This window comes from Myxocyprinus asiaticus, chromosome 8 (assembly GCF_019703515.2).
Source record: "Myxocyprinus asiaticus isolate MX2 ecotype Aquarium Trade chromosome 8, UBuf_Myxa_2, whole genome shotgun sequence".
Lineage (NCBI taxonomy): Eukaryota > Metazoa > Chordata > Actinopteri > Cypriniformes > Catostomidae > Myxocyprinus > Myxocyprinus asiaticus.
The window spans coordinates 25,539,550-25,611,638 of record NC_059351.1 but is presented as its reverse complement, the minus strand read 5'-3'; positions in this window follow the sequence as shown (position 1 = coordinate 25,611,638).

Below are 72,089 nucleotides of genomic sequence, written 5' to 3'. Positions count from 1 at the left end.
TGTAATGTATAAATCATCAGATATGGGTCAGGAGCTTCAGTTAATGTTCACATCAACCATCAAAATGGGTAAAAAAAAAATTGATCTTAGTGATTTAGACCGTGACATGATTGTTGGTACAAGATGGGCTGGTTTGAGTATTTCTTTAACTGATGATCTCCTGGGATTTTCACATGCAACAGTCTCTAAAGAATGGTGAGAATAGAGAATGGTGCAAAAAACAAAAAACAACCAGTGAGTGGCAGTTCTGTGGACAAAAATGCCTTGTTATTGAGAGAGGTCAACGGAGAATGGCCAAACTGGTTCGAGCTGACAGAAAGGCTACGGTAACTCAGATAACCCCTCTGTACAATTGTAGTGAGCAGAATAGCATCTCAGAATGCACAACACGTCGAACCTTGTGGTGGATGGGCTACAACAGCAGAAGGCCACGTTGGGTTCCACTTCTGTTAGCCAAGAACAGAAAATTGAGGCTGTAGTGGGCCTGCCATTTTTGTATCTCAGCAGAAATCCAGATTTGTCAGACCAGGCGATGTTTTTCCAATCATCTACTGTCCAGTTTTGGTGAGCCTGTGCCCACTGCAGCCTCAGTTTCCTGTTCAAACTGAGAGTAGTGATACCCGGAGGGGTCTCCTGCTGCTGTAGCCCATCCGCCTCAATGTTCGACCTGTTGTATGTTTAGAAATGCTTTTCTGCATAAAACTGTTGTAACGTGTGGTTATTTGGGTTACTGTCACCTTCCTGTCAGCTTGGTCCAGTCTGGCCATTGTCCTCTGACCTCTGTCATTAACAGAACTGCTGCTCATTGGATGTTTTTTGTTTCGCACCATTCTCTGTACACTCTAGAGACTGTTGTGCATGAAAGTCCCTTAAGTTACACGATTGGCTGATTAGATAATTACATGAATAAGTAGATGTACAGGGTGTACCTACAGTATATACAGTGTATATATATATATATATATATATATAATTACAATAACACTTTGTGCTTTCTTTAGCAATGTTTTTAGGTGGCAAATAATAATACAAAATATGTATGTGTTGATTCCATTTACCGTATTTTCCGTAAATAAAATCACAACTAAATATAACTCGCACCTGGTCGATTGTGTTGCTTTTATGAGTATACTCTTCTGACTGCGAGTGAATACGAATGCATTTGACGCATGCCCACTACAACTTCTTTGCGATGCTCTTTTAGCTGAGTCAGTGGCCGAGACATGTGCCAACGATGCGGACAGACGATGACCGCATCTGCGAGTCGAGAAAATCTGGCCGGATGGCCTGACCGCGTGGACCGGATTATGAAGAAATTTACATCACGCATACTGTGCACGGAGTGATCCGCAACGCGGACATGCAAAGTATATTTTCACCTTAAATCGCAGGACCTTACAGATTATGAAAAAAAAAACATTCCGGAATTATTCCGGAAAATACGGTACATATAAACCCTGCTAAAGAAAAAAAACAGCAAAAAACAGTCTCCCAATCTAGTTACAATCTAGGCTGGTTTGAGAGAGGTTTTGGGCAATTATTTTATTTTTTTTTCTAAACTTAACCAGCTGAGCACCAGCTAGACCTGGCTGGAAGAGTAGCTTAATCCAGCAAATAACAGATGCATTTAATTTAATTTAATTTAATTTTCTAGCAGAGAAACCGTTCCACTGATTTCAAGCATTACATTTATTCTATGTCCAAGAAATCATAATTTGACTTGTGATGATTTCTCCAGTGAATGTCAATGGATTGTTTTTCAAAGACTGCTTTTATATTTTTGGATGTAGTGACCTGATTTCAATCTGTTTTGAGATACAGTGCAGGCTTCTCTGTTTTCTCACACTTTGCTGCTCATGCAACCAGGTCCTGTCATAATTGATGTGTGCATCCAGCCAGGTTTTGCTTCCTGGAAGAAGAGTGTCAATTTGGTTACCTCTCCAAGGAATTTGCTTAAAAGTTAAAAAATAATAAAATGCTATTGTTTTGCTGAGTTTATGAAATATATATTATAATACATTACATTATATTATATTTTATATTATAATGTTATCAAATCAAAATCAAATCAAATCACTTTATTGTCACACAGCCATATACACAAGTGCAATGGTGTGTGAAATTCTTGGGTGCAGTTCCGATCAACATAGCAGTCGTGACAGTGATGAGACATATACCAATTTACAATAAAATCAAATTAACACAACACAACACAATTTAAACATCTGTTATACACATAATTACACTCAACAATATACAAATAATAACATACACTGTACAGTATACAATACGCTGTTTTTTTTTTTTTACTATATAGATACACATTATTCAATAAACATTAAAAATAAAAATATATAAAAAAAGTATATATATATATATATATATATAATGTACAGTATTGTACTGTATTGACATTCAGGCTGTCGGTTGATAGTCAGTTGTTAAGAGAGAACATAATATAATAATAATAATATAATTTATGACAGTCCGGTGTGAGATATAAGAGTAAGAGTAATAAAGTGCAGTGCTGATGTATTTTGATCATGGGAGATCAAGAGTTCAGAAGTCTGATTGCTTGGGGGAAGAAGCTATCATGGAGTCGGCTGGTGCGGGTCCTGATGCTGCGATACCACCTACCTGATGGTAGCAGTGAGAACAGCCCATGGCTCGGGTGGCTGGAGTCTCTGATGATCCTCCGAGCTTTTTTCACACACCGCCTTGTATATATTTCCTGGAGGGAGGGAAGCTCACCTCCGATGATGTGTCTGGCAGTTCGCACCACCCTTTGCAGTGCTTTGCGGTTGTGGGCGGTGCTATTGCCGTATCAGGTGGAGATACAGCCAGTCAGGATGCTCTCCACAGTGCAGGTGTAGAACCGTGTGAGGATGTGGTGGTTCATTCCAAACTTCCTCAGCTGTCTCAGGAAGAAGAAGCGCTGATGAGCCTTCTTCACAATGACTTCAGTGTGGACGGACCATGTGAGTTCCTCAGTGATGTGGACACCCAGGAACTTGAAGCTGCTGACTCTGTCCACTGGTGCTCCATTGATGGTGATGGGACTGTGTTCTCTGTCTTTTCTTCTGAAGTCCACCACAAGCTCCTTTGTTATGTTATATGTTATGTATTATATTATATTATATTATATTATATTATATTGTATTAAATAAGGACTGCCACTGGTGGCCTCTCCAAATAAACGGCTGCATGATGCCCCTGATTGCATAAATGCACATTATTTTTTTCAGACATTCATTGTTTCTGTTTGTCTGTGAGTTTGATGAGTGGATGTATGTCTGTATGTGTGCATTCGTGTCATCACTGATATACACTACCGGTCACAAGTTTTGAAACACTTACTCATTATTTATTATATATATATATATATATATATATATATATATATATATATATATATATATATATATATTTCACATTTAGAATAATAGTCATCAAAACTATGGAATAACATAAATGGAACTATGGGTATTTTGCTGTGACTAAACAAAATCCAAAATAAATCAAAACTGTTATATTTTAGCATCTTCAAAGTAGTCACCCTTTGCCTAGAATTTGCAATGTATTTGCATGTACTCTTGACATTTCCTCAACCAAATTCTTGAGGTATCACCCTGGGATGCTTTTTAAACAGAATTGAAGGAGTTCCCATCTATGTTGGGCACTTATTGGCTGCTTTTCTTTATTATTTGGTCCAAGTCATCAATTTCAAAAATGTAAAAAAAAAATAATAATAATTTAATTAAATTTTAGTTTTATAATGAAATAAATTAATATAGTGGCACAATTATATTTTTGTCTACAAAACTAATTTCAAACATTTAAGCATACGCCTTCAGATCAAAAGAGTTTTAAGATCATGAGAAACATTTCTGTCAAGTGTTTAAAACTTTTGACCGGTAGTGTACTTCGTCAGGTTGGCCTCTAAAAATTAAAATCAGTGATGAGCACACTCAGTGAACCGAACATGACCAGACGTGACCGCACAACAGTAGGTGTCATCCGCTGATTTCCAGCCACAGTTATATTGAGCACATAAGATGTGCTTCTCATTCTTTTTATCAAGATCATCAACTCAGTATATCCAACCATTGAAACAAGTGCAAAATATGTTTTCAGTCCAGTATTGATGTAGGATTGGTGCTAAATGCAGAAACGTACGGAACTCTGTTACAACAAATGGTACTTGCATCCACAATAGAGCACAAATGTACGGCTATGAAAATAAAATATCCATAGTGAAATTTATTTTTACTAAAAACATATAAACGTTTTGAGACAAATCTATCAAGAGCTCCAACATTGCTGTGATGATAAATGCTTCCCTAGAAAGCAAAAGTCAATGTGATTCCAAAAAAACTAAATATTTAAGCTGAATGATTATGAAGTAAAGCGTGTTTGTCTAAAATACAATTCTGTGTTACAGTGAGGCACTTACAGTGGAAGTGAATGGGGCCAGTCTATAAACGTCAACATTACGGATGCACACGAGTAATCGAGTACTCGTTTTGCACCATCTACTGGAGTATTAAAAGCATTACTCAAATATGGCAAATTCATTTTCCTTTCCGCATTTCCCTCCTGTGAGCATTGCTGAATTACACTGCAAGATTTGCTGAGAGATTCAGTGGGAAAACAGTTACAGTTGAGTCCACTGGGGGCGCATTTGTTGTTGAGGTGTTGAATGAGAGAAGACAACTAATGTGCTTCTAAAGCAAAGCCAATTTACATTACAAGGCAATACTTCTTATTGAATTCTAATCTATTTGTATTTTGTTCTTGGAGTCATGCAAACCAACAGACAAGGATCTGCTTTTATTGTTGGAAAGTAAATATGAATGTAAATTAGTAGCAAAACTCGAGAGCTTGCATATTAGGTTTTGAGAACTTGTACAATAAATACTTGTACTCATAAGTTGAATCTTGCACTTACAGCACCGATGTGAAAACTTGTCAAATAAAAATTTGAAGTTGAATGTTGCAATCTGCACTCACAGACACTAATTCAAAGCTTGTGTTCTAAATTCACAACTGCAGACAGGTAGTCACAAATGTGTAAAATGACATTCACAAATACAACTACAGACACAAACTTGTATTACACATTAACTTTTGTACTTTTGTACCTGTACTTTTGTGAAAAACCTGCAGCAAAACTCACTTGTGCAACTGTAAAATCCTGATGCGAGAGAGGAAGACCAGTGTTCGGCGGAGGAGGGCAAGGGTCAATGAAGTTGTTTTATTGGTTGGTGCCTAGCCAATGAATGCCAATGTTGTGGATCGTGTTAACTGGGGATGTGTGCTTGCATGTGAATGATTTCACTTGCCTTTTCAGCAGATTCGTTCAATGTGAATTGCCAAGGAGCAAAGAAAAGATGCTTTGCACATTATAAAAACAATGCTGATATCATTATTAACCCGCTTTGTTTCAAAGATGTCCGTTCTAATGAATTTGACACAGTTTAAGAGTGATTTTAACGGTTTCACAGGGTAACATGGTTACCTATGTTAACGTGGGACATTGGTTTGAATTGGAACTGGCGATAACACTTGACAGAGCAATAAATCGCAAGTGGAATTATTTTATTTGCAACATTAAAACATCATAGGCTGAAATATCTCAATAACTTACCTATACACTTCAATTACAGTTATTTATGAAAAATAATATCTTGATAAAATGATTAATCTCTAATCATTGGTTTTGTTGGTCTAGTGGTAGCATGTCCGCTAACCACGCGTATCGACCTGGGTTCAAATCCCCTGAGAACATCTGTATTTTTATTTACATTGTTATAGCAGCATACTCTACTTTTAAAAGGTTATGTGCATGACAGTGTTGTATGTTTATAACTACCCATGACACTGCCAAAAGATGATCTTTCAGAACAGCGCTACAAATGTCAAATTGACCAGTGGGTGAGAATAAATTAGAATAAACTGAGAAAGCATGAGAAATTTCATCAGAAACATAATAATTCTGTTTGTTGGGCAAAATCTTAAGATTTTCAATCTTAAATTGTTTTGACAATTTTAAAAAGCCTCTTAACTATGTATGGAAAACCTAGTTCATATATATATATTTTTTTATCTCATTAATTCAAGCATTCTCAGAAAATGTTCTAGATTATACTGAAATTGCTGGCTGTCAGATTCAGTTACAATTTTGATTTATTTATTTAAAACAATTTTCTAAATTGTTTGTCTGTGTATGTGTGTTTTACAAAATTGTTTTCATTATATCTGATAAAAATACAACAGAATCTTCAGCAAAGCTACAAATGCATCCTGTCCTGGATTTGGACCCAAGTCGCTGAATGTACTGTCAGTAGGATTAACCACTGGACCAGCATTCCAACTCTATTAGAACTGTCACTTTGTTGATTTTCAGGTTAATCAAGTCATTAATCATTATAAAGAAATAAAGGCAATTGAAGGTATATTACTGACACATATCAGCCTATGATGCTTTAATGTTGCAAATAAAATAATTCCACTTGCGATTTATTGCTCTGACAAGTGTAATCGCCAGTTCCCATTCAATCCAATGTCCCACATTAACATGGGAAACTAGATGTTACCCTGTGAAACCGTTCAAATCGCTCTTAAACTGTGTCAAATTCATTAAAACAGACTTACACCACGGGTCTGTTGAATGCTTGATTCTGATTGGTTGACGGACGTTCTAAGGTGTGCAATTACTTTTCAAGTAAATGCACAGCTATGGAGTAGTTCCAGGTCTTGACCACATAACAGTTCCATATCACTTTGCCAAATTATTTCAGTTATTTCAAAGAGCCGTACAGGCTATCACCAAAAAATAACCAAATAAAACAAAGACATTGGTTGAGTACATCAGATAAGAATGACAAACTATATCTATAATATCCTAAATTTATTTCAATTTCGAATGAAAAGCATCCTTGGGCTCCCTCTCTTTCTCTCTCTCTCTCTTTTGCTCACGTCTCACCCACACACACACACACACACACACACACACCATACATGCTACCACAGCAAAATAACTATATAAACAAAGACATTGGTTGAAGCAAATCAGTTATGAACGTCAAACAATGTCTATAATATCCTACATTTATTTCAATTTCGATTGAAAAGTGACCTTGTCTCCCCCGCACTCACACGCATACATACGTGCACATACACACGCACTTTGAGACTCGTTTTGCGACCAACAATCAGAGCAGCACACCCTGCGACTTGATCAATACAATAGTTTCTATTATCCGAAATAACTTCTAATATGTGAAACTTTTTGTTTCAATGTATTTTGCCCTAATCAGCCTCACATAGCTATAGTGGAAAGCATGGCGCTACCCCTCCCTCTCTCTCTTTCGCTTGTGCACACACACACACACACACACACACACACACACACAAACACACACACAAACACACACACACACACACACACACACACACACGTGTTGGTGCAGCTACCCTTATGAGGACTCTCCATAAACATAATGATTTTTATACAGTACGAACTATAGATTCTATCCCCTAACCCTACCCCTAAACCTAAACCTCACAAAAAACTTTCTGCATTTTACATTTAAAAAAAACATAGTTTAGTATGTTTTTTAAGTGATTTGAATTATGGGGACACTAGAAATGTCATCATAAACCACATTTATAGCAAAATACCCTGGTAATTACCAGTTTGTAACCTACAAAAATGTACTCGTAAACCATCCAAACCCGCCCAAATGCACACAAACACACACTACCTTGATACTCCAATGCCGAAAAGCAGCACATCCTCTGTTGCTAGTTCTAACGTGATGTTTTCAAACTAGCAAACAAAGGCTTGAGCTGTATCAAAGCTGGATACATTTGATCAATACAACAGTTTCTATATTATCTGACATATCTGTTGGAAACACCCTCGTGCTCCACCTCCCCCTCTCTTAAGCTTTCTCACACACATGTGGACACACACATATACGCATTATGCACACACTTACTCAAGAGCGAGAAACAGAGCCATCATGTCAGTCACCTGTCATTTCAGTAGGGTTGAAAACGGAAATATGGTGACACTCGCTGCTGCTGAGAAGTGCTTAAACTTAACCAGAATATGTCTTGAGATAAACCCTGAACGATGTCTTAAATTGTGGTAACCATGGTATAACCAGAATAATTGACTCTGGCCCGTTGAATTATTGAAAAATAATGCACACCTGAGGTGCAACTGCATTACCACCTCGGTTGTGCATTATTTTTCAATAATTCAACGGTCCATCATCAACTATTCCTTACATCAGTGAAACAAAGTGTGTTAATAATGATACCAGCATTGTTTTTATAATGTGCAAAACATATTTTCTTTGCTCCTTGGCAATTCTCATTGAACGAATCTCCTGAAAAAGAAAGTGAAATTATTCACATAAACGCACATACCCAGTTAACACAATACACACCAGTGGCATTCATTGGCTAGGCATCAACCAATAAAACAACTTCATTGCCCCCTCCCCTCCTTTGCCGAACACAGGTCTTGCTCTCTCGCATCAGGATTTTACAAGTGCACAAGTGAGTTTTGCTACAGGTTTTTTGCAAAAGTAGTTGCATAAGTCAAGGCTAAAGATTAAAAGTTGCAGTGCCAGATTTGAGAGGTTGTAAGTGCCGATTTGTGGTTGTACTGCAAAAATGAATTAAAGTACAAAAGTTAATGTGTATTACAAGTTTGTGTCTGTAGTTGTAATTATGTGAACGTCATTTTACACATTTGTGACTACTTGTCTGCAGTTGTGAATTCAGAACAAAAGCTTTGAATTATTGTCTGTGGGTGAAGATTGCAACATTCAACTTCAAATTTTTATTTTACAAGTTTTCACATCGGTGCTGTGAGTGTAAATTTCAACTTACGAGTACACATATTTATTGTACAAGTCCTCAAATCCAAAAATGCAAGCTCTCGAGTTTTGCTACTGATTTACCTTAATAAGAAATGCGAAGCAAACTTGGAAGCTGATGAGACCAGTATGTGTGTATGTGCGCGTGAAATCTCTTAACACTGTAACGGGTAAAATGGGCAAGGAGGAGGTGGGACCGGGTTGATAAAACACAGACATTTATTATCGAAGACTTTTCAGCGTTCCACATTAAGACTTTTCAGCCGTACATTCAACATATGCGCTGCTTTTCAGCACCCGCGCTTCTGACACGCAGACCCACACAAACAGCTTCCTGCGTCTCTCTCTCTCCCGTCTGCAGCTGTCTCTTCTCCTTAAGTACTCCCGCCGCCCCTCACTGGAACGCGAGAGTGGCACGCAGGTTAAAGTCATTCTCCGCTTATCTTCCCGGCCTCGCTCTGCCCAGACGCCCCTCAGCCCCGTTCTGCTCACCACACACTGGCAGAACATATTTTATAAAAAGCAAACTGTCAGCACTTGTTTTGTTTTTTTTTCTAAATAAAAACATGTAAAATTATAAAAATGTGATAGCATTTATAAGGACTCAGAGTTTGTTTTAGTGCATTACACTCATGCCGTCAATATTGGTTACTATGTAAGCTCCGGGTGAGAGCAAATGTTTTTTTTTTTTTTTTTTTTTTTTTTTTACTGTTATTTTAAAATCTATTTTGTTTTCCATTTTTATTAATGCATATTGTTCATTTATTTATTTTTTTCCCCAAAAGAAAGCATTGTTTGTTAAAGTTATCTTATTTTGAATCCGTCCTTGGTTACATTTGTGAATAAAACAAAATATAAGATTCATGTACATGTCATACGTGTCTTTTTATTTATCATACATGCATTTTAATTTATGAGTAATTGTGTACTCGTTTTTTGTGGGTTAGAGTACTCGGCTACAAAATTACTTGAAAATGCCTTACCTAGGCCCATCCCTTTGTAAAATATTTACTGTTTCAAAAGTATAGCCACAAGACATAAAATGTGTTTTAACATGATTTTAGTGTGATTAAATAGCTTACTAACTATTTCTGTGTAAAGTTACTTGCAATTTTAGAAATCCATTGCCATGAAGACGTACCACCATAAACCCTAAACCACTAAAACTGTAAAAATGATTTAAACAAATGTTACAGCTCAAATAATACACAAGTTTTAAGAATTTATATAAGTGCTTTTATAAAATTATAAGCTTCACATTTCTGCCTTTAAACCCTGCAAAAATTGCACCTGTAGGGCTTTACTGGTTGTTTAGATCAGTGTTACAATCAGAAATAATTGGTAATTATTTCTTTAGTTATTAATTAATATTTCAATTAATTAATTGAATCTAACTCATCAACTTGCAGGTCTCCTACCCTCTTGATGGAAGTGAGCGCAGTCAGGAGGGCAGTCTTCAAGGAGAGTGCCTTAAGATCAACTGACTGCAAAGGCTCAAAGGGGCTCTCTGTAGACCCTGAAGAACTACAGAGAGGTCCCATGAGGGAACGAAGCACGGTCTGGAGGGATTCAGCCTCCTGGTGCCTCTCAGGAACCTGATGATCAGGTCGTGCTTCCCTAAGGACTTACCGTCGACTGCGTCGTGGTGTGCTGCTATGGCGGCAACATACACCTTCAAGGTGGAAGGGGACAGCTGCCCCTCCAACCTCTCCTGCAGGAAGGACAGCACTGATCCGACTGTGCATCTCTGGGGTCTTCCCGTCGGGAAGAACACCACTTAGCGAACAGATGCCACTTAAAGGCATACAGGTGCCTCGTAGAGGGGGCCCTAACCTGAGTGATCATGTCTACCACCACGGGTGGTAGACAGCTTAGGTATTCTGCGTCCCATCCAGGGGCCAGACATGGAGATTCCAGAGGTCTGGTTGTGGGTGTCAGATAGTGCCCCTTCCCTGAGAAAGAAGGTCCTTCCCCAGGGGAATTTGCCAGGGGGGGGGGCTGTCGCAAGGAGCGTGAGGTCCGAGAACCATGTCTGGGTGGGCCAGTAGGGTGCTACCAGGACAACCTGCTCCTCATCCTCCCTGACCTTGCACAGGGTCTGTGCAAGTAGGCTCACTGGGGGAAACGCATATTTGCGCAGGCCTGGGGGCCAGCTGTGTGCCAGCACATCCATGCCGAGGGGGGCCTCAGTCAGGGCGTACCAGAGCGGGCAGTGGGAGGATTCTTAGGAGGTGAACAGGTCCACCTGTGCCTGTCCAAATTGACTCCAAATCAGCTGGACCACCTGAGGGTGGAGTCTCCACTCTCCCCTGAGGGTAACCTGCCGTGACAGCGCGTCTGCTGTAGTGTTGAGGTTGCCCGGGATGTGAGTGGCTCACAGTGACTTCAAGTGCTGCTGACTCCAGAGGAGGAGACGGCAGGCAAGTTGTGACATACAAAGAGAGCGCAGACCGCCTCGGCGGTTGACATATGCTACCGTTGCTGTGTTGTCTGTCCAAACTACCACGTGCTTGCCCTGGATCAACGGCCGAAACCTCCGCAGGGCGAGCAGAATTGCCAACAACTCAAGGCAGTTGATGTGCCAATGCAGTCGCGGGCCCGTCCACAAGCCGGCGGCTGCGTGCCCATTGCAAACAGCGCCCCAGCCTGTTTTGGAGGCGTCCGTCTTGACCACGACGCACCTGGAGACCAGTTCTGGGGAACACCTGCCCGTAGAAACAAGAGGTCAGTCCAAGGGCTGAAAAGACGGTGACAGACCAGCGTGATGACCACGCGATGTCCTGCAGCTTCATGCACATCTCGGGACTCGAGTCTGGAGCCAGTGCTGAAGCGGTCTCATATGTATCAACCCGAGCGGGGTGGCTACCTCTGAGGATGCCATATGTCCCAGGAGCCTCTGAAAAAGTTTCAGTGGAACCGCTGTTTTCTGTTTGAACACCTTCAAACAGGCCAGCACCGACTGGGTGTGCTCGTTCGTGAGGCGCGCTGTCAAAGAGTCCATCTCCAAACCGAGGAAAGAGATGCTCTGAACCGGGAGCAGCTTGCTCTTTTCCCAGTTGACCTGAAGCCCTAGTCGGCTGAGGTGTGAGAGCACCAAGTCCCTGTGTGCACACAACATGTCCCGAGAGTGAGCTAGGATTAGCTAGTTGTCGAGATAGTTGAGAATGCGAATGCCCACTTCCCTTAACGGGGCAAGGGCTGCCTCTGCGACCTTCGTGAAGACGCGAGGAGACAGGGACAGGCCGAAAGGGAGGACCTTGTACTGATATGCCTGATCCTCGAATGCAAACCAAAGGAAGGGTCTGTGTCTAGGTAGGATCGAGACATGGAAGTACGCATCCTTCAGGTCTACCGCCGCGAACCAATCTTGATGCCGGACGCTCGCCAGAATGGGTTTTTGCGTCAGCATCTTGAACGGGAGTCTGTGTAAAGCCCGGTTCAGTACTCGCAGGTCCAAGATTGGATGCAACCCACCACCTTTTTTCGGTACGATGAAGTAGGGGCTGTAAAACCCCTTCTTCATCTTGGCCGGAGGGACAGGTTCTATCGCACCTTTCCGTAGGAGGGTAGCGATCTCCGCGCGCAAGGTAGCAGCGTTTTCATCCTTCACCAAGGTGAAGTAGATACCGCTGAACCTGGGCGGGCGCCTGGTGAACTGAATCGCGTAGCTGAGTCAGATGGTCCGGACCAGCCATTGCGACAGATTGGAAAGCGCAAGCCAAGTTCTGTGCAAGGGGTACCAAGGGGACAATGTCGTCGTATGTACCGGCAGATGGGGCCCCACGGCGGGGTGGAGCTCGAGATGCCACACCACGTTGTGGCCGTGCTGAGTCTAGGGACATCGAAGCACTTACTTGGCTCCTTGTGACCGCCCCCGGAACAACCTGGGATGGGGAGGAAGAGGCCTGTCCTCATAACCCGTGGAGACTGTCACATCAGGGGCGGCTGTGTGCCACAGCTGGGCACTCAGGGGCGGGAAGACCACCGCTGGAGCGCCAATCCTGCAAGGACAAACCCGTGGACGGTAGTCGTGATGACGACCGTGCACACTGGGTATGTGACCCAGGGAAGAAGGAAACCGCTCTTTTGCTGAACTGTTGGGTACCGCAGCCACTTGGGCGTTTGGTGAAATCAAACAAAAAGGCAACAAAAGATTCTCCACCTGGCCCTCCACCTGGGGATTGAGTGGTCTTCTTACCAGCTCCAGGTGAGTGGGTTTCTTTGAACCTGGGTCGCCCATCTCAGGGGTGCTTTGACGACCTCTGTGGGTTCTTAGCGGCCAACTGTGAGATGGGTGGTGTCTGCTTCCTGCGGTGGGCTCCACGCCAGGGCCGGGCCGAAGGGGCGGGCTGCGGCGGAGCCAGTGCAGTCACTGCAGGGGGACGCCCTTGACGACAAGCAGACAGGGTGCGGGATCTTGAGCCTTGCCAGGGCAGGATATGCCGGATAGCCTCCGTCTGCTGCTTCACCACTGAGAACTGCTGGGCAAAGTCCTCGACGGTGTCGCCAAATAGGCCAGCCTGGGAAATGGGGGCAGCAAGGAACCCTGTCTTGTCGGCCTCACCCATCTCGACCAGGTTGAGCCAAAGGTGGTGCTCCTGGACCACTAATGTGGCCATTGTCCACCCGAGAGACCACGCCGTGATCTTCATCACTCGGAGAGCGAGGTCGGTCGTTGAGCGCAGTTCCTGCATTAGATCTGGGAATCGGGGCCGGGCAGTAAAAGGTGCCCCCCACAATTTCATCAGCTCCTCATGCACTTCGGGGAAGAAAGGCACTGGAGCGGGGCGTGGCTGATTTTAGCAGCACCGCGAGCCCAGGATCCAATCATCGAGCTGCGAGGGTTCAGGGGAGAGTGGAGGGTTCCACTCTAGCCCGATGCTCGCGGCCGGGAAAGCATGTCCGTCATCTCTGCATCTGCCTGTGACTGGCCAATCGTCCCCGAGGGGGGAGCCAAGCTGAGGCTTCTGCGTCCGACTGGACAAGCCTGCTCTCCGATGCTGCGCTCGAGAGCTCATCATCTTCGCAGGCTCCTAACAAGAGGCCAGACTCGCCGTGAGCGAGCCGGCGGACTCATCCGGAAGCCCGACTGGGGCAGACGAGCGTGCTGGGGAATGGGAGGTCCGCGGGGGGATACCCGGTGGAGGTGATCCCATTGGGGTCCCCAAATCGCCCCCAGTGCTGGCCGCGCTGGCCTCATACCCGTAGGTAGAAGGATTTCTTATGAAAGCAAGCCACGACCGCAACGTTGCCATGGTCATGTTCTCGCAGTGAGAACATGAACCATCCACGAATGCTGCCTCCATGTGGGTCACACCCAGACACGAAAGACAGCGATCATGACCATCCGATGTTGAGAGATAACAACCGCAACCAGGAATAACACACAATCGGAAAGGCATCTTTAAAAAGACGCGTCTTTAAAAACACGTTCTGTGTGTGCCGCTGTTTTAGAGAAATATCCTCTTTCAGAAAAATATACTCTCTTTTTTCTGCCGAAGAGCCCAGGGGCGTTCTCTGCAGTGCACCAGTGCAGAGGGGGGAGAAGCCGCTGAAATACGCCGTCAGATCCAGCAGAGGTGAATGAACAGTCATGAGAATTCAGCTCAATGAGCATGACCATTCAGCTCCGAAGAGAAAATCTGAATGAGTGGTTGCATACCAGCTCCTTTTATACCCGTATGTCCGGGGGAGCGGCATGCAAATACCACTCGCCAATTTTCATTGGCCTTTTATCAAAGACCAGAGGTGTTTCGGGTTCAAGAGTGACCCCTAGTGTCACTACATCGACACAACGTCGAGTGAGTGACAGATAGGGAATGAAGGTTATGAGGTGGTGGCTTGAGGAATAGGATAAATTGGTTCCTCCAATGCAGATAGTCACTTTTCCCTCCATTCCAATGAGTTGAAAATAGTTATTTGGCATGCATAAATAATAAACTAGGGCGTTTCTTCATCTTCAGGCACTTTTATGTCCCAGGGGTTGATTTCTCCTTTCTTTTTTGTAATATGAAGGTGTAATCAAAACTTAATTGGAAACTTTGCCTTTGGAAGGCCTTTATCATATATTTTTTGTACATTTGAAAAGCCTTTTATTTATTGATTGTTTTACATTTCTCTCAGACCCAGACTTCCAATATTAAACTATACATATAAAAAAAATAAAAATGATTACATGTTTAAAACTATGATAATCTAAACAAAGAGTGAAACAAACATAAACCATTTAAATATTTATTGAAAATATGATTTCAATTTGTCAAATATTATGACTGTCCCACAATTTCCCCCACATCTCCCAATACATATATTTGGGATGTGCCTGGGTGATCGACTAATCGACTAGTCATCCAAGAACTGGTTGATTACTAACATTAGTATTTGTATTGGTGGTGGTTTCAATGGGAGACACAATTCTCAATTAATTAAGAGACCAATAGCGTGATTTGGGGGCGGGATTATCTCTTTGTTTGACCCACCGCAGGTGGGGGGGGGCGTATTAAGAAAGCTGTTTTGAAAACAAAGTTTAATTTTCCGTTTGGTGGCACTAGTGGTGCAGAACTCTTTAACCCTATTTAAATGCCACATTCCATATGTTTTGAAAGTTCTATGCCATTGTGTGTGTGTGTGCGTGTGTTTTCCATGTTCTATTCTGTAGTCTCTTGCGAACTTACATGCTTGGTTCATCTGCCAAGCGACTAATTAAGTCAGAGTGATCTTATTTAGATGCGTCAATCTAGAACGACATGGCTGACCTTGCAACGTGAGAGATTCATACATGTTTTCACAGAGCAATTATTAAGAGGGTATGCTCTTACCAACTGAGATGCAGTTTTGAAAAAATCATAATTCTCCAGTTAAGGCATTACAAAAAGTTTGTGTGGGACCTGTTTGGAGTAAAGAGCAGAAATGCATTGAGACAAATAAAGCACTACACAACAAGCTGCTGAATATAATTTACATTTAAGCATTCAATTATAAAAAAAAAAAAAATAATAACATCCATGTTTAATTAAAACTTTTGTTCCTCACGATACACTCTGGGTAAATCTCACAATAAGACACATCCAGGCCATATTTCACCACAAAATCAAATAGAGAAAATGGTATTTTGCATAGTGAAATAAAATAGCTTGTTTTAAGACCATTAAGATTTGTTTGAAATGTAAAATTTCTATAACAATTAAGCACGTCGCCTCAATTTATAATTACCAGAATGCACCTAAAGAAAAATAAAATAGGACAATTTTAAACAATTTTTTCACAATTTTGAATACCGTAGTGTGACCAGACAGCATTATATAAGCATAACTTTAAGGCAGTACAAAAAATACAGTAATGTAATATATAATATTAATATTATATTATTGTTTAATAATATATCTTTATTTTTTTCTCATCATTACATGGGTGTGAATTAGTCGTTTTGCACTACAGTACTACAACACTGGGAGTTTAAATGTACTGATAGTCATGAAATAATGTGATTGCCAAAAAAATATTAATAGTCCTTAAAAAAAATAGACTTTATTATTGGCATGCCCTCGTCAGCCTCTGCTCCTTCAAACTCCTCTCACTCCCCTGATTATTAATTACATCCACCTGCTTCCCATCAAATCATCAGCCAGGACACTATAAAACCTCACCATTTCCCCTCTGTCTTTGTCTAGTCTCGTTTGGACCAGCTTCTAAAGTGATCTACTCTCCCTTGATTCTTAGTGGCATGAGTTATTTACAGAGTCAGTCATCGTTTATCTTAGTTAACTTTAATTCTGATTTAATCTGTGGTTTCTCCTTTTGTTTTTTTTTTGTTTTTTCCTGTTTCTCCTTGAGCTCTGTAATAAAACTGCATCTGGGTTCAACTCCTCCTCTCAGCTTCATAACAGAAGACTAGACCTTTAAACACGAACCCAGCAGGATCGACGTCAACCATGGAGCATTTTCTTGAACATAAACAACAAATTATACAACACGAAGAGGCGCTTCATGACATTCAATGTCGACTGGAGAAACTATCACTTACCTCAACTGCCGCATCATGTCCTCCTGCACCAGACTTCGCTTCAGCCCCGGTAGTACCAAAGAGGTAGTTGCCTGGGGCGAGCAACGTTTTACCCAATGCCTTTCATTACCCACTCGCCCTTCACCCGCTAGACCCACCTATTGCTTGGCCACTTATGTAGAGAGCCCTCACATCTCACTAAACACCTCCATCCCATCGGCTTACCAAGATTATCTACAAGTTTTCAGTGCTCAAAAGGCCTCCCAATTTCCTCCACATCGTCCCTGGGATTGAGACATAGATCTTCTCCCAGGCTCATCACTCCCTAGAGGCAAGATATATCCACTGTTGGTACCTGAGCAGAGAGCTATAGAGGAATATGTGGAGGAAGCCCTGAAACAGGGCTATATTCGCCCATCTACTTCTCTAGCCGCCTCGAGTTTCTTCTTTGTGGCCAAAAAGGATGGTGGTCTTCACCCATGCATAGACTACCGTGCCCTTAACAGTATCACTGTGAAGTTCTCCTGCCAGTTGCCTTTGGTACCAGCTGCTTTGGAACTTCTCCGTGGGGCCAACATTTTCACTAAACTCAACCTCCGCAGTGCCTATAATCTTATCTGTATCCGTAAGGGGGACGTGTGGAAGACTGCTTTCATTACCTCTAGCAGCCACTTTGAAAATCGGGTGATTGCCATATGGCCTGGTCAATGCCCCATCAGTCTTCCAGTCTTACATGAATGAGATCTTCCGTGACGTACTCCACCGTTTTGTCCTAGTTTACATTGACGATATACTCATCTACTCGACAACCTTATGTGAACACATTAACCACATAAGACTTGTGTTACAATACCTACAGGATCACAGTCTGTACCTGAAGGCCGAAAAATGCCTCTTCCACCAGTCCTCCATTCAATTTCTGGGGTACATCATCAGTTCTAGCGGAGTTCAGATGGACACTTCCAAGATGCAGGCCGTAACTACCTGGCCCCAACCTACCACCATTATGGAGTTACAGAGGTTCCTTGGTTTTGCCAATTTGTATTGGAGGTTTATCCGGAACTTCAGCACTGTGGTCGCCCCTCTCACCAGCCTACTAAGAGGTAAACCTAAAACCCTCTCCTGGTCTCCACAAGCCTCTAAAGCCTTCCAGCTGTTAAAGACCTCCTTTACGTCAGCACACATTCTCAAACATCCCAACCCTGACCTTCCCTTTGTTGTCGAGGTAGACGCTTCAACTTCAGGGGTGGGGGCCGTACTTTCCCAGCATCAAGGTAATCCTCCCAAATGGTTCCCTTGTGCTTTCTACTCCAAGAAACTTTCTCCAGCTGAGACCAACTATGATGTTGGGAACAGAGAACTACTGGCCATCAAGCTGGTGCTCAAGGAGTGGCGCCACTGGCTGGAGGGCGTTCGTCACCCCTTTATGGTTATAGCCGACCATCACAACCTCGAGTATCTGCAATCCGCTAAACACCTAAACCCGTGTCAAGCAAGATCAAGCACTGTTCTTTGCATGTTTCCAATTTAGTCACCTGTACCTCCCTGGTTCCAAAAATACTAAAGCTGACACCCTTTCCTGGTTGCACTCCTTTGACCAGTCCACATATTCATCGGAACCCATGCTTCCTCCTTTACTCTTTGTCAGCCCTCTACTGTGGGACATTGACCAACAAATCACCCAGGCAGCTTCCTCAGTACCAGCAGCCTGTCCACCCCGTTTAACCTACGTTCCCTCTGCACGCCGCACAGCACTCCTGAAGTGGCTCCACTCTTCTCCTGGATCTGGACACCCTGGAATCTCCCATACCCTTGACCTACACAGGAATAGGTAATGGTGGCCTCATCAAGTCCAGGACGTTACCAGTTTTGTCCGCTCCTGCTCTGACTGTGCCATGGCGAAGATGACTGACATCTCCCGGCGAGTAAGCTCGTACCTCTTCCCATTCCACACCGTCCTTGGTCCGACATTGGTGTAGACTTTGTTACTGACCACCCTCCTTCCCAAGGGTTTACCTGTATCTTTGTAGCAGTAGACCGGTTTTCTAAATCATGCCGACTCGTGCCTCTCAAGGGTCTTCCCATGGCCTTGGAAACAGCTGAGGTACTTTTTCCAACACATATTCCGGAACTTCGGGCTGCCCGATGATATTGTATTGGACAGAGGACCTCAGTTAATCTCAAGGGTATGGAAGGCCTTCTTTAATCATCTGGGTGTCTCAATTAGTCTCTCCTCAGGTTATCATCCACAGTCCAACGGTCAGATGGAGAGAAAGATCCAGGAGATAGGACAGTTCATTCGTACCTACTGCCATTCCAACCAGGAGGAGTGGAGCCGAATTCTGGGCAGAATATGCACAGAACTCTCTCTGTCATCCTTCCACTGGTCTCATTTCATTTCAATGTGTCCTTGGCTATCAACCACCTCTGTTTCCCTGGTCAGGAGAACCCTTCGAAGTGCCGGCTGTGGATCACTGGTTCCGTAACAGCGAACAGATCTGGAACGCCATTCATGTACACCTTCAGCGTGTTGTTCAAAGCCAGAAGATTCCAAGCTGACACCAGATGCTCAACAACTCCCAAGTACCATCCAGGACAGAGGGTTTGGCTCTCCACCAGGGACATGCGTCTCAAGCTCCCCTGTCGAAAGCTAAGTCCTTGTTGCATTGGCCCATTCACCATCTTAAAACAAATTAACCCAGTCACATATCGTCTAGCACTACCATCACATTATCATATCTCTCCTTCATTCCATGTATCCCTTCTGAAACCTTATATGTTCTCTCTCCACGGAACCTGATGAGGGTGACCCCCAACATCTGTTCCTGGAAAATGGCCCAGCTTACATCGATAGTGTTTTGTTATTATATAGAGAGGACTTCGTGCCAGCTTGGGTTCTACAACATGTACCAGAAAAATATTAGTTGTCTGTTTTAGAAATAGCCTACTGATGTCCCTCGCATCTGCACTCAAAATTACTTGGCCTACTTCTTAGACACACAGTCTGTTTTATTTAGCTGTCAGCTATCAAAATCTCTATCAAAAGGTGTGGCGAAGCCGCGCACAGCGTGACCCACTGGACCCGTGGAGCACATGCATTTACGTTGTAGTGAAGCGCAGACCAGTATGTGGAATACATTGGCTTTTAAAAATGTTTAAAAAAGATTGCCGATACATTGTCCAGGTTCTTACATAACTTGTTTGAAGCGCTGATTGTTGGTAGGCATTATAATGTAATAGGGTGACCAGTCCCTAAATTGGAAGGTTTTTTTTGTTTGTTTTTGTTTCATTTCATTTATTTGTCCATGGCTGGGTTTCCCGAAGCACTATAAAACATTAGAATTGCTAGAGTAGTAGCCTACTTAATCTCTATGGTGTGTTTCCCCAAAAGCATCACTATAGTAACATAAAACTTTGTAAATCATAAGTACAATTTAAATGTATCTTTCTCGCATTTTTCACAGTTTATCAGAGAATAAGGAACATTTAATAACTTGAATTGATATATTTGGATAATTGGAAAGACAGAAAGAAGGCTTTGGGTGTGCCCAGGGCCGGAGTGGCAATAGGGAAGATTGGGAGAATTCCCGCTCGGCCGGTCAAAAATTGGGCAGGTTAGGTCCACATGCTGATTGACAAACTTTCATCATATGTTGCATAACAATTACCAACAGTCCGTAACATCCGGTATTTAAAGGATCAGAATTGCGTTCCGTATTCTAGCGGACGCAGTCTGTATTTTATCATCTCACACCCAAACAAATGAGAGAGTATCCTGTGAGAGACGAAACTGATGTTGCGCCGCTTCACTTGACAGCGTGGGAAGGATCACGGAAGATCCATCGAGAACAGATAGGCTACTAATAGCTGAATGGATGAACGTGCTTCAGGTACAAGATCATCACAAGTTTAATACTGACTGCAGTCTCACAATCTCAGTTAATTAATCTCTGAAATCCTCTTCCCTAGCAGTGCAGAATGATAATAGCAAAATTATTTTTTGTCACAAAATAACAGAATATTTAAAGTAAATGAATACAGATGCAACAGCACGACACGGTACAAAAATAATGGGACTTTACAGCTCTCAAAAGAACGAAACAAACTGCACAGAGTGCCTTGAATGTTGTATAATGCGATAAAACTCTCTTAAAGAGACAGTAACCATTTTGCCTTTGTCCTGAACATTTACATTCCAAGTAAAAGAAAAGTACAACTGTGTTATTTTTAGTCTTTTATTTCATTCTTATCATTGCAAAATGGCACGTTTTTGAATGGCATGTAAAAATGTAAAAACAATCACTCAAACTTAATTGTTTCACTGGATCTGTTGCTATTTTAATTATCTAAAATACAAAGCACTGACCACTTAAAGTGTGAGCCTGTACATCTTGAAAGAGTTATAAACATTTACAGTTCTATAGTGTTATTATGTGCCTAGATAGTCTTTAAAATAAACTTAGTTTACCCAAAAATGAAATTTCTCTCATCATTTACTCACCCTCATGCCATCCCAGATGTGTATGACTTTCTGTCTTCTGCAGAACACAAATGAAGCTTTTTAGAAGAATTTCTCAGTTATGTTGGTCCTTTCAATGCAAGTGAATGGTGATCAGAACTCAGAAGGTACACAAATCACATAAATGCAGCATAAAAGTAATCCATACAACTCCAGTGGTTTAATCTATGTCTTCAGAAGCGATATGTTAGATGTGGGTGAGAAACAGATCAATATTTAAGGTTTTTTGTTTTGTTTTTTACTATAAATTCTCCTCCCTGCCCAGTAGGGGGCGATATGCTTATGTAAATCGCCAAAAACAGAAGAAGAATTCTTAAGAGAGAAGAGTGCTTATGAACGTGAAAGTGGAGATTTATAGTAAAAAATGACTTAATTATTGATCTGTTTCTCACTGCTTCTCATTTACTTGCATTTAATGGACGAACAGTTCTTCTAAACATCTTCATTCATGTTCTGCAAAAGAAAATCATACACATCTGGGATGGCATGAGGGTGAGGAAATGATCAAATATTCCTTTAACATTCACTTATTTTTACAACACATACAATGATGTCTTATGACAAAGTGAAAATCTTAGTGAATGCCGTATGTGGTATAATGACATGGAGCGCTTCAATAATTTTCAAGTAATTACATATATTGCATATATTTGCTGTGATTTTATTGTTATCATCTTCACCTCCAACCCCCCTTTTGGGTGTGGGCCGACTTGGACATGACATCTCGGGCTGAATATGAATCCCACTCTGGCCCTGGGTGTGCCTAAGGAAAGTGCAAGAACTGAAGCACAATAAAGTGACATTTGTTTGTAACTTTAACAATTGCGCCAAATTTATTTTCTATTTAGCCCAGTGTTACATTATCATAAATTTAGTAGCCTAAACAAGTTAATGACACTTTTATCAATGGAGTTGGTAGGCCTGTTGATATATCCAAATATTAGGCTTAATATTTAGTAATAAAATTTGATTCAATTATTTTAGAACGTACCCTAATTATTTCCAAAATCCAGAAGACAAATGCACAGGTAAATGTAGGGACAATTTGCACTAACTGACAAAAAGTACTACACCAGGTTTTACATTCACTGATTCAAAAACTTCATTTAGGAAAAGCAATAAATGTGTGATGCATTTTATGAAACAGAAAAATGACAATACCATGTGCATTCAGTTTCCAGCAAAAGAAACAAACTTTTCGCAACATTAGAGCCCCTTATGATTCATATTGTGTACGTTCACATATATGCATTTCTATCTTAATTCTCTAAAGTTGAGTATCAATCTGAAATCTATCTTACCAAAGTCATCATTATTTAATTAAATGCTGTGATAGTCATTAACTTTTGGCATCTCAAAAAGGTCACTTATAATTTCCAAGCTTGTCAGTATTTTTGTATTATTGTCATATTGAGAAGACAAACTCCTGGACATATTGGCCAAGGTTTCAGCATTGGACCGGACAGCTCTTGTAACGAAGCATTCAAGTTTTACTTTATAATGAGCAATCTAAGTGCCGTTTTGATAAACAGGCGTTACTCTTTGTTGTTAAATTTTTCCCCTGTCTAGGGGCTGGGGAGAGATTAACAAGGTAAAAATAAATTTAAATAAATCGATAAATGGAGTAAGAAATTAATTTCTAGTCTCCGGCCCCAGCACAATACACACAAATATAACAACGGTCAGTTCAAATATTGAGTTATTTATTTTGTATAACAATAATGGGAATATCATAAACTTAGGAGGGGATACAAGCCAAAACAACAAACATAAAGAATGTTCTCTTGAGAGGGAAAATGATAACTCACCTAAAAAGAAACAAAAGAAAAACACACTTCCCTGTCTCCTTCTCTATGAATAAACAAGAGAAAACATTTATTAAATAAATCTGCACCCGCCTCCCCACTAAATTTCCCAATATAATAAACAAATCTTCAAACAAAAGTTAACTAAATTATAACAGAAATGAGATAATTAAGAATACAGTTCTTTAACAACAGACTAACACCAGCACAGCTGAAAAAGACATAATCTGGGTCAGGAGAGACGAAACTCTCATGTGAAGGATAAACGCTCAACTCTATTCATGCGGTTGCTCACAATGCAACCTCTCTATGCAGCTCACAACCAATGCTGCCAACGCACGCCTCTCTTCTCTCCTTCTGCCTTCCTTTTTATGTGAGCTACAGTCCTCTTTGCAGCCAATCACAGCAGGCAGGACTCTGTGATGGTAACGGGAAACAGGTGGCAGTAATTAGTAGGCTACCTGTTCAGAGGAAAGCGGGATAGACAAAAGATGTGTCTCATTTCGAAGGCTGCGTGCTAGATAGGATATGTCCTTTGAAGGGTGCAGTATACTGAGCGTCCTCCTTTAACAAGCCTTGTTTAAACTAGACGGCCTTCGTTGGCCAAACTGAAACGTAGCGTAACATGGATGCTATGACAGCACGCCACTCTTTATCAAGCGCGAACGCTTTGAGTGAAAAGAGAACAAAGTCCCTTCAGAAAGGAATGTATATGGTACATTTTAGGAGAGTTATAATGATGTAAAGAGAAAAGAAAATAGATTTTACAGGTGTACTTTTATAATTATACATATTATATACTCTGCACCCATCTACTGAGGTACTTCAATTTGGGAATTAATATTACTTGCATTTGAACATCATATTTACAGGCAATTTTTTTTTTTAGACATTTCCGTTGAAGCAAAGAATTGTGGGTTGTGCGTGCCCACAAAGGATACACCTCATGCATCCTCCGAATTCCCATGAAAGAAGTTTCTGAAACTCGCTTTTCTGAAACAAGACAACCTCGATGATGTATGCGGCTGACAAATGCGACCTCCGGAGGACGCAGCCTTCCAAACAAGACACAGCCAAAGGAAAAACTGACAGATAGAACACACCCAAATAGTATCAATTCACACACCACAAACACAGATGTAAATAAATACATCAAATCCAAATCCCTTTATTGTCACTCAACCATTTACATAAGTGCAACAGTGGGTGAAAGTCTTGGGTGCAGTTCCAAGCAACATAGCAGTATGACAATTACAGTAAACATCTGATTTACACATAACACAGTTTACACATCTTGTTACACAACACAATATAAAATATACACTTAATAATATACATTATACACCAAATAAGAAGACTGTATACAATACAAATAATATACAATATACAGTATACACAAAATAAGAAGATTTACAAAATAAGAAGATTTTGTAAATCAGAAGATTTACATTGTTACATCCAGGGATGTAACAATGTAAAATAACGAGCTGCGTTATATAAGTTGAAACTTGTTATTGGGAAACTTAGCCTATATTATTTGTATTGTTGTAAAAAACAAATACACATTAATTTATTCCCACTTATCCTATGTAAGTTCGCGAAGGTACTGGAGCCTATCCCAGGAACATGAATTTTTTTATCTGCAAAATCATAAGGATTCATACGACTTTTCTCAATTTGGCTAATTCATATGATATTGTACGACTTTCACTACAGCCAGTGACGTCGCTGGACATCGTTTCCATCTAATACACGACAATTACTTGCTTCTCTCACACACAACAGCTTCCTATTATGTTTACACACTCTACTGATCAGTTAAGTTTAGATAAGGGGATTGGGTGAGGGCACGCAAAACTCACGCTTACTTCCGCATTACACATCCGGGCATTTGTCCGTGATGAAATTGTACAAATTCGTACGGACAAACTTGTACGAATTCATACGAAATAGTCAACTCGTAAAATATGAACGAATTTTCATGAGACTGGGTTGTTTTTATCTAACATTAGAAAAGCTGAAAATAAGCTTTGACATTTACATATGAAGATCAAGGCAAATGTCTCACTGGTAAGTATTAAGTTAGCCTAGATAAGATTATTTGAATGTTCATTATGTTTTTTATGTCTGTCAATACATTTCTGATTTTAAAAATCCTTGACTGTGTAGAAGTCCTTGTTTTTTTTATTTTGTATTATTTACTTCATCACCGGACATTTATACGCAGATATTTACTTCAGCACTGGACATTAATACGCAGATATTGATGTAGTTCAGGAAACGCAATAAATATATAAACAAATGAATGAATGAATGAATGAATGAATGAATAAATAAATAAATAAATAAATAAATCAAGGTTTAGTTTTCACCATGGTACGTTAGATAAAAAATAAATAAATACATGTTCCAGCAAATCATAATGGAATGACTGCATCTTACATATTAATTTAATAAACTGTGGTACCCCTACTTCATTATGCCTATGTGTACCTACACAGCAATTGTGATTCAGGGCCGGTTCTAGACATTGAGAGGCCCTAGGCAGAATTTATTTTGGAGGCTCCCCAAATGGTTGATTTATTTATTTATTATTATTTAATGTGGCACGACATACAACAAACTGGTAGCTCATTCAAATAATCACTCTAACAATCTCTCTAAAGCAGTACACTGTAAAAAAGTTTGTAATTTTAACAGTAAAAGGCTGTAAAAATGCTACAGAAGAAAACGTTAATTGATTAATGAGTATTAACTGTAAAATATACAGTAAAATATTTTAATATATTTTAAAAGACACTACAGTAGTTTTTACAATAAAAATGTTGTAAAAATTACATTTTTTAGATTTAAAAAGTATGATTTTCAGTAATTTACATTATGTTTAACAAGAAAGCACATGTACTTTTTACAGTAAATTATTGTTAAAATTATTGTAAAAAAAAAGCAAAAAAAAAAAAACAATAATCGGGCGTTCCCACAATGTGTGAGTGCAACTGAGCACTGTCTCTACATGTTTATTGGTCATTGCTCCTGGAAAAGCCACTATTGGTGAACTTCATGTCATCATGTGCTCTTCTGTAATTTTTACAGTGATTAACAATACATTATAAAGTAAAAAGCAGATTTTTACAGTTTCAGAAGGTTAATATCAAGTTTATGACTTTTTTTTTTTTTTTTTTTTTTTTTTTATTCACAGTGCCAGCGTGGTCATGTAAATTACAACAGTTTTAAACTGTAAAATTTACAGGTTGTTCTGTAAAGTTGTTTACATTTTTACTGTATTTTTACTGTACATAATTATTCTGGCAACCACAGCTGCCAGTTTTCTTTCTTTTTCTTTTTTTTTTTTTTTAGTAAAGTTTAGCCTGGTAACTTCTAAAACAGCACTTTGTTATCTGATGAAGTGATAAAAGCATGTGCATCTCATAAGAACTGCCAGCCAATAGAATGGATTTTCTGACATCTCTTGCAGATTTCATGCTGTCTGAGACTGAGACTAACCCTTAGCACTGGCCAAATTAAATCCACCTTCCAACATTCTTGACTTAATTGTTTAGTGTTTTACAAGTATAGAAACTAAAATATAGAGAGTGCAAAATAATCAATCCCATATCCATACCACGTTTTGAAATAATAATGACATGTTTTACTATTAATATTCATGTTCAGATCAATTCTAGACATTTCTGAAACTCCAACATACCACACAATATACATTTTTCTATTTCCTGCTTTGTAGTAACACTACAAAAATAAATACAACCATTTTAATAAATATTTGTATTAACATTTATTATACATTGTATTCATTATAATGTTATTATATTAATTACATTATCTTCATCTACTGATATGGATGCGTTTCCAGAACAACGACGTAACTCCCTGCTTAACCACCATAGTAAGATGCATGGTTGGAGAAATTAACTAGCTAGTCACGACTTTTTCCCGAAACAGTAGTACTGTTGCACATCCACGTTGGTTCAACAACATAGAACTGTTGTTAATGACGTTACGCAGGGGGTGGAGTAATAACTTCCGGGACCATCAAATTATTATAGCTCATTTACAGGTACACCAGAAAGACGTTTAATACAAGAAAGCTGCTGAAGACATGAGATCGGCGTGCACATTGTAATGAGACAGATGCATTGCGCTGAAATAGATGTGTTTCTCCCTACATCAGACTTCGGTGTTCTCCCAACGCACTTGAGCACAAAGGCACATGCGCGTTCTTCAATCGGGTGCGTACTAAGAGATCATCCCTATGCCCTACTCCCTTCAAAGTCTTTACCATCCACTGTGACAGCAGGGTAGGGTTGAAAGATATGGGGCTCCAAAATAACAGCCATTTGGAAGTCACGTTTCACGCCATTTTTACTGAAAACTGAGTTTGATAATTGAGTTTATGATTGTTCACCCTCCTTTCGGAGGCTGATGTCCACAAAGCAAATTAACTCAGGATGCTGTTTGCGAACTTTCCTTTGAACTACAGTTTAGGGAAACACCAAATCGTTTAACTATGTTGGTAAAGATGGAATTTACAACCACGATGCATTTGGGAAACGCACCCCACTGAATAGTCTAGAGGAACAAATGGTATGGTGTTTCTACAAACATGTTGAATTCATTGTTACTGTGTCAAAGTTCCACATCTTAAAGCTCTCCTCAAGTCAAGCTTAAGACTCACACGCATGACTTGTCGGGCAAACAGAATAATATTTTGCATTTTATTTGATCACCTCTCAATTTCTCCTGCCCCCTGTCCGAGATTTTGCGATGGCAAAGTAGACATCACATGCAGCTTTCTGTTGCAACGCTGTCAATATGCTACACTTGGATTTTCCAAGATATAAACAAATTTTATCACTCACATGTGAAAGGGTTCAAATTTCTGATCGTAAATTTTTAATGGCAGATGTGAGAGCACTGCACAGTGAGCCTTGTTTCCCAAAAGCACCGTAAGCCAGGTAATGTGAATGTAAGCGATGTGAATCATAAGGGGCTCTCATGTTGCCTGAAGTTTTTTGTCTGGAAACTGAACAAAATGCACACAGAACAGGATATAAAATGATGGACATCAGTATTTAACTACTCATAGACCTGTCTAAATATGAATAAATCATCTGGTTAGAGATCAGTGTACTGAGTACTTGTAGCCTTGCTAACATTATGCATCATGCAATTTGTTACTGCCTTGTAAAAAGTCTATATGCAAGCTGATTTGAACCAGCTGTTGGAGGAAGAAAGAAGAGGATGAGGATGAAGAGAGAGAGAGAGAGAGAGAGGAGAGAGAGAAGGAATCTCTCATTGCACACTCTCACTCTAATCTCCTCTGTTAACCATATTTTAATTATTTATTAAGGCATTTTTATTTCAGTTTTAAACTGCGTGGTCACATTACTCATATGTCTTCTTAATCTGTTTAATAACAATTTAAGAATAATAAGAATAATAGGCTAATAATAGTAATAATAATAATGCATAAAATAGATATAAAAATGGATGACTAGATAAAAGAAATTCAGAGAGAGCAGAAAAATGTCAATGGCTGGATTTCCCGATAACATTGAAACTTAAGCTTTTACAATCATCTTAACTAACGTCGCTCATTATTTCACGATAGAGTACCGCATGTTCCCCAAACCAGTCCAGCACTTAGATTGCTCGTTTTAAAGTAGAACTTGAATGCTTTGTTACGGGAGCTGTCCGGTCCAACGCTGAAACCTTGGCCAATATGTCCAGGAGTTTGTCTTCTCAACATGACAATAATGCAGAAATACTGACAAGCTTGGAAATGATAAGTAACCTTGTCGAGATGCCGAAAGTTAATGACGACCAGTGCATTTACAGGTGCATCTCAATAAATTAGAATGTCGTGGAAAAGTTCATTAATTTCAGTAATTCAACTCAAATTGTGAAACTCGTGTATTAAATAAATTCAATGCACACAGACTGAAGTAGTTTAAGTCTTTGGTTCTTTTAACTGTGATGATTTTGGCTCACATTTAACAAAAACCAACCAATTCACTATCTCAAAAAATTAGAATACATCATAAGACCAATAAAAAAATCATTTTTAGTGAATTGTTGGCCTTCTGGAAAGTATGTTCATTTACTGTATATGTACTCAATACTTGGTAGGGGCTCCTTTTGCTTTAATTACTGCCTCAATTCGGCGTGGCATGGAGGTGATCAGTTTGTGGCACTGCTGAGGTGGTATGGAAGCCCAGGTTTCTTTGACAGTGGCCTTCAGCTCATCTGCATTTTTTGGTCTCTTGTTTCTCATTTTCCTCTTGACAATACCCCATAGATTCTCTATGGGGTTCAGGTCTGGTGAGTTTGCTGGCCAGTCAAGCACACCAACACCATGGTCATTTAACCAACGTTTGGTGCTTTTGGCAGTGTGGGCAGGTGCCAAATCCTGCTGGAAAATGAAATCAGCATCTTTAAAAAGCTGGTCAGCAGAAGGAAGCATGAAGTGCTCCAAAATGTCTTGGTAAACGGGTGCAGTGACTTTGGTTTTCAAAAAACACAATGGACCAACACCAGCAGATGACATTGCACCCCAAATCATCACAGACTGTGGACACTTAACACTGGACTTCAAGCAACTTGGGCTATGAGCTTCTCCCCTTCCTCCAAACTCTAGGACCTTGGTTTCCAAATGAAATACAAAACTTGCTCTCATCTGAAAAGAGGACTTTGGACCACTGGGCAACAGTCCAGTTCTTCTTCTCCTTAGCCCAGGTAAGACGCCTCTGACATTGTCTGTGGTTCAGGAGTGGTTTAACAAGAGGAATACGACAACTGTAGCCAAATTCCTTGACACGTCTGTGTGTGGTGGCTCTTGATGCCTTGACCCCAGCCTCAGTCCATTCCTTGTGAAGTTCACCCAAATTCTTGAATCGATTTTGCTTGACAATCCTCATAAGGCTGCGGTTCTCTCGGTTGGTTGTGCATCTTTTTCTTCCACACTTTTTCCTTCCACTCAACTTTCTGTTAACATGCTTGGATACAGCACTCTGTGAACAGCCAGCTTCTTTGGCAATGAATGTTTGTGGCTTACCCTCCTTGTGAAGGGTGTCAATGATTGTCTTCTGGACAACTGTCAGATCAGCAGTCTTCCCCATGATTGTGTAGCCTAGTGAACCAAACTGAGAGACCATTTTGAAGGCTCAGGAAACCTTTGCAGGTGTTTTGAGTTGATTAGCTGATTGGCATGTCACCATATTCTAATTTTTTGAGATAGTGAATTGGTGGGTTTTTGTTAAATGTGAGCCAAAATCATCACAATTAAAAGAACCAAAGACTTAAACTACTTCAGTCTGTGTGCATTGAATTTATTTAATACACGAGTTTCACAATTTGAGTTGAATTACTGAAATAAATGAACTTTTCCACGACATTCTAATTTATTGAGATGCACCTGTATATAAGGAAATAATGATGAATTTGGTGAGACGGGATTTCAGATTGATGCTCATCTTTATAGAGATTAATGATAGAAATGCATGTATGTAAATGCACACAATGTGAATCATAATAAGGGGCTCTGATGTTGCCAAAAGTGTTTCTTTTGCTGGAAACTGAATGCACATGGTATTGTCATTTTTCTATTTCATAAAATGCATCACACATTCATTGCTTTTCCTAAATGAAGTTTTTGAATCAGTGAATGTAAAACCTGGTGTAGTACTTTTTGTCATTTAGTGCACATTGTCCCTTCATTTACCTGTGCATTTGTCTTCTGGATTTTGGAAAATAGGTAACATTCTAAAATAATTTAATCAAATTTTATTACTAAATATTAAGCCTAATATTTTGATATATTAACAGGCATACCAACTCCATTGATAAAAGTGTCATTAATTTGTTTAGGCAACTAAATTCACTATAATGTACCGCTGGGCTAAATAGAAAAGAAATATAGCACTAATAAATGTTTACTTTTGTGAAAGGCAATTGTAAAAGTTCCAAAAAATTTCACTTTATTGTGCTTCAGTTCATGCACTTTCCCTAGGCACACCAAAAGCCTTGTTTCTGGCTTTACAATTATCCAAATATATCAATGCGAGTTATTAAATGTTCCTTATTCTCTGATAAACTGTGAAAAATGAGAGAAAGATACATTTAACACTTATGACTTACAACATTTTCTGTTACTATAGCGATGCTTTTTGGGAAACACGCCGTAGAGATTAAGTAGGCTACTACTTTAGTGATACTAATGTTTTATAGTGCCTCGGGAAACCCAGCCATGGACGAATAAATGAAATGAGACAAAAAATAAAAATTCCAATTTAGGGACTGGTCAACCTACTACATTATAATGCCTACCAACAATCAGCGCTTCAAACATCTGAGTTATGTAAGAACCTGGACAATGTATCGGGAATCTTTTTATAAACATTTTTAAAAGCCAATGCATTCCACATACTGGTCTGCGCTTAACTACAACGTAAATGCATCTGCTCCGCGGGTCCAATGGATCACGCTGTGCGCAGCTTCGTCGCACCTTTTGATAGAGATTTTGAATAGCTGACAGCTAAATAAAACAGACTGTGTGTCTAAGAAGCAGGCCAAGTAATTTTGAGTGCAGATGCGAGGGACATCAATAGGCTATTTCTAAAACAGGCAACTAATATTTCTCTGGCACACGTAGGTTGCAGAACCCATGCCAATGCAGAAGAATGTTGGAATGTTGTTCTGTAGACAGGGCTTCCTTAGACCCTTACCTGACTAGTTTGGTTCGTGTCAAAATTATTCTGTTGCACGGCACTGAGGAACTGATGATGACGCGGGTTGACCAATCAGTGGAAAGGTGTGTTCCATGCCCACCCACTTCTGCAAATCAAATATTTATCTGTTTTCTACCCACAAACAATTTTGAAAAACAAACTATCAAAACGTACACGGCTGTTCTCTATCTGTAGCTTTGGTCTTCGGCAGTCAACACCCGATCGCATTGCACCACCTACTGGTGAGAAAGAATAGCACAAGGTTAGATTGTGCATCAGTACTCTGCTGCTTTTTCTGCAGTTCCCGGATGTGGAAGGTTGAATTTCCAACCGAATCTGAACCACTGAATTTGAGGAAGCGAATTTTGTTAAGCGAAATATAACGGGCTGAATTTTACCTGTCTAAAAATCTAACTTGTATTTTCATATGAACTGAATATTTTGGGAATAAACTTTGGAAGGTGAATGTTTATTATTGAATTTTTAATAATGAAATTAGTTGTGAAATAAATTAAATGAATGAAACATTCAATGCTTAAAAATACAACTTTATTAAAATGCAGCCTCCCAAAATGCAAGCACTGTAAATTCAATGCATTTAAATGCTAGCACTGATAATACAATGCATTTTATTATTATTATTATTATTATTATTATTATTATTATTATTATTATTATTATTAGAGCAATTCAACATGCTTTTATGCTTCAAAGATTTTAGACATGAATATACTTCCATAGACTATTCCCAATCAGTTACACACTTTGAGGTATATAGATATTCTAAACATACAACACTGGTATCAGATCGGAATCGGTTTTGGCCAAAACTGAGAGTTCAGGTATCAGAATCAGATCACAAGAGAAAAAAATGCCATCGTTGCATCCCTGGTTATGCCATAAGGTAAATCCATTCCCCTTATTGTAGCAGGCACATAAAGACTAAAGCAAGTACAGGAAGTTTCCTGAGAATTTATTTCATCTTTTTGACAGATAATCAAAGATACCCTTTCATTCGAGAGGCTTCTCTTATCCTTCTAATCTGATCCTGGATCAGCTGTGCTTACGCTCTCCAAGGAGAAACTCTAGATGCCACCATCAATCTTTTCTCTGGTACATAAAAAAAACAAACAAACAAAAAAAAAAAAAAACAGAGTACGTAAATAATTGATTTGACAGCGATAGTGGCACTAAAGTTGGTCAGGAAATAAGGAGGTACAGTGCTCTGTAATTTGCTCTGTTTGTTAGTAAGTTGCAACACAGCAAAATGAGAAGATCACAAGCTGATGTTGATTGATCTTTTCTGTGATCTTCAGAACTCTCTTGAATGAAATCCCAAGCTTTGATTGTGGTGTTTTCATGTTCAAGCCAGTCTGGTCATTCTCTGTTGTCCTCTCTCATCAACAATGCATTTCTGTCCACAGAACTGCTGCTCAATGGTTGTTGTTTTTTTTTGTTTGTGTTTTTTTTTTTGGTACCATTAGGAGTAAATTCTAAAAGATAAGAAAAGGGAGAGACTTAATAGTGTTAAATGTTGTTATTTTTTAGATTTAGAACCAATTCAATTATGCTAGGTTACCATTATGGTGAAGAGTGGAGCTTCAGTTTAGGTTGTGGACGGTATGCAAATAACATGCTGTATGTTGCTTTCCTAAATAAATAATTACTATTTAGCATTTAGCATGCTAATGTATGCTATTGATAGCTAAGTTAGCTAACTAGCATAACCATATAACATAAATCAGTAATGTAACACAAAAATATTATGTAGAACTCAAGAAAATAATCATGTCAGGGACACATTTTTAAAACTTTGCAGCTACTTAATTGGGTCATCTAAAAATAACAAATTAGGTTTTCTGACAAATAATTAATTAACTAAACCAAGAGTAAAAAAAATATATACAGTATATGTTGATGTAACATAATTGATTCATGTGGAAACGATGTACATGATCAAACCATGTAAATTCAAAGCATTTTTTTTTTCAGTGAGGGTTTTTGGGGGTCTAGCAATGTTCTGGGTCTTTAGGAGTTTGGTATTGGTTTGGGTTTTCGTGGATTTAGTTTTGGTTTGGATTTAAGAGGGGTTGGTATCTATCTATCTATCTATCTATCTATCTATCTATGTGTCCCTTCTATCTATCTATCAATCAATCATTCTGTCTCTTCAATCTATCAATCAATCATTCTGTCTCTTCTATCTATCTATCAATCAATCAATCATTCTATCTATCTATCTATCTATCTATCTATCTATCTATCTATCTATCTGTCAGTCTGTCAGTCTCTGTCTGTCTGTCTGTCTGTCTTCTATCTATCTATCTATCTATCTATCTATCTATCTATCTATCTATCTATCTGTGTCCCTTCTATCTATCTATCTATCTATCTATCTATCTATCTCTGTGTCTCTTCTATCTATCTATTTATCTATCTATGTGTGTCCCTTCTGTCTGTCTGTCTGTCCCTTCTATCTATCTATCTATCTATCTATCTATCTATCTATCTATCTATCTATCTATCTGTGTCCCTTCTATCTATCTATCTATCTATCTATCTATCTATCGATCTATCTATCTATCTATCTATCTGTCAGTCTGTCTGTCTCTCTTCTATCTATCTATCTATCTATCTATCTATCTATCTATCTATCTATCTATTTGTCTCTTCTATCTATTTGTGTCTCTTCTATCTATCTATCTATCTATCTATCTATCTATCTATCTATCTATCTATCTCTGTGTCTCTTCTATCTATCTATTTATCTATCTATGTGTGTCCCTTCTGTCTGTCTGTCTGTCTGTCCCTTCTATCTATCTATCTATCTATCTATCTATCTATCTATCTATCTATCTATCTATCTATCTATCTATCTATCTATCTATCTTTGTCTCTTCTATCTATCTATCTATCTATCTATCTATCTATCTATCTATCTATCTATCTGTCTGTCTGTCTGTCTGTCCCTTCTATCCATCCATCTATCCATCTATCCATCTATCTATCTATCTATCTATCTATCTATCTGTCAGTCTGTCTCTCTTCTATCTATCTATCTATCTATCTATCTATCTGTCAGTCTGTCTGTCTCTCTTCTATCTATCTATTTGTGTCTCTTATATCTATCTATCTATCTATCTATCTATCATTCTGTCTCTTCTATCTATCTATCTATCTATCTATCTATCTATCTATCTATCTCTGTGTCTCTTCTATCTATCTATCTATCTATCTATGTCCCTTCTGTCTATCAATCAATCAATCAATCATTATGTTCCTTTTATCTATCTATCTATCTATCTATCTATCTATCTATCTATCTATCTATCTATATCTCTATCTATCTATCTATCATTGTGTCTCGTCTATCTACCTACCTACCGTTGAAGTCAGAAGTTTACATACACTTAGGTTGAAGTCATTAAAACTCATGTTTTAACCACTCTACATAGTTCATATTAGCAAACTATAGCTTTGGCAAGTCGTTTAGGACATCTGCTTTGTGCATGACATGAGTCATTTTTCCAACAATTGTTTACAGACAGACTGTTTCACTTTTAATTGACCATATCACAATTCCAGTGGGTCAGAAGTTAATGGTGCCTTAAAGCAGCTTGGAAAATTACAGAAAATGATGTCAAGCCTTTAGGCAATTAGCCAATTAACTTCTGATAGGCTAATTGGAGTCAATTGGAGGTATACCTGTGGATGTATTTTAAGGCCAACCTTCAAACTCAGTACCTCTTTGCTTGACATCATGGGAATATAAAAATAAATCAACCAAGACCTCAGAAAAACAATTGTGGACCTCCATAAGACTGGTTCATCCTTGGTAGCAATTTCCAAACACCTGAAGATACCACGTTCATCTGTACAAACAACAGTATGCAAGTATAAACACCATGGGACCATGCAGCCATCATACCACTCAGGAATGCTCAGGAAGGAGACACATTCTGTCTCCTAGAGATGAACGTAGTTTGGTGCGAAAAGTGCAAATCAATCCGAGAACAAGTAGAAACAGGAAGACAAGTATCCATATCCACAGTAAAACAAGTCCTATATCGACATAACCTGAAAGGCTGCTCAGTAAGGAAGAAGCAACTGCTCCAAAACCACCATAACAAAGCCAGACTTCAGTTTGCAAGTGCACATTTGGACAAAGATCTTACTTTCTGGAGAAATGTCCTCTGGTCTGATGAAACAAAAATTGAACTGTTTGGCCATAATGGCTATCGTTATGTTTGGAGGAAAAAGGGTGAAGATTGCAAGCCGAAGAACACCATCCCAACCGTGAATCATGGGGGTGGCAGCATCATGTTGTGGGGGTGCTTTGCTGCAGGAGGGACTGGTGCACTTCACAAAATAGATGGCATCATGAGGCAGGAAACTTATGTGGATATATTGAAGCAACATCTCAAGAAATCAGCTATGAAATTAAAGCTTGGTCGCAATTGGGTCTTCCAAATGGACAAAGACCCCAAGCATACCTCCAAAGTTGTGGCAAAATGGCTTAAGGACAACAAAGTCAAGGTATTGCAGTGGCCATCACAAAGCCCTGACATCAATCCGATAGAATATTTGTGGGCAAAACTGAAAAAGCGTGTGCGAGCAAGGAGGCCTACAAACCTGACTCAGTTACACCAGTTCTGTCTGGAGGAATGGGCCAGAATTCCAGAAACTTATTGTGAGAAGCTTGTGGAAGGCTACCCAAAATGTTTGATCCAAGTTAAACAATTTAAAGGCAGTGTTACCAAATACTAACAAAGTCTATCTATAGTGCATTCAGAAAGTATTCAGACCCCTTAATTTTTTTCACATTTTGTTATGTTGCAGCCTTATGCTAAAATATTTTATTTTTTTCACGTTAATCTACACTCCATACCCCATAATAACAAAGCAAATACCAGATTTTTGATAACTTTGCAAATTTATTAAAAAGAAAAACTGAAATATCACATTGACCTAAGTATTCAGACCCTTTGCCATGACACTTGAAATTTATCTCAGGTGCATCCCATTTCTCTGGATCATCTTTGAGATGTTTCTACACATTGAGTGGAGTCCACTTGTGGCAAATTCAATTGCAAATCATGTCCAGTCAAAGGCACACACCTGTCTATATTAGGTCTCTCAGCTTAATATGCATATCAGAGCAAAAAGCAAGCCATGAGGTCAAAGGAACTGCCTGCTGAGCTCAGATATAGGATTGTGTCGAGGCACAGATCTGGGGAAGGCTACAAAAAAATTTCGGCTGCATTGAAGGTTCCCAAGAGCACATTGGCCTCCATCATTTTAAAATGGAAGAGGTTTGGAACAACCAGGACTCTTCCTAGAGCTGGCTGCCCAGCCAAACTGAGCAATTGGAGGAGAAGGGCATTGGTAAGAGAGGTGACCAAGAACCTGATGGTCATCATGTGTGGAGATGGGAGAAACTTGCAGTAGGACAACCTACACTGCAACACTCCACCGATCTGGGCTTTATGGCAGAGTGGCCAGATGGAAGCCTCTCCTCAGTGCAAGACACATGAAAGCCTGCTTGGAATCTGCAAAAAGTACCTAAAGGTCTCAGTCTTTGAGAAACAAGATTGTCTGGTCTGATGAAATGAAGATTGAACTGTTTGGCCTCAATTCCAAGCATCATGTCTGGAGAAAACCAGGCACGGCTCATCACCTGCACAATACCATCCCAACGGTGAAGCATGGTGGTGGTAGCATCATACTGTGGGGGTGCTTTTCATTGGCAGGGACTGGGAGACTGGTCAGGGTTGAAGGAAAGCTGAAGGCAGCAAAATAAAAAAACAGAGAGTCCTTAATAACAACCTGGTCCAGAGTGCTCAGGACCGCAGACTGGGCTGAAAATTCACCTTCCAACAGGACAATGACCCAAAAGACAGCCAAGAAAAGGCAAGAGTGGCTTAGGAACAACTCTGTGAATGTCCTTGAGTGGCCCAGCCAGAGCCCGGACTTGAACCCAATCGAACATCTCTGGAGAGACCTGAAAATGGCTGTCCACTGACACACCCCATCCAACCTGACAGAGCTTGAGAGGATATGCAGATAAAAATGGCAGAATCTATCTATCTATCTTGCCACAATATCATAAATTTCACACCGGTGCGGTGTTCTTGTTCAAACCGACTAACACTGATATTACCGCTGGTTGGACGCTAAGTGGTACTATGGGGTAATTTTCATTAAGCAAAAGCCTACACGATAATGCAAGGCAGCTTGATTTCAAACTTTGAATGTCCATCTGTCCATCCACAGTATCTATCCATCTATCTATCCATTCATCTACAGTATCTATCCATCTACAGTATCTATCTGTCTGTCCGTCCATCTGTTCCTCATTCTGTCTCTGTCTATATGTAAATATCTATCCTTCTATCTGTCTATGAGGAAAATAGTGCTTCCCTGTCTACCAATCACTTTGAGTGATTTAAAAGAGTGCACTCATAAAAAGTGACATAATCCATTGCAAAAAGTTCAACTCACCTTACTCTTGCATTAAGATTTCCTTAGTAAAACATACTCTTAGCAGTTTTGTGAATAGCTTTTACTGCAAGCAAAAACTCTTAGCTAGGAACTCTTTGGAGAACTCCTAGTGGTAAGATACAAATCTTTATAAATATGGGCCCTGGGTCTTAAAGGGTTTAATATTAGTCTTGGTTTTAAAGGGATTCAGTACTGGTCTGGGTTTTAAGGAGATTCAGTACTGTTCTGGGCCCGTATTCACAAAGATTTTATCTTACCAGTCAGAGTTCTCCAAAGAGTTCCTAGCTAGGAGTTTTTGCTTAAAAGTTATTCACAAAACTGATAAGTTTTACTAAGGAAATCTTAATGTAAGAGTAAGGTGGAGTTGACCTCATTGATATGGATGACATCACACTTTTTGTGCACGCTCTTTTAAATCGGCCAAAGTGGATGTTAGGCATTAGAGGTGTAAATCGGACGTTTCATCACAATATGATCTTGTATCGATTGTCTTGGCCTGTGATCTGATATTTGCAGATACTTCAAAGTCTGCGATACGATTTTGATTTGATTTGATTCAGGGCCCTGCGATCGATATTCCGATATTATGTGCCTATTTTACACAATTAGTAAAAAAAAATGTTGCCCTCAAATGTGACCAAAATATAATTTGAATATTTTATTGAGCTCTCTGAAAAGTGCAAATTTAGTATCCACATTGGGACATCCAAAAAAAAATAAGGTACTTCAGATGTTGAAAAAAAGTATACAGATAATAATATAAAAAAATAACGTCACACACAAGTGATCATCAATCATTTGATTACAGCTTATTTTTCAGTTTAATCCAATTCAAAGTACTTACATACCCGTGACATGTTCCCAACTATCCGTGCTATCTGCAGTTTTCTTGACTATAACTTCCACAGTTGCAATGAAAAATTCTGTTACAGTTAACTGGGATAAATGTTAGTAAGGGTGTTGATGTGTAGATGTGTAAAGTCTTACAACTGATGCTAGTGCTGAGCAGGTGATTTCTCTTTCCCTCGTTAGTGCTGTTCAGAATGTCAGCGTTGTCAAGATGTTTCACATGGTTGAACTTCTCCATGGTACTTTAAAATAGCACATTCTCATGTAATAGTCAAATGGGTCGCATGCGCAACAATATCAATGGAAGCCAAAATTAACTGTGCATGTGAGCCACTCTGCGTTTGTCACGAGAGCTTGCATTTTAAGGAGCGCCCGGTTGATGCGCTCGCACGGATCCTGTCAATGGAGCTCACGTTTTGCGGGAAGCCTGATTGACGCGTGCACATGCCACATGGATAGCAGAGCACAATTTGGCTTCAAAGGCCCCGCACACATCTGTGTCCCACATGAAATGTGTATTTAGCGCTCAAAGTGAAATGAATGTAAAAATGTTGCTTCATCGCCTGACGGAAATGCGTACGGACATGGCTGACATAAGAGTATTAAAATAAAGGTACATCTTTAAAAAAAAAATGTCTATATCGATATTACGCATTGTATCGATAACATTGGAGCGTTGGTTATTGGAGCGATGCATCGATCCAGATCGATGAATCATTACACCCCTAGTAGACATGAAGCACAATTTGTCAGCAAATTCTTCATAGACAGCTGGCTGGCTGGATGTTTTTTCTTTTTATTAATATTTCGTCATCCTGTGTTGGTGCAATGAAACAAGCGTGCATCCCGTCTACTGTTTCAACACCGGGTAGCCCCGCGATGACCGTGAATGCCGCCTTATTTCTCTGAAACAAGCGCGCATCTGCAGGAAAACATACACTATAAATTGTCGGACAATGTGGGGTCTGAAGAGGGCATAAATAGTTTGATAGATGATTCTGATAACGGATGACAGAAACTCCCAATTTATCTGCACAATGGTTTCATTTTGCCTGTGGCCAGAGCATGCGCGCATTTCAAAACCTTTATCTCTGGTGTAATTGGGTTGTTTCGGTTCGTGGGAGAGGTAACTGCATCTCTAACTGACTTTTCAATAATAAAAACAATACCTTTTTTAAAGGTCAATTTCAATATTAAAATGTTTATAATATCATAATGTTTTATTATTAAAATACTGTAATAACACCTTCAGGTTCGGGTATGGAAAATGAGGAGACGGGGAGCAGTGACACACTTCAGGTCAGGCTTTTATTCTCTTCTGTGCAGAAGATACACTCTTTCAGGGTTTTCACTCAGATCAATAATTCACTCTCAAAAATAAACAAACTTCTTCACAAACACTCAATAGCTTCCACATGTAATGGAAACAGTTTGACAGTGCTGCACACTTGTTTCTCTCTCTCTCACTTCTGGCGTGTTCAGCTGTTTTAAGGCATCTCTCCTATCACTGTAATGAGAAACAGCTGTTAGAAATTGTCAACTAGCTTGACGAGCCACACCACACCCTCTCTCTCCTGCAGACAGACACACGACCACACTCCCATCACCAGAAATATATTGACTCAATTGCGATTCCTTTTTAAAAGGTTTATGTCATAATAATGTTCTAAAACATTGTTTTTAATGTGGATTGAATACAGCAGGCATGATTCAAATCATTTGTGAGTCAGTCTTAAGGATTTAGAAGTCCTCAGAAGTCTTCTAAGCTTTCGTGGGTTTAGGAGACACTTTTAGCATTAAAATGCTTCATGAATTACTCTTAGATGAAACTTTTATGAGTCCTAAAATTAGGAGTGACACGCCCATAATTTTTAAGAGTTGCTCCAAAATTTCGGTGTTAGGAGCTACTTTTAGCCTTAAGATTTTTTTGAGAATACGGGCCCTGGATTTTAAGGTGATTCAGTACTGGTCTAAGTTTAAAGGGGGTTCCGTACTGGTCTGGATTTTAGGGAATTTAGTTTTTGTCACAGACTGGCCTGACTGTGTCTCTCCTGACTGCCTGTTTGTCTCATCTGAGTGTTTTCCTGTGTTGGTTTTGCCTCTCACTCCCTCGTGTCTTCCAGGTGTCACATGGAAAACGCCAGCTCCGTCACCCGGACAACAGCTCATTCTCCAATTAATCCATCAGTGGCGGCACCTGCTCCCTATCAACTCTTTCCTTCTTAAGGTCCCGTCATGTTGAGTCCTATGTTGAATCGTTTGTTATTATTATGGTTTGTTTTTTGTATCTCCAGTCGGTCGGTTCCTGTACCTGTTATTTAACTCGGTCTTATTCAGAACTTGTTTTCCAGTGTTTTAGTTCTGTCGGTTTTTCTCCATTGTGAGATTTTTTTTTTGGTTTGTACTTTAATAAATCCATTTTCATTGCATCCCTGTGTTTGGATCCGAAAGGAACCGGTCTCTCAAAGTACCGCCCAGCTCAACCACACCATGGCCAGCTCACAGAACGGTCATGGTTTTGGCATCTATGCTATGGAGCTGGTCAGTGAGCCTCACAGGTGGTGCTTTGACAAGACCCAGTTGAAACAGCTCTTCCTTTCGGGCTTGAACAATCCGCATGCGCAAGATTTTTGTTTTAGCCTTTTGGGATCTGGTGGACCATGTCTGCACCCTTGCAGAAGTTGAAAACCTGCCGCAGAGATGGAACACCAGATCCAAGAACCCCTCTCAGCCCGTGCCGTTTCCCCCCAGGCACTTCTCAGACCCTGTCCCCTACCTTGACCATCCTCCGAGGCCTCTGGACCCCGCCCCTAACTTAGTTACCTCCATGGTTTCCCCCACCCTCGGCTAGTTCTGCCTGCTGCGCTCTTGTCTATGTTTCCTGCCCTGTCTTAGTCTGTTTTTGTGTCTGTGTTTGGTCTTTGTCTTTGATCTTTCCCTTTTGGAATGTCAGGAGGTGTCCCTTTGAGGGGGTAGTGTCATGATCCTGTCACTTTGTCAGTCATGTTTATTGTGGTGACAGGATCCTGACACTCAAGTTCTGTGTCTGTGCTGAGCGCATGGCTCTTTGGTCTGTTTTGTGTTTCATGTTAAGAGCCTGGTGTCTGGATCCTGACTCTCCTGTCTGGTTCAGTTTTGGTTCTGGTGTCGGAATCTGGACACTCATGCTCCATGTCTTGTCTTTCTTCCCACCCTCTCTCCCTGGTCAGTCCCTCTAGTGTTGGTGTGTTGTGGACGCCAGGATATATATATATTTCCCGACATAAAACCAATGTCACCTAACAATAACTGATTTTGAGTTCCAGTGTTTTAAAATAAAATATCAAACAGAATGAAATTTCATTGCACCATTTGTAATTCAGTAATATGAGATAATTGGTCAGGGGTCTGAATACTTTTGAAAGGCACTGTATATATACTGTGTGTGTGTGTGTGTGTGTGTATTAGTGCTGTCAGTAGGTTACATTTTTGAAAAGCGATTGCAGATTTAGAAAATGCTGAAATTTTACACTATATATACTTTTCCTGTCAAAATGCATTATCTCTATTTTAGGAAAGAGAGAAAAACAATATGTAACAATATGATGGTTTATTAACATTTTCCAAATAAAGCCTTACACAGTATAAAGATAGAAAAGCTGTAAAATAGCACCAATTTAAGATACATTTAACGTTTCCCAAAGTCTAAGTGGGAGTTTGACTTATTGAAAGTACTAGTGCCCACATTGGTTGCATATTCATTGCATTGGGCATTAAACCTCTTAAACTCTCATCCTCCACAATATTAATCAGCCGGTAGATTGTTGCTATCCGCTTTCCTATGTCAATCTGTATTCATGATTCGCACCAGGGTGGCAAGGCCAGCACCTCAGAACTCCACGCTTGCAGACAAAAATGTCTCATTCTGCGTTTTGGTGATAGTTAAGACTTGACGTGCTTTTGTAGTAATTAAAACACATCTTACATAGGTCCCATCTAGGCTTTTTTTTTCATCAAATAGCGTTCCTTTCTCCATTTCCATCATTTGAAGGAAGCGCTGTTGTGTTTGTGATGTGTCCGTCAGTGGAATGCCTCCAAGCGGACACATTACAAAGGTTCTGCCCTCCCAAGAAGTGTTGGTTAATGCTATATTAACGGTAAATGTGTTAATCATGATTAAGAAAAATTAAACTTTAATTAATCGCATGCGTTAATGCCAACAGCACTAATATATATATATATATATATATATATATATATATATACACACAGACACATATATACACACTGGCGGCCAAAAGTTTGGAATAATGTACAGATTTTGCGCTTATGGAAAGAAATTGGTACTTTTATTCACCAAAGTGGCATTCAACTGGTCACAATGTATAGTCAGGACATTAATAATGTGAAAAATTACTATTACAATTTGATTTTTTTTTTTTTTTTTTCTCAGAACTTCTTAAACTACTTCAAAGAGTTCTCATCAAAAAATCCTCCACATGCAGCAATGACAGCTTTGCAGATCCTTGGCATTCTAGCTGTCAGTTTGTCCAGATTCTCAGGTGACATTTCACCCCATGCTTCCTGTAGCACTTGCCATAGATGTGGCTGTCTTGTTGGACACTTCTCACGCACCTTACAGTCTAGCTGATCCCACAAAAGCTCAATGAGGTTAAGATCCATAACACTCTTTTCCAATTATCTGTTGTCCAATGTCTGTGTTTCTTTGCCCACTCTAATCTTTTCTTTTTGTTTTTCTGTTACAAAAGTGACTTTTTCTTTGCATTTCTTAAGGCCTGCACCCTTGAGTGTTCTCTTTACTGTTGTACATTAAACTGGTGTTGAGCGGGTAGAATTCAATGAAGCTGTCAGCTGAGGACATGTGAGGTGTCTATTTCTCAAACTAGAGACTCGGATGTACTTATCCTTTTGTTTAGTTGTACATCTGGCCTTCCACATCTCTTTCTGTCCTTGTTAGAGCCAGTTGTCATTTGTCTTTGAAGACTAGTGTACACCTTTGTTTGAAATCCAGTTTTTTGGCAATTTCAAGTATTGTATAACATTCATTCCTCAAAACAATGATTGACTGACGAGTTTATAGAGAAAGCTGTTTCTTTTTTGCCATTTTTGATTACCTTAAGACATGCCAGTCTATTGCATACTATGGCAACTCAAAAACAAACACAAAGACAATGTTAAGCTTCATTTAATGAACCAAATAGCTTTCAGCTGTGTTTGTTATAATGGCAAGGGATTTTCTTGTACCAAATTAGCAATTTAGCATGATTATTCAAGGATAAGATGTTGGAGTGATGGCTGCTGGAAATGGGGCCTGTCTGGATTTGATAAAAAATTCCTTTTTTTTCAGGGGGCCTGGGTAGCTCAGCAAGTAAAGACACTGACTACCACACCTGGAGTCACAAGTTCAAATCCAGAGCGTGCTGAGTGACTCCACTCAGGCTTCCTAAGCAACCAATTGGCCCAGTTGCTAGGGTGGGTAGAGTCGCATTGGGTTAACCTCCTCATGGTTGCTATAATGAGGTTCTCGCTCTCGGTGGGGCATGTGGTGAGTTGTGCATGGATCCTGCGGAGAATAGCATGAAGCCTCCACATGCTCCACACACATATACACACAATTGAAGTCAGAAGTTTACATACACTTAGGTTGAAGTAATTAAAACTCATTTTTTAATCACTCCACAGATTTAATATTAGCAAACTGTAATTTTGGCAAGTCGTTTAGGACATCTACTTTGTGGATGACACAAGTACTTTTTCAAACAATTGTTTACAGACAGACTGTTTCATGTTTAATTGAATATATCACAATTCCAGTTGGTCAGAAGTTCACATACATTAAGTTAACTGTGCCTTTAAGCAGCTTGGAAAATTCCAGAAAATGATGTCAAGCCTTTAGACATTGAGCCAATTAGCTTCTGATAGGAGGTGTACTGAATTGGAGGTGTACCTGTGGATGTATTTTAAGGCCTACCATCAAACTCAGATCCTCTGCTTGACACCATGGGAAAATCAAAAGAATGAGCCAAGACCTCAGAAAAACAATTGTGGACCTCCACAAGTCTGGTTCATCCTTGGGACCAATTTACAAATGCCTGTAGGTACCACATTCATATGTACAAACAATAGTACACAAGTATAAACACCATGGGACCACGCAGCCATCATACCACTCAGGAAAGAGACGCATTCTGTCTCATAGAGATGAATGTAGTTTGGTGCGAAAAGTGCAAGTCAATCCCAGAACAACAGCAAAGGACCTTGTGAAGGTGCTGGAGGAAACAGGTAGACAAGTATCTATATCCACAGTAAAATGAGTCATATATCAACATAGCCTGAAAGGCTGCTCAGCAAGGTAGATGTCACTGCTCCAAAACTGCCATAAAAAAGCCAGACTACAGTTTGCAAGTGCACATGGGGACAAAGATCTTAATTTTTGGAGAAATGTCCTCTGGTCTAATGAAACAAAAATTGAACTGTTTGGCCGTAATGACCATCATTATGTTTGGAGGAAAAAGGGTGAGTCTTGCAAGCCGAAGAACACCATCCCAACCGTGAAGCATGGGGGTGGCAGCATCATGTTGTGGGGGTGCTTTGCTGCAGGAGGGACTAGTGCATTTCACAAAATAGATGGCATCATGAGGAAGGACAATTATGTGGATATATTGAAGCAACATCTCAAGACATCAGCCAGGAAGTTAAAGCTTGGTCACAAATGGGTCTTCCAAATGGACAATGACCCCAAGCATACCTCCAAAGTTGTGGCAAAATGGCTTAAGGACAACAAAGTCAAGGTATTGGAGTGGCTATCACAAAGCCCTGACCTCAATCCGATAGAAAATTTGTGGGCAGAACTGAAAAAGCGTGTGCGAGCAAGGAGGCCTACAAACCTGACTCAGGTACACCAGTTCTGTCTGGAGGAATGGGCCAAAATTCCAACAACTTATTGTGAGAAGCTTGTGGAAGGCTACCCAAAATGTTTGACCCAAGTGAAACAATTTAAAGGCAATGTTACCAAATACTAACAAAGTGTATGTAAACTTCTGACCCACTGGGAATGTGATGAAAGAAATAAAAGCTGAAATAAATAATTCTCTCTACTATTATTCTGATATTTAACATCTATCACATTATTTAGCTACAACAATTTAAGAAACACACCATAACATTTCCTTGGTAAAGTGATTGTTTTTTTGTTTTGTTTTTCGGCATACTGTAAATTGACAGTTTCCTTGTGCATTATTGGACTATGCTTGGTGAATACAATTAACACAGTTTCAATTGCAGCCCAAGTGGTCGTTAAATCGTTCAATAAATCGTTTAAAACTGTCACTAGTTTGTGAATGCACACCTGGTGAATGTACCCTTATGTAAAACTGTGAAAACATAGGTCTATATATATATATATATATATATATATATATATATATATATATATATATATATATATATATATAAAATGCACCCATTCAAATAGCTGCATGATGCAATTGTAACAATTTTGAGTTGTCAATGAGCGATCATATTGCTTCAAAGATGTGTCTCATATAATGTACTGAAAACTGTGTTCTTTTACTATAAACTGGTGTATGAATTTTCCAAAAATGTTATTGCAAATAGTATACCATTGCTTGTTTGTTTGTTTTTTCCTCTTTTTTTTTTTCTTTAATAGATGGAAGCATTCATAGTTTGTTCAGTTGAGGGAAATGCAATTCCAAATATATGTCTTGGCATTTGGAGTTGCTGCTAGCTTTAGCATGTTAGCTAGTACGGCTTGGTAAAAATACTGACTTTCAAATTATTGATTGTTAAATTCTTAACTTTAAAGTTTGCAGTTTTTCTGTAGAGTTGATTATTATATATGTTAAATAATTAACAATTAACTGCATGATTTGGGCCCTGTTAATATTTAAAATTATTATTATTATTATTATTCATGACAGACATCATAACTTAAATATATACAAATATATAATTTTAATCAAACTGAATTGAAATTGGGAATTGAATCGAGAGCGATATTTAATCAAATCAAGAATTCTGTATCGAAACCCAGCCCTATCAGCTAACCTATTTTAAGTGCCAAAAATGACTTTTGAGATATTTCAAGGTGTCATCTTCTCAGCAGAAGTTTCCTTATGTGCTATGTTATATGCTTGCACTGTTTACACTGTACAATAAGTATGTTGCACACCAAATAGCTGATAACAATCAAAAACTTGCTTTTTCAAAATAGAATGGTGACATAAGAAACATGCTTTTACATGAAATTTGGCATCATCAGATTATTCTCTGCTTTTGACATCAAAATGTAAACAGTCTTGCACACAAAACGTGCACATTGGATCAGCCATTAAGAATGCAGGTGAAGCTGTTTACATACAATGCAAAATCAGGGAAATGGGCAAAAATATATGTGTGTGTGCCAACAGTGTTTGCTTGAACCGTTTATGACCTTACCCCAATAAAAGAACAGTGTTTATCAAGCATAATCAGTGTAAGAACATTCATATAAACGTGCTCAATGTCAGAACTGAATTATAACCAAAATCTGTCTCTTAGACTACAATTTGTTCTGTAATAAGAAAGGCTTGGCCTTCACGATGATCAGGTTCAAAGAAATAGTATTTAATAACCCACATTTTTGTACAATCAAAAACCATTGAAGCCATTTTTCTGAGTTTCAATTTTGGGCATACTGTAGTTACTACGTTTTGGCTTTGTAGGAAGAATAGTACAGAAGTACAGTATACCAAATTGGACAGACCTCAAGAAAACCAATGCAATGCTTTTGAAATGTTATATTCTAAATACTCACCTAAAAAAGACACCCACCATAGATGTCCCTGCCCACACATTACCGCATAATTTGATTCAAAAGAGTAGGTCAAACAAGGATAAACCAAACTAGCTCCCAAGAAACTTTGACGTGTTGCATCCACCCGTCTGCTCTTCCTCCCTGTCTAAGTTGTGTGTCTTTTCCCACCAAAGTCTCGGTTGTATGTCCTGAGGCACCAAGACTGACAGGAAGTATCTATCTGGCATGTCTGCAGTAATTAGCACTCGTTCCTTCAGAATAGAGTCAGGACTGGGGTGTCACTCATGTGAAAGCGTCTGGTCAGATACGGAGCAATTTGCTAAGCAGAATTTGTCATGGAATGTTGCCAGACAGTTTGCCAAAGGATTATAGGGTAAACAACAATGTGCATGTATTGTCTTTTCTCTGTTGGTTTGATTCGTATTGCATGAATTTATTTAACGTTATTTGAAGTTTAATATTATTGATGTTGAGGTACCAGTCTCATTCTTAGATTCAAACATTTTAAATTAGCCTCCATTAGTTTTTGGAAGCTAATAGACAATTTTATTGCTGACTAAACATTGACAAAATTCTATTTTGTTCAGTTTCAATTTCACTATAAATATTGTTCCAAAGCAGCTAAAATACAATAAAATATTTGCACAGTTGTATGTGACAACATCATGAATCTTCTTCTTAAGTCATTATAGAAGAGTCAGTCTGTTTTATCATACAATTTTGTTTGATAAATGCTGGTTATGTTTTGTGTCACCAACATTGATGTCCAATGTTGAAATTGGGTCCTGACAAAAAAACAGTTGAGTGCTGTCATGTGTTGCATTTACGTTTTGCTTGAATCAGTCTCAAAATACACAATTTCATCTACGGCCTTTGACAAATCTTCTGACGTTTACGATTTCTGACTTTGTTTATTATTTCTGGGCTATCAAACTGTTTTCTGATGTTGAATGCAAGATGATCCCAAAACCGCAACTTCAAGCTGTCTTAGACCAGTAATCCCACTTATATCACAATGGCAAGACAAGGGCAGTGTGGGTCATTATGTAATGAAAGTCACATAAGGGCAATAGATGTACAGGCCAGATGGGAATACTTAGTGACAAACCATGCTGAATTCAACATTAGGGAACGTGGGGCCAAATGCTGCCTCATGAATGAATTTGACCCAAGTGGAAGATATACAGAGAAAAATATTTTCATTTATCCAGGTGTAAGAGAGGTATTTGGATGTAAATCAGTCATTCAAGTCAGCCTCTTCATGGTTTTCATTCAAAGTACACATTAATGTAAGTGCTTATGCAAGTGTACACAAATTCGGGAAGTGCTGGGTTCTGAAGTGAGGTGTCCAGGGAAGTGAGTGAATATAATACATTTCTTAACTATAGTAGTTTCTGCATTTTTATATTTTGTAATTATAGTTTCTACATGTATTTATTTTCATAGTAGATAATACTAACTGTGGTAGTGAGAAGCTATGCATGGTTTAATATATGGTTACCTTGTCTAATTACAAATACCACTGTTAAAACTATGGATACTATGGAAGAATTATTGTAATTTTTCATAAAACAAATATTGTAAAAAATAAATATGGACCAAACTATCAGTTTTCCTTCAATGTAAAATCTGTCCTATTGCTGTTTGATTGTAGGAAGTAGTAACTTGCTTTGTTTGCATTTTAAGACATTCCAAAAGATAACTGTACTTCATCAGAGTTCAAGATGGTGCCAAGTATGGCTGCTGCGTTGCGAGCTCCGACCCAATATTGCAGTTTTTTGTTTGTTTTGTCTACAATTCTAATGTTCCCTATCTGTCACTCACTCGACGTTGTGTCGATGTAGTGACACTAGGGGTCACTCTTGGGAGCCCGAGACACCTCTGGTCTTTGATAAAAGGCCAATGAAAATTGGCGAGTGGTATTTGCATGCCACTCCCCCGGACATACGGGTATAAAAGGAGCTGGTATGCAACCACTCATTGAGATTTTCTCTTCGGAGATGAACGGTCATGCTCATTGAGCTGAATAATACTGTTCATTCACCTCTGCTGGATCTGACGGCGCATTTCAGCGGCTTCTCCCTCCTCTGCACTGGTGCACTGCAGAGAATGCCCCTGGGCGCTTCGGCAGAAAAAACTAGAGAGTATATTTCCTGAAAGAGCTTTTCCCCTCTAAAAGAGTATATATTTCTCTAAAAGAGCGCACACAAGGAACGTCTTTTTAAAGACGTGTCTTTTTAAAGATGCCTTTCCGATTGTGGGTTATTCCTGGTTGCGGTCGTTATCTCTCAACTTCGGATGGTCATGATCGCTGTCTTTCGTGTCTGGGCACGACCCACACGGAAGCAGCGTTTGTGAATGGTTCATGTTCTCACTGCGAGAACATGACCATGGCAACGTTGCGGTCGCGGCTTGCTTTCGTAAGAAAGTTCCCCCGCTTTCACTACCCTCGATGGCGGGTCGGCCAAGGGCTATACGGCGGTTCCCCCGATGGATAAGGTGCTCGCGGTGCACCTATGCCTGCAGAGCGCCGCCACCTGGTGCGGATGCCCTAAGCTCCCATCCAAGCCCTGTAGGCTCACGTCATCCCTGACGGCTAAAGCCTACAGTGCTGCTGGACAAGCCGCCTCTGCCCTGAACGCCATGGCTCTCCTGCAGGTCCACCAAGCCAAGGTGCTGAAAGAACTGCACGAGGGTAGTTCCGCCCCAGATTTGATGCAGGAACTGCACTTGGCGACCGGCCTCGCTCTTCGGGCGACGAAGGTCACGGCGCGGTCTCTCGGGCGGATGATGGCCACACTAGTGGTCCAGGAGCACCACCTTTGGCTCAACCTGGTCGAGATGGGCAAGGCCGACAAGACACGGTTCCTTGCTGCCCCCATTTCCCAGGCGGGCCTATTCGGTGACACCGTCTAGGAATTTGCCCAGCAGTTCTCGACGGTGAAGCAGCAGACGGAGGCAATCAGGCACATCCTTCCCGGCGCAGCTCAAGATCCCACACCCCGTCTGCTCGTCGCCAAGGGCGTCCCCCTGCGGTGACTGCACCGGCTCCGCTGCAGCCCGCCCCTTCGGCCCGGCCCCGGTGTGGAGCCGACGCCACCCATCTCACAGCCGGTGCTGAAGAACCCACGGAGGTCCTCGAAGCGCCCCTGAGATGGGTGACCCAGGGACGAGGGAACCCACTCACTTGGAGCTGGTAAGAAGACCACTCCATCCCCCAGTGGAGGGCCGGGTGGAAAATCTTTTGTTGCCTTTTTGTTTGATTTCGCCGCATGCCCAAGTGGCTGCGGTACCCAACAGTTCAGCAAAAGAGCGGCTTCCTTCCTCCCTGGGTCACATACCCGGTGTGTACGGTTGTCACCACGACTACCGTCCACAGGCTTTTTCTTGCAGGATTGGCGCTCCAGCAGTGGCCTTTCCACCCCTGAGCGCCCAGCTGTGGCACACAGCCGCCCCCGATGTGGCAGTCTCCATGGGTTACGAGGACAGGCCTCTTCCTCCCCCATCCCAGGCTGTTCCGGGGGTGGTCACAAGGAGCCAGGTAAGCGCTTCGATGTCCCTAGACTCAGCACGGCCACGACATGGCATTCCAGGCCGCATCAGAGTGTGTGTGAACCAACTGGCTGGTGTTTTAATGGACATTTTCAACCTTTCCCTCTCCTTGTCTGTGGTCCCCACATGCTTTAAAACGTCCACCATTGTGCCTGTACCAAAGCAATCCAAAATCACTTGCTTAAATGACTGACATCCTGTTGCTCTGACCCCCATCATCAGCAAATGCTTTGAGAGACTAATCAGAGATTACATCTGCTCTGTGCTGGAAAAAAGGAACACATATGTGAGAACTGTAGACTACAGCTCAGCATTCAACACCATAGTGCCCTCCAAGCTTGGTGTGAAACTCTGGGCTCTGGGCTTAAACAGCTCACTGTGCAGCTGGATCCTGGACTTCCTGTCAAGCAAATGCCAGGTGGTTAGAATGGGCAGCAACATCTCATCACTGACCCTCAACACTGGAGCCCCGCAGGGCTGTGTTCTCAGCCCACTCCTGTATTCACTGTACACACATGACTGTGTGGCAACACACAGCTCCAATGCCATCATTAAGTTTGCTGATGATACAAAGGTGGTAGGCCTGATCACTGACAATGATGAAACAGCCTACAGAGAGGTGCACACTCTGACACGCTGGTGTCAGGAGCACAACCTCTCCCTCAACGTCAGTAAGACCAAGGAGCTTGTGGTGGACTTCAGGAGAAAAGACAGAGAACACAGCCCCATCACCATCATCGGAGCACTGGTGGAGAGAGTCAGCAGCTTCAAGTTCCTCGGTGTCCACATCACAGAGGAACTCACATGGTCCATCCACACTGAGGCCATTGTGAAGAAGGCTCACCAGCGCCTCTTCTTCCTGAGATGGCTGAGGAAATTTGGAATGAACTGCCACATCCTCACATGGTCCTACACCAGCACTGTAGAGAGCATCCTGACTGGCTGCATCACCGCCTGGTATGGCAACAGCACCACCCTCAACCGCAAAGCCCTGCAAAGGGTGGTGCGAACTGTCAGACACATCATCGGAGGTGAGCTTCCCTCCCTCCAGGACATATATACCAGGTGATTTGTGAAAAAAGCTCGGAGGATCATCAGAGACTCCAGCCACCTGAGCCATGGGCTGCTCTCACTGCTACCATCAGGCAGGCGGTATCACAGCATAAGGACCCGCACCAGTCGACTTCATGACAGCTTCTTCCCCCAAGCAATCAGACTTTTGAACTCTTGATCTCTCACGATCAATATACATCAGCACTGCACTTTAATAATCTTATTAATCTCACACTGGACTGTCATAAATTATATTCTCTCTTAACAACACACTGGCAGCTGTCTATCAGCCGACAGCCTGAATGTCAATACAGTACAATACAACCTACTGTATATTTTATATATACTATATTTATTGTATACTGTGTATTCTATATTGTGTGTATTGTATACTGTACATTGTATATTGTGTTGTGTGTAATTATGTGTATATTAGATATGTAAATTGTGTTGTGTAAATCTGATGTTTATTGTAGATTGGTATATGTCTCATCACCGTCATGACTGCTATGATGCTCGGAACTGCACCCAAGACTTTCACCCACTGTTGCACTTGTGTATATGGTAGAATGACAAAGTGATTTGATTTGATTCAAGAGTTGCCGCAACTTAGTTGTACTGTCAGAATATTTCAATTTAGCCCTGTTTAAATTATATGTATGTAAATTATGTTTTAAAGATTTTACTGTTGTTAATATCGGTACATTTACAACTGCTTCCCAACAAAAAATCAGCGTTTTTCTTTCGTACAACAAATTAGTGACATTCACCTGCGGTAATGAAAGCAAATACATAAGTAATAAAATCATGTCGTATGAGTATTGTTGTGTCTTTATTTATCAGACATTTACAGTATTTTAAATAATTGCTGGTATGTATACTGCATATAGATACACAAGTTGTTAGCAGACATGCAGATTAATTAATATGGATTCACACAAACACAAAAGAACACATGGTTAATTGTCTTGGCCTAGGTTTTTTTTAAAAGCCAATTTGTAGGCATTCCCCCCAAAAATATTATTATGAATTAAATATAAATATAACTATTGTTCTTCTAAGGATTATTATTTTTATTATTAGGGCCCAAGCACTGAAAGTGTTTTGGCTCTGTAATGCCACCTAGAAGATGTGCATGTTCGGGGGGCTCTGTGGCACATCCCTTTTGAGCTACTGTCACCAAACTTTGTACACATATAGATCTCATCAACCCGGACAACTTTCGCGCTGACAGTCATAAGCTCCACCCAACAGGAAGTCGGCCATTTTGGATGTGTGAATGTGCATTTTTTGAAAATTGCAAGCCCTGAACTTTTGAATACTCCTAGGGGATTCATGTGACTAGCTGCAATCTTAGGCAATATTATGACAAGACACTGAAGATGCTAAATTGCAAACTGATTTTGTATATTTTGAACGGTGTTGCCATGGCGAGGCAATAAATTAAGGGCAAAAATGTGAAACAGGAAGTGCCTTATAACTTCTGTGTGCATTGTATGATTTTGAAGAAAATTCAGCTGTATGTTTTGTAATGGGGCTGATCACATTTATGCAGCTATTGTGGGTCACGGTCATAGCAGCAGCAGGAAGTAAGGCAATTTTAACAGACTTTGAAATATCATTCTTGTGTTTACATGAATTGCTTCAAAATTCTTTGTCAAGACACTGCTGATGTAAAATTGTAAAGGGATATTTGAGATATTAAATACTGTTGCCATTGCAATTTATTGTACAAGTGAAAACAGTTTTAAAGTTAAATAAAAAAGCTTAGAAATCTAAGCTTACTGTAATGAAAATGTAATGCACAAACATTTTAATTTTTATATAAATAAAATATCTATCAGCGTAAATCTCACAATTGTTTTTATATTATACATTTCTTAAATATTGAGTGTAAATTTATAACATTATGCTTATTGTTATATTACCCTGGAATTAGTAAAAAAATATATATATATCTGTTGAGAGATTTACAGTAAATTTGGCATCTTCTCCCATCTGACTTGCTTAATCCACCACTCCCAATTTTTTTTTTTTCCCCTCTTCTGGAAAGTCATTCAAATGTAATGTTGGATTTTTTTCTTTTGGTCTTGGAGCAAATGGGTAAGTGAAAAGAATAATTGTTGTGATCTCCCATTAACTGCTATTGAAGTTTACCCTGCAAAAGTTTACTTCCGCACTCCAAAACCTGGAGTGTGAGCAAGGTCTATTATCTGAATAACTCTGGCATAAAAACACAAAGGAACCAAAGCCACTCATCTGACAATGTCCTGATATGTATTTGAGAACAATCTATGCTTGAAGTGGGGCATTACGCAATACCTGCACTTCTATAATTTAGTCTACAGCGTACAGGTGTCCTGAAAATATATGCTACCTATCAGGATGTGCTACCAACGTTATAATCACATTAGGGTTTGGGGTAGGGCTAGACTCACGCCCATTTCACATCGCAAACTTGAGCGAGACGTGAGCATAGCCTCAGTTTAACTACAGCGTAACTGCAGCTGCAGACCCAACAGGGCTTTCAGTCTGGAAGCATTTCTATAGCATCACACCAGCGGTTCTATACAGAAAAACTGTGATTTCTATGCTACTAAGGTGGGTATTTATTTTAATAAAGGCCATAACTTATAAAATGGTTATCAAGAGTGGGTCATTGATAAGTATTACAAACTTGATTGTAGTGAAATCTTATTTACATGAGGAGGAGGACCACATTTGCATCTAAAAGGTAAACAAGAGAGCACTTTGTGCTTCTCCACCTCCACAATCAGTTTGGTATCATCCATTGTTGAACACGAATGAAATAAGTTCTGAATTTACTGACATCAAGTTCTGTCACATGCATGTGTTTACAAGTGAAAGCAAACTCAGCTGTGATTGGGTATTGCTGAAGCCTATAGATGAAGTTAATGTTTAAAAACAAACGCTCCGCCCCACCCCTTCCGTGTTCTTTTGTTGCTCAGAAAAGAACTGCTGTCTATGGGTGCTTCACTCAAATTGCACTAAAACTGCCCAAAAAGTGCCGTTTGTGATGTTAAAACGCCCATTTCCCACAGATTATTGGAGAGTGGGGCTTCTTTAAATTTCCACCAGATCGTTGCATCAGGGAAATGTAAAAAAGATTTTACATAAATGATGATAATTCACAGATCACATCACTGTTATCACGTCTGCTCTATTAGACACAATTGACCCACAGCAGCTGTTGGTTGATATTAACTTTTTTTTAAAAGAAATTATGTAAACTCTGATTGCAAACTGCTTTATTAATTTCCAAAGTGCTGTCGCTGTGACAGATATGAGGTCAAATATGATCTAACAATGATCTTATCTGATCAAGATCACCATATAAAATATAACAGGAGGAACAGATCCCGTCTCCACCATCTCAGCGCATGGACTACTGTTTGTGAAAGGATAAATAAATAAAAAAAATGTCATACTGCTAAAATGATGCCTTTGCATTTATTTTGAATTCAGTAAATAATATTGTTCAATCTAAAACAGCTGTTATCAAGTTATGACATGGAATATGATCATACTGAAAAAATAATATTATTTATTGTATGTGGGTTAATAATTTAAGCAGTAAAGACACACATTGCATGTCTAGTGGTAGTTCTTATTTTAATATATCACATTTCTTAGGCTTTAGAAGTGTGTTAAACATGTGAGGACGTGTATTCATCAACCTGGTACATGTCCGACATAATCATACAGGCTTATTTAAGTTTAAACTTGTTTTTCTGATATTTCAGAAAAGAACCCACATTTCTTCACTGTAAACCATAGATAAACCATTTATAACTTTTATTAACATTAAAAGACATTATTAAATTCTATAAAGCTTAAGATTATTAAAACTGCAGCGCTGCCTATTTCCACCATTGAAATCTGTTGCTCAAAATGAATCCAAAAGCATGGTTTCCTGCGGTGTGACGTCAGAGCAATTTAATCTATAGAATTATTCTATGTTTAATAGTACATAAAAGACAGTTTTTTGTCTTATATTTTCAGGATCATAAGTTGTTTACTGTAGTTTTGAAATGATAAACCGTACTTCTGATTAAGATCTATAATTAACGTTTTTAATTGGTCTAAATTGTTAAATCTCCTGGAATTTCTTTTCATTTGTTTTTTCAGATGTGCTCTAATTCATACAGTAATAAGACACACTAGACTACTAATATATGCTTATTCTGTGCATTGTGTACTTTTTTGTGTCAAGTCACATTCATTTTATCCATCAACTGTGCACGGTCACTTTAATTGAGCGTGAGCGAAGCAGCAAAAATAGACTCTGAGCTGAAACCCCCGCTGCATTACGCTCTGACACGCTTCTGACGCTTTTGATATGAATGCTCTAATCTGTTATTATGGATGACGAAAAAAATATGCTCTGCTCACACGCCGATCACGCATGTGATGTGAAATGGGCGTTACATCATATCACACTATCTGATAGTTATGCTGGTAGCTCATCCTGATAGGTATTATCTGGCTGACAAGATGTGCTACATAGGTTTTTAACACCTTTAATGCTGTTGTAGTATATACCAACAGGTTCTCCCATGCCTCGACGTTCTACCCAAGTTTAAGCTTTACATATCACTGTTTTCACTGCTGGTAGCACATCCTGAGCAGGAAGCACAGATTGTCACAACACCGGCAGTTTATCTTGCGCACCACCACTTCTCAGAGTCTCCCAGTACGATGTAATGTCTTTATTTAATGTAAGTCAGTGATTCGATGAGGCCAGCCAATCACTTTTATCTGACCTTCCAAATGATTTTGATAAAATCGCTGTGGTAAACATCTGAGCCCTCTCTGAGCAAAACTCAGTGGTGAGTTTAACAACATTCAACACATGTAACAACAGCATCGGCGGTCGTCAAGCAATCCATGGTCCAGTTCCAGACTGGAGCGCGCATGTTTAAGCTTGTCTGGGCATAGTTCAGTTACACTCTTTTCCAAAACATGAACCAGCAAATTTTAGGTGAGTGCATTTTATCGCATCTTATTCAATCAAATGTATTTATGCAAATTGTTTATCCGCTGGGTGCAGTCAAAACTACAGACTTAATAAAAATGTCAAAGATGTTACAGAAGTGATGTCAGCTCATATGCACAACCTTTTTTCACAAAAGATAAATTGATGAAGAAAACTGAAGATTCAAAGAAAATACACAGGAACATTTTTTTTTATTATTCTCAATTATTTTCTGTAGTGCTCGTAAAAAGATTGTGAAGTGTCACTGAACTTCCCTATGCATAAATCCTGACAGTATTTAGTTGTATAAAGGTGTGTGTCAGCGTTCACAATCCTGAACATCATCAAATCAGTTTTTTAATCGTTTCTTATGATTATTTATTATCTGCACAAGTATATGGCTCCTGTGTGCACATTCATGTGTGCAGGACAAGAAAAGGCTAATCGTCCCCTCATTGAATGTGAGGATAATAATAATTAAAAAAGGAAAAACAGACATTATGCTCTTTTTCAGTTTTAGGCTACATTATGTTATGTAAAAAGCGAGTTCTACATTAGATTGCCATTGTTCTCCTATGTGGGTTGATATGGTCAAAGATAGACTTAAGGTCTACATTTTCTTCCACAGATTTCATAAACAATAACCCTAAATTATATGTTTTTATTTTCAGTGTAACCTATTTGTTAGCTGAGGGTGTGATGTTTTTTCTTCAGCCAGATCTTAAGGAATTTATAGCCTGACTCAAATTCAATATTTAGGGCTGTTGCAATTATTACATTGTCTGATATTTTAATCTGGTATATGGCCATATATGAACAAATACAATTAGAGTTCATATATTTGAGCATTTATGAAGACAATTAAATTCCACAAATGTTTAAAAATACGTTACTTATATGAAAATTGGTGATGCACTAAATGAATGGCAAAAAAGGGAAACAGGAAGTGTCTCATATCTTCTGCATGCATTGTGTGATTTAGATATTTAGTTTTTAGTTGAATTTAGTTAAAAATGTAGTTGTATGTTTTTTCTTGGGGGCTAATGACATGGATGTGGCTACTGTGGGTTGCAGTCATAGCGCCACCAACTGGCAGCAGGAAGTGTGGCACTTACAACAGACTTTGAAATAGTCCTCTTACATTTACCCAAATCACTTCAAAATAGTTTAGACACTGAGGATGGAAAATTTAGAAGGGATGCTTGATAGCATTAATAGTGTTGTCATGGCAATGAATTAAATTACATTAAGTTGTAGTCAAACTGGAATGGTGGCATACTGTATATCTATTACACATTGCATGATTAGGGTCAAAGTTTACTTTAATGTTGAGTTGTTGATGTGTCCAACATGCATTGTTTTCCAAAAGCCACCAAGTGGAAATGGACCCATGGTGCTTGGGCCCGTCATCGCTGCTTGCAGCTATATTTATTATTATTCTTTTCAAGGTTTTCAGTACTTTTGTGGTACTTAACATACATCGTGTGATTTACATCAAAATGTAGCAAAATGTTTGTCCTTGCGGGCTGATCACATTGATATTATTTTATCACACTTTGAAATATCTAATAATCTAATATCTAATAAACCTGAAACCTGTATATTTTGAATGGTGTTGCCATGGCGAGGCAATAAATTAAGGGCAAAAATGTGAAACAGGAAGTTTTGTGTGCATTGTATGATTTTGAAGAAAATTCAGCTGTATGTTTTGTAATGGGGCTGATCACATTTATGCACCACCAACTGACATCAAGAATTAAGGCAATTTTATCAGACTTTGAATTAGCTCTCTTGTGTTCATGTGAATTTCTTCAAAATTCTTTAGAATAATGTCAAGACACTGCTGATATTAAATTGTAAAGGGATATTTGATCTCTTAAATACTGTTGCCATTGCAATTTATTGTGCAAGTGAAAGCAGTTTTTAAAGTAAAACAAAAAAAAAGAAGTTTGTTTATTGTAATGAAAATGTACTGCACAAACTTTATTTTTTATATAAATAAAGAATAATAAAAATATCAACTGAAATGTAAAAATACTAGAAAATCAAAGCCATGTCTAACACAGTTCAGACACAGTACCAGAAATGTCCAATAGAGGGCAGCCAATCTCCATCGTTGAATGATTCCCAAAATACCACTTCTCAGTCACTTCTCAAATTTTGCGAGTCATGTCTAGAAGGGATCCCTCTTTTGTACGTTATGTATAGTCCAAATATGTATAACTACGTTTATCGGTTAATTATTTTTATCAAAAGAACAACATTTAAAGTTAAAGATCAGTTTAAGATGGCTAGCAAAATAACAACGGCATACTCATGAAATGATTTTAATTTTAAACAATTTAAGCATTAATTATACAGTATTAAGAAGATAGCAACATCTGTGCCGCAGTGATGTAGCCTACTTGAGGAATGGAGAATGTGTAGTAAGCGATCCTCATTGCTGCGAGTTCCGCTCTTTTCCAGTCGAACCCCATAGAAAAAAGTAAACAAATGTGTCCCCACTCAAGATATACATCCACTGAGGTGCATATGCAATCATTGTTAATTAAAATATATAGTTTCATATGGACGGATTAGAACATTTAACCTCTTATGCAATAAGCAAATTAATTACCACTAGACCACCCAGTAAGACTCTGTTTCCTGGAGCTGATTGATGTATTTCTCCACTGACTTACAATATCTCATGACCGACAATAGCACACAGAGAGATGAAGTTATCAAATTTAATATGTTAAATATTTATTTTAGAACTTGAATTGATCATCAAGAATTACTTTATCAAAGCAGACCATTTAAAATAATCTTTTACTAGCGCTCATCGTTGCTGTGCGACTTCAAATGCCGTGTATCATGAGCATGCCGTTGTTATTTTGCTAGCCATCTTAAACTGATCTTCAACTTTATATGTCGTTATTTTGATAAACACAGTTAACTGAAGAACACAGTTACACATACATAGACTATACATAAGACTGTGCATGTGTGAAAAGATGACGAAAGAGGGATCCCTTCTAGACACGACCAATTTTGCCATCTTGCAACTCAATCAATCTCCGCATCATCCGTAAATTTTCCACAAAAAAATGCAAATCTGAGGAAACTCCATCGCTTTCCTTCATGTGTGACAGCAGCAAAACAAATGCTTGAAAAGCCTGAAGCAGTAGCAACATATCCAAATGCGCAGCTGCTGTTGTATCATCTCAATAGTAACAGTGTAGGCATCTCCTCCACGTTGCGCGTTCACTATTAAAATCCTTCTATAATTTTGCGGGACCACAGACAGCACACAGACATCACAGCTAGCTTTTAATCTTCTAACCCTGCATGCTGCGAATGAGACACAAAAACCCGCATTTATACAAAGAATCCCTAGCATTCACTTAATATCCCCATTAGTTGTGTAATAAAATGTGATTAGAATTTGAAGTGCTATTAATACAGTAGGCCACAAATCTGAAAATGTCAATATATGCTGAACACTTGTATGCTGAAAGTAAATGCTCATAAATGTTTTTACTGATATAAAAATGTCAATTATATAGGTATGTAATATACAGAATGACAATACAACAAAAATGACAATTTTGACATATGTAACATATTTGTTTAGTACATAAATGCCCAAATATATGAACTCTAATTGTATTTGTTCGTATATGGCCATATACCAGATTTAAATATCAGACAATGTAACAATGGCAACAGGCCTAATTATTGAATCCTCATTTGTGTTTTTAGTTTACAGATTTATTGTGTCTATTTTAACCTCAGATACGTTTTCCTGCATTCTCTGAGGCAGAAAACTTTAATATAAAAATAAGGGTCTTCCAATACCCACAGGTTTCACCTAAATGTAAGGTATTTTTGTACACATTTATTTTTTATTTTTTTTTGGTTGCTAACTTCATATTCAGTTATGCCCTAAAATATTTAAATGCAATTGCATTTACAATGTAGCTAACAAAATTACACAGGTATATAATGATTTGTGAGTTTTCACTGCAAAACAACCCCAAAAACTGCAGCAAATTTCATCGCAAAATTTGAGAATTCAGTCATTTTGTAATCTCAGCTAACCAAATTATGTGGCCATTTCCTAACTGCACAGTAATTTGATGACCAAATTTTCATCGTGGCAATGTAACTGATTATGTTGTGACAACCAGAAAAGTGAAATTCCTGGATTTATTGCCACAACGTAACTTTGGAACGGTGCCAGTTCGTCATGACAACATTGTGGCAACGTGGAGGATCAATAGTTGTTTTTTGGTAACCAATTGGTAATTTTTGCTTTTAATAATTTTTCTATGGGTGGACATGCAGTATTCTAACCTAATTAATGTCCTCATTTGCCCAACATTAATTTAGAGGCTGTTTAAACATTTGTGCGTATGAATTAATAATGCAGACTCAAAGTTAATGTACTTCATTTATTTGACAGTGAAAACAATACAATGCAACAATAAAAAAAAAAAAAATGAAATCTACTGCCACAGAATTGCAACGAAATTACAACCCTAAATGAATTCTGTGCTCATATTACAATCTACTTTTAATTTAAAACCATTTTAAGGATAAATAAAAATGGTAAATTACCTCATTACAATATAATCTTTAGATCTACATATTTAAAATGTAAATGTAAAATTAATCAATTAGCAAAAAATAATAAAAATAAACAAATAAATATGAATATATATATATATATATATATATATATATATATATATATATATATATATATATATATAGAAGTTTACATACACCTTAACCAAATACATTTAAACTCAGTTTTTCACAATTCCTGACATTTAATTGTAGAAACATTCCCTGTCTTAGTTCAGTGAGGATCACTACTTTATTTTAGGAATGTGAAATGTCAGAATAATAGTAGAGAGAATTATTTATTTCAGCTTTTATTTCTTTCATCACATTCCCAGTGGGTCAGAAGTTTACATACACTTTGTTAGTATTAGGTAACATTGCCTTTAAATTGTTTAACTTGGGTCAAACGTTGCGGGTAGCCTTCCACAAGCTTCTCACAATAAGCTGCTGGTATTTTGGCCCATTCCTCCAGACAGAACTGGTGTAACTGAAGCAGGTTTGTAGGCTTATTTGCTCGCACATGCTTTTTCAGTTCTGCCCACAGATTTTCTATAGGACTGAGGTCAGGGCTTTGTGATGGCCACTCCAATATCTTGACTTTGTTGTCCTTAAGCCATTTTGCCACAAATTTGGAGGTATGCTTGGGCTCATTGTCCATTTGGAAGGTCCATTTGCGACCGAGCTTCAACTTCCTGGCTGATGTCTTGAGATGTTGCTTCAATAGATCCTCAATTTTCCTTCCTCATGATGCCATCTATTTTGTGAAGTCCACCAGTCCCTCCTGCAGCAAAACACCTGCACAACATGATACTGTTCCAGTATCCCCCATGCTTCAAGGTTGGGACGGTGTTCTTCGGCTTGCAAACCTCACCCTTTTTCCTTCAAACATAAGGATAGTCATTATGGCCAAACTGTTCAATTATTTCATCAGACCAGAGGACATTTCTCCAAAAAGTAAGATCTTTGTCCCCATGTGCACTTGCAAACTGTAGTCTGGCTTTTTTATGGTGGTTTAGGAGCAGTGGCTGAGCAGCCTTTCAGGTTATGTCGATATGGGACTTGTTTTACTGTAAATATAGATACTTGTCTACCTGTTTCCTCCAGCATCTTCACAAGGTCCTTCTGGGATTGATTTGCAATTTTCGCTCCAAACTACGTTCATCTCTAGGAGACAGAATGCGTCTCCTTCCTGAGTGGTACGATGGCTGCGTGGTCCCATGGTGTTTATACTTGCTTACTATTGTTTGTACAGGTGAACATGGTACCTTCAGGCATTTGGAAATTGCTCCCAATGATGAACCAGACTTGTGGAGTTCCACAATTTGTTTCCTGAGGTCTTGGTTGATTTATTTTGATTTTCCCATGATGTCAAGCAAAAAGACACTGAGTTTGAAGGCAGGCCTTAAAATACATCAGAAGCTAAATTTTCCAAGCTGCTTAAAAGGCACAGTTAACTTAGTGTAAGTAAATTTGTGACCCACTGGAATTGTGATATAGTCAATTAAAAGTGAAAGAATCTGTGTAAGGCTGGCACCGGGATGTCTACACACCAAAAGGCTCTGTGAGAGCCAACATCATAAAACTCTCACACAGGCTCTGTGAGAGCCAACGTCATAAAACTCTCACACAGAAGAGCATCTCCACCTGAGACAACACACCCTACTTTTTAAGGACCATAAAATGCAAATCTCACATCTGCCCCCTCTCTCTCACCTCAGGTCACTTTAAGGACACCAAAAACTAAGTTATGACTTATCCTGTTCTGTTATATAAAAGGTTTTCTGATCATACATGTTAGGTATCATTCAAGAGGTCTCAGTACAACTGGTAAAACAGTCTCATTTCCTTCCAGCAAAATCAAGTCACTAGTAAGGTTTCAGAGTTTAGTAGAATTCTGTAAGAATCAGTATGTCCCTCCCACAGGAACCATATGGAATTCTTTGTAAACATAAAATGCAAGCTTCAAAGAACTTGCTTGCAACCCCCTAAATTGTAAAACCAGATCCTAAATAACATCAAACACACACATCTGAAATAACAATAGAATCATTTGGTATTTAAGGAGAGATGACAAAGGAATCAGGGTCTCTGTAGCCATAAGACCCACACAGAAACCATTGTGTGTAGTTTCTCTACCAGGTTTGCAAATCTTATTTCTTATGTTTTGATAAAATGTCTAAATTTGACTTATTATTGTCTAATTGGAATTGATGAATATATTATTTTACCTGGTAAATAAATTGTTACATTTGAGTTTATTCTGATTTACTCTGAAACTATTGTCTTTAGTAGATTACGTTAAGTCCCTGTTTCCGCAAATCTACGATCAGGTTAGTAGCGGACTAAAGCTCAGTTCTGAGTGGAGCATGGGGCACACCGACTGAGACTTTAGAGCTCCGACTAACAAATTGGCATTACTTCTAGTGTACTTAGAGTGTACAGGCTCGTTATGGAATTTCTGTTTAGGACAACATGAAGTTGTCGGCCAAGCCTAAATAGGGTGAAGTCTAAACCTAAACCTAAAACCATAGTACATAGGAAACTATAGCATGATTATATAAAGCTATTTTAACTTAGGTATTGTTGGTCTACCTTTGTAAATTTAGTGGTCATGACCTCAGTGTAGAGATAATGTTACTCTAATTAAGTGTTTACTATCTAAGGGGACTAAACAAAATACTTTCAGATAAAAGAGCAAGCATGAGCAGCCATCTAATTAGTATTAAGTCAATTACTGTTTTAATGACCAATACTGGCGTATTTGTGACCATGAGATCCGCGTACATGGCCGGCGCGAGACTCTCTAAGTGACAGGAATCCAAATAAACAAGTACAATGTAAAATAGAGTTAAATACGATGATCAAATGTTAAACCAAATTTAAGAATAATAATTAAGATTGGAGCATTAATATATCCTCGGAAACTTTTATAATTTGAGTCAGATAAAATAAACGGGGATCATAAAACGAATAATACAGTTATTTAATTGGAACAAAATAACTTAAACTTAATGCGCACGAAAAGACAGAACATGCAGGAGACCTTCAGCCACGCCACTGGATGCCGCCATTGGACCAGTGGGTGGCCCCTTACAATCTGTCTGTAAACAATTGTTGGAAAAATTACTTGTGTCATGCACAAAGTAGATGTCCTAAACAATTTACTAAAACTATAGTTTGCTAATAGTAAATCTGTGGAGTGGTTAAAAAATGAGTTTTAATAACTTCAACCTAAGTGTATGTAAACTTTTGACTTCAACTGTATATGTGTGTGTGTGTGTGTATATATATATATATATATGTATATAAAATGGCAGACCTCTGCCTTTTCTATGGAGGAAGAAAGGGAGCTGGGTGAACAATCCACGTAAGACTTTATTCAAAACATAAACGTGCTTTTCATCACAATAACCACATTCAACAACACGCAACAGCCTAACTTTTCAACAGTCACTGTGACACAGATACACACAAAGCTCCATTTGTCTCTCTCTCCCCATCTGCTGCTGTCTCCTCTCCTTAAAATACTCCCGCCGCTCCTCCCTGGAATGAGAGACTGGTGTGGCGCACAAGTGGAACTTGTTTACCACTCATCTCTCCAGCCTCACTCTGCCCCGAAGCCGCTCAGCCACGCCCTGCTCGCCACATACCCCCATTACCAAACTCAGGCCAGGGAGTCACCGACTTACCCCCCCCCCCACCTTTCTAGAGAGGGAGTGTTGGTGTGGTGCCTCGGCCACCACGCTGCAGGATGGCTTCTGGGAATAAGAACAGGATGAGGGGAAGGATTGGGGGAGGGAGGAGAGGGAGAAAGAGCGGAGAGAGAGGAGAGAGACAGGCACGCCGCCCCCCACGAACACGCTGCCAAGCAGTCCTCAGCCAGCTGCACTGTCTCCGTCAGTGATGCCGGGTGATGGCACTGGAACCGCCAGACATCCCTTTCAGTCGCCGGCTGACATACTGCTCTTGCACCACCGGATCGGAATTCTCCTCTGTGTCGCGATCTTCAGCCAGCGCCGAGGACTCCATGACAGCGCCTTCCTCCTTTAGATCCTTAGTTTTGGCACCAAATGCCTTTCCTATGGAGGAAGCAGGAGCTGGGTGAACAATCCATGTAAGACTTTAATGCCACACTTTTCAGTGTGCATCGAAACAAACATGCTTTTCAACAAAATAAACACATTCAACAACATGCAACAGACTTGCTTTTCAGCAGTCACTGTGATACAGTCACACACACAGCTGTGTGCGTCTCTCTCTCCCCGTCTGCTGCTGACTCATCTCCTTAAATACTCCTGCTGCTCCTCCCTGGAACATGAGACCGGTGTGGCGCACAGGTGTAACTCGTTCAGCATTTATCTCTTTGGCCTTGCTGTGCCCCGATGCCGCTTGACCACGCCCTGCTCGCAGACAGACAGATTCACATTTATATTATATTATGCATAAAAGTATTTTAACAAAAAGCATCAAACATATTTACATAGATAAAAGCTTATCCTGTAAATACACTTCGATTATAAACATTTGGCATAATTTTAGTGGACATTTCAGGTGATTATAGCTGCCAAATAAATCACAGATGCAAAAATATTAACAACTTCAACTAGAAGTTGAAGTTCTTCATGTTTGCTCCAAGATGGCGCGAGTATGGCTGCTGCACTGCGAGCTCCGACCCAATATTGCAGTTTTTTTGTTTGTTTTGTCTACAATTCTTATGTTTTTTGTCTTGGATGTTGTCTTGGATGTTGGAAATACAGCCGAAAAAGGGGAAGGAGAGCCGGCGTTCTCGTCTGACTAAGACATCTCGCAAATCAACGCCCGCTACCCAGCATTCTACAGGCAAATGTTCAGTCTCTAGACAACAAGCTCTGTGAGCTGAGAATGCGTCTCTTTCCAACAAGTGATGAGGGACTGCTGCATTATCTGCATTACAGAAACTTGGATGTCTGCGGAGGTTCCAGACTCAGCCATCGAACCCGTGGGGTTCTCTGTGCACCGAGTGGACAGAGTGAAAGATCTCTCAGGTAAAAGCAGAGGTGGTGGTGTATGTTTGATGATCAACAAATCCTGGTGTGATCAGAGGAACGTATATTCTATCAAGTCTTTCTGCTATCCTGATCTGGAATTTCTCATGCTTCTGTGTCGACCATTCTGGCTACTGAGGGAATTCACAGCCGTCATTATCACAGCTGTGTACATCCCCCCACAAGCCGGCACAGACTGGGCACTCAAGGAACTGTATTGGTATATAAGTGAGCAGGAAACTGCGCACCCTGAGGCACGTTCACTGTGACCGGGGACTTTAACAAAGGCAACTCAAGTCAATAGCACAGAAATACTACCAACACATCAGTTTCAACACACGAGGGGACCGGGTTTTGGACCATTGCTACTCTCCCTTCTGGGATGGCTACAAATCCCTCCCCCATCCACCATTTGGCAAATCTGACCACTCTTCCATTCTGCTTCTGCCTACTTACAGGCAGAAACTGAAACGGGAAGCACACGCCCTCAGAACAATCCAGTGCTGGTCGGACCAATCAGATTCTACACTACAAGACTGTTTTGATCACATGGACTGGGAGATGTTCTGGTCCACCTCTGATGACGACAGAGGTCTACGCTGATACCTTAACATGTTTCATTAGGAAGTGCATAGATGTAGTGCCGACCAAAACAATACGAATCTACCCTAACCAGAAACCGTGCATTAATAGTGATGTTTGTGCAGCACTTAATGCATGGACCTCCGCTTTGAATTCCGAGAACGTGGAGGAGCATAAACAAGCCAGTTATGCCCTCGGCAAAACTATCAGAGCCGCCAAACACCAGTACAGGGACAAGATTGAAGGACAGTTCAACACCACCGACTATAGAAGCATGTGGTAGGGAATTAGTATCATCACAAACTTCAAATATAATAAAAACTGTGAAAACCTCTGCCTCTCTCCCGGATGAGCTTAATACTTTTTGTGTTATGCTCGTTTTGAGGGAAATAACACCGCCCTTGCGGAGAGAGCTCCTGCGGTCGAAGCCACAGAGGTTAGTTCACTCTCCGTCTCTATAGCGGATGTAACCCGATCTTTCCGAAGGGTGAATATCCGTAAAGCCAAGTGTCCAGATGGCATTCCAGGCCGCATCTTCAGAGCGTGTGTGAACCAACTGGCTAGGGTTTTTACGGAAATTTTCAATCATTCCCTCTCCTTGTCTGTGGTCCCCACATGCTTTAAAATGTCCACCATTGTGCCTGTACCAAAGCAATCCAAAATCACTTGATAAATGACTGGCATCCTGTTGCTCTGACCCCCATCATCAGCAAATACTTTGAGAGACTAATCAGAGATTACATCTGCTCTGTGCTGCCTGAACTACCACAGCAACCACTCCACTGATGATGCCATTGCATCTACACTACACACTGCTCTCTCCCACCTGGAAAAAAGGAACACATATGTGAGAATGCTGTTTGTAGACTACAGCTCAGCATTCAACACCATAGTGCCCTCCAAGCTTGATGTAAAACTCTGGGCTCTGGGCTTAAACAGTTCGATGTGCAGCTGGATCCTGGACTTCCAGTCAAGCAGACACCAGGTGGTTAGAATGGGCAGCAACATCTCATCACTGACCCTCAACACTGGAGCCCCACAGGGCTGTGTTCTCAGCCCACTCCTGTATTCCTTGTACACACAACTGTGTGGCAACACACAGCTCCAATGCCATCATTAAGTTTGCTGATGATACGACAGTGGTAGGTCTGATCACTGACAATGATGAAACAGCCTACAGAGAGGAGGTGCACACTCTGACACACTGGTGTCAGGAGCACAACCTCTCCCTCAACGTCAGTAAGACCAAGGAGCTTGTGGTGGACTTTAGGAGAAGACAGAAAATACAGCCCCATCACCATCAATGGAGCACCGGTGGAGAGAGTCAGCAGCTTCAAGTTCCTTGGTGTCCACATCACTGAGGAACTCACATGGTCTGTCCACACTGAGGCCGTTGTGAAGAAGGCTCACCAGCGCCTCTTCATCCTGAGACAGCTGAGGAGGTTTGGAATGAACCACCACATCCTCGCATGGTTCTACATCATCACTGTAGAGAGCTGACTGACTGCATCACTGCCTGATACGGCAACAGCACTGCCCTCAACCGCAAAGCCCTGCAAAGGGTGGTGCAAACTGCCAGACACATAATCGGAGGTGAGCTTACCTCCTTGCAGGACATCTATACCAGGTGGTGTGTGAAAAAAGCTCGGAAGATCAGAGACTCCAGCCACCTGAGCCATGGGCTGCTCTCACTGCTACCATTAGGCAGGGGGTATCGCAGAATCAGGACCCGCACCAGCCGACTTCATGACAGCTTCATCCCCAAGCAATCTGACTTTTGAACTCTTGATTGCTCACGATACATATAAGCACAACACTTTATTAGCCTCAGACTGGACCCACATTTTATCCTTCACTTAATAACACACTGGCAACTGACTATCAACCGACAGCTGAATGTCAACACAACACTTCATATTTATTTCCACTGATTACATGGGGGGACGAGGGGAAGGATTGGGGGAGGGAGGAGTGGGAGAAAGAGCGGAGAGAGAGAGAGAGAGAGAGAGAGAGAGAGAGAGAGGTGGGGTACAGTGTATATTTACTGTATACAGTCTTCTTATTTTGTGTATACTGTATATTGTATATTATTTTTTTGTATACAGTCTTATTTTGTACACTGTATATTGTATATTATTAGGTGTATATTGCATATTGTGTTGTGTAACAAGATGTGTAAACTGTTATGTGTAAATTAGATGTTTATTGTAATTGTCATACTGCTATGTTGCTTGGAACCACACCCAAGATTTTCACCCACTGTTGCACTTGTGTATATGGTTGAGTGACAATAAAGGGATTTGATTTGAAGGTAATAATGTTACTTAACCAATCTGAGGTGGTTGTTGCATTTTCATCAGTGGACCCTCAATGAAATGCATGCTGTTTTTTCTTCAATCACTGGATCGGATCATAAGCAGAGAACATGAAACATGTACTGTCGGTCACATGACACATGTTTTAAAAATGCACTCTTAACATTTTAAAATACTTTTTTCACTGTAATGTTCTAATTGCAAAATAGACTGCAGAAGATGAAATTTGAGTTAAAAGCTTTAATCTGACATCATGTTTGTGAACATTGAATTTTTTGATATAAAACAACACATTTGTTTTATAGCCACACTCAATGTCCCACCTATTTGTCAGTGACAGAAAAGGCTGTGTATATAGTTCTCATCAAGCTGGACAAATTTCACATTTATAGTTATTAGTTCCACCCAACAGGAAGTCAGCTTTTTTGGATTTTTTTGAATATTGCAGTCTCTGAACTTTTAAATACTCCTCCTAGGAGATTCATGAGACAATCAACCACATTTAGACAACATCATGCAAAGACATTGAAGATGCTAAATTGTTAACAGATTTTTGATATATTGAACTGTGTTGCCATGGCGAGGCATTAAATTAATGCCAAAAAAATGGGAATCAGGAAGTGTCTCGTATCTTCTGTGTGCAATGTGTGATTTTGATCAAAATTGATATGTATGTTTAGACTTGGGGGCTAATTACATGGATGTGACTATTTTGGGTCACGGTCAAAGCATCACCACATGGCAGCAGGAAGTGTGGCTCTTACAACAGATTTTAAAATAGTCCTCTTGTATTTACCCAAATTGCTTTAAAATTGTTTAGAATGTCAAATGCGAAATGCATGTATCCACATTGCATTGTTTTCCGAAAGCCGGGTGAAAAATGGACCCATGGTGTTTGGGCCCATCATCACTGCTTGCAGCTATATTTGCTCAATTGTGCTTGTTAGAGGTTGTATCTCCTCATATCACCAGATTAATTTTCATCCTTTAAATTACTGCTTAAAGATGCAGGTCACAACATTTGGATCTTTTTTTATTTGTAAATTCAGATTGAAAGCTAGTCTTTGAAGAAATGTGTTGTCGGTCTACAAGGGTATGTTGGCAAATTGCACTGGCATCAGACAGTTCACTGCAATATGCTCTCATGCATGTGCCATGACTACTGACAATAATAATGGACCACTATGTACAAAAGTGTATGTACACTATGTATAATGGTTCATCTTCATGGTGAAAGAAAAATACTGTAGGTTCAAGCATACACGCAGTTCCAAACATTAGCAACTGCTACAAGTAATTATACAAATCTACAAGGGCCGAAGAGTATAACAGAAAAGGAGGAGATAACAGCGTTTCACCAGATGCAGAACATTGTAAACTACATGCTGCACTTTCAGTGTCAAAATAAAAGCTACAAGTGAAGTAAATAGAACAGAAATACATAATTTTTTATAAAGAAAATCTAATCCTCAAAATATGAATGATAATTCAGTATTACATTATAATAATAAACTTCTAATTTACTTAAATTTACTTTTAATTGTAACATTAGTTGAAACTTGTAATGACTTAGTATTATTCAATATTCAGCTGGGTTCCAAAAAATAAGTAGAGTTGTTTTTGAACACCTTTCTCCATTCAAAAAAATTAAAAATTAATTAAGTAAAAATATATGACCAAACCCTAAGTTACATAATGATTTTTATTAAGATACTATGTATCATTGTATATAAAATGTAAATATAAAAGTGCATTTCAATGAAAGTGATTGGATATAATTATTTCATGTGTTCATTTAGTTAAAAGAAAAAACTGTGGAGTTTTCAT